Source organism: Peromyscus eremicus, chromosome 22 (assembly GCF_949786415.1).
Source record: "Peromyscus eremicus chromosome 22, PerEre_H2_v1, whole genome shotgun sequence".
NCBI classification, from domain to species: Eukaryota; Metazoa; Chordata; class Mammalia; order Rodentia; family Cricetidae; genus Peromyscus; species Peromyscus eremicus.
In genome coordinates this window covers 10,739,306-10,807,195 of record NC_081437.1, presented here as the reverse complement: position 1 = coordinate 10,807,195, position 67,890 = coordinate 10,739,306, and the positions used below count along the sequence as shown (strand labels likewise).

The window sequence follows — 67,890 nt, the reverse complement described above, 5'->3', positions numbered from 1 at the left end:
TAGTTGCCTAGGAAACATAATAAAGTCTAAAAGTCACTATATGAAGTCTACTCTAACGGCCAGTGTCCCCATTCTCACCTGCACAAAATCTAGCAGTCATGTTTTGGGAAAAGGGAATATGGCTCCTTCAAGTGTAAGATGCTGTCTCCCAGGGAAATGGAAGAAACCAGGTCGCCCCTGTGGGCTGCTTCTCATCCTGGAACCAGCAGGGGGCAGCATTGCCCTCCTCACAAGACAATGCGCAGGACTTGAGAAAAGATCTTTGCTGAGTTGCACTCCACGTTCCCTGAGTCCCTGGACCAGAAGGGATCAGGAGAAGGAGGGGTGCTAAGTGTCCAGGAAGAAAAGGGCTTGGAAAGAGAGTGAAACCCTGTTCTGCTTCTCAAAAACAAAGCAACAACAAAATCCATACAGATCAGCTTAGGGGGGTGGTCCCTGGTGTGCGAACACATGAGGACCCATGCTTGAGTACTCAGGGTGAAGGGTGGCCATGTCCTTTTCTGCCACCACCATATCTTATCCCACTAGGAGGAGGTAGTTTGGGGTCCAGAAGGCCAGGACCTCATCTTCCGTTGGACAGACCAGTGGGAGATCTTTTATTTCTGTGTATGTAGTAGGGCTGGAAATTTAATCCACACTTCGGCTCCTCTGTACAGAGAAAAAAAAAAAAAAAAAAGGAACTTCCTTATTTATTAATTTATAACCAAACTGGCCTTTCTCCCAACCTCTCCATAATGATTAGTGAGAAAAACAATTAAATGTTCAATGTGATTTAAACGTCGTGGGACCTGATAACTTAGTCTGTCCCATGGATCACTCTTAACTCTCTTACATAAAAGCGCTTAGCTCTCGGGTTACTCTCCACGCTTTTTCTCACTGACATGGTGTTAGGATGTGTGGACAGACAGGGACAACTGAGTGGCATCTGGCAAGAGGAAGGAGTTGGGGTTTGGGGGTGTGTGGTGACGGCCAATTTCCCAGCCAGCACTGCCCTCACCCCTGAGTTTACATAACCCGCGGTCCAGTCCCTCCCGGGATGGCCGGAACCCCACTGAACCCGGGTCCCTTGTTGCTGTGTCCTTAGTTCGGCAGTCAGGCCTTGTGGGGGTTGAAGCTGGCTTGTGAAAGTGGCATTTCTGAGGCTCCTCTGCCCTGCTCTGGAGCCCTGTGGTCACAGGCAGAGGCCAGGGTGGTTTGGAGCAGCTGGGAGGTTGATGCTTTTTTTTTTTTTTTTTTCCCTGAGTTCCAAGAGAGGTCAGGAACATGGATGGTCTCCAGAGAGGACCCAGTAGGCCAGATGTGATCATCTGGCTCCCTCCCTCCTGTTCCCTTCCACCATCCCCCATCTCCGTAGCCAGAAGAGGGCCAAATGCTTTCTTCTCTGGCTTGGGCATCTATTACATAAAACTTCACGGTCACACCCAAGGAGACAGAGGCAGGAATCCAGAAAATATGCTCTCCAGAGAACGGGCTGTGTAACGGACTGTTTTTTAACTTGGTGCCAAATGTTGCAGCATCTCTCCTTTCTATAACAAATCCCAGTCCTATGCAGGGATGGATGTCTCAGGCCAGTGAGGATGAGGGCCGTGGAGTCCTCATCAAGGCAAAAGAAAGAAGCGCACTCATAAAATCTCTGTCTCCGGTATGCTCAAAATGATAGCATTCTGGATAGCAGAACCACAGAAACAACAGATACACTGTAGGCTCCATCCATGGGGGGGGGGGGGGTTTGAGGGGGGCACGGAACGGGGGAGGGGGATACGGGGGACCCATTCCCTTGCTGATTTAAGATCTGCCATTCCCAGGGAGGATGCGTTCAGTGTGGGTCAGAGCCCACTCAGATGGGGAGGGAGTTGTGGAGACATCTGCTGTGAAAAGATGGCCTAGCTGATCAGGAATCCTCCCTGGCAGAGGCGGGTCATGTGGTCGTGAGATGAAAGGATGCGATTGGTGGACTCTGGTCCAGGCGCCTTATTATGTCCATGTCCTTTCCTATTGGATGAGAGACGATCCGGGCAGTTCAGCCACCCGAGGGTCTGGGAGAAGGCTCGGTGGCAGGTACAGCCCATTACTTTGCCTTGGTGCTGAGGGACAGGTCACTCATACTGTGAGATGTTGTCTCCCACAGCCCACTGGAAGGGGGTCACTCTGGGCAGGGCTAAAGCAGATGGCTATGTTTGTGGGTACTCCGTAGCCAAATGTGTGCTCAGTCATTCATACCCTTGTGAGTATGTGTGTGTCTGTGTAAATGCCTATAGAATTCTCAGTGTCTGTTCCATTCAACACACAACAGTGCCAGCACTTTTTATTATCATTGACTATACAGACACTCCCAGAAACACAGAGACCCAGATGTGTTCACCATTCATCATCAAAGACATACAGTTACCATATACTTTTACACCAATGGCCAGTTTTATGTCAACTTGACACAAGCTAGAGTCATCAGAGAGGAGGGAGCCTCAACTGAGAACAAAAAAAAATGCCTCCATAAGATCGGGCTGTAGGCAAGCCTGTAGGGCATTTTCTTAATTAGTGATTGATGGGGGAGGTCAGCCCATTGTGGGTGGTGCCATCCCTGGGCTGGTGGTCCGGGGTTCTATAAGAAAGCAGGCTGAGCAGGCCATGAGGAGCAAGCCAGTAAGCAGCACCCCTCCATGGCCTCTGCATCAGCTCCTGCCTCCTGGTTCCTCTGCATCAGCTCCTGCCTCCTGGTTCCTCTGCATCAGCTCCTGCCTCCTGGTTCCTCTGCATCAGCTCCTGCCTCCTGGTTCCTCTGCATCAGCTCCTGCCTCCTGGTTCCTCTGCATCAGCTCCTGCCTCCAGGATCCTGCCCTGCATGAGTTCCTGCCCTGACTTCCACTGATGATATGGAAGCATAAGCTGAATAAACCCTTTCCTCCCCAAGGTTCTTTGGTCATGGTGTTTCATCACAGCAATAGTTACCCTAACTAAGATAACCAATATGTACACCTGATTCCATACCTGGGGATGTGGAGATACACAGGCCCATGTAATAATTATACCTAATATCTATCGGGAACTTATTACCCTGTAAACATTATTATATAACACTATAAAGAGATTAAGTGGCTTAATCTTGACAACAGTGTCACGAGTTAATGATTATTATTTGCCACACTTAACAGATGGGTGAGTGGACACAGAGTTAATAATTGGTAAACTTGCGATTCAAGTCCAGGCTGTCTGGTTTCGGAGGCAGCAGATGTAGGCAGTGTCTCTCTTCTGCTGTCTTACTCATAGGCACTCACGGTTTTGTAATAGGCTTAAGCACAGAGTTGTACACAGGTGTCTGTTCTCTCGTGGGGCTTCGGGCAGAGGCAAGGTCTCGGACTTCAGGTAGTTATGTTAGGCTTTGGCCTTGGAGGACCTCAGGGCCACTGGCCTCTTCCCCACCACATCCTCTGCACGCTGGAGAGGTAGGGGGTGATTGGCTTCATTTTTCCATGTGTTTGTTCTCGATCTAGCTCATCTTCCTTACCTTCCTATCAGGGCTGAGTATCCCCTAGCTGGAGGCTTTTAAGTTCCTTGAGCTTCCAGAGGGTTGGGAGAGAGGTCTGTCCACAGTGAGAGCGACCAGGAGGGCCAGCTAGCCTGGCAGCTGTGGACTTCCTTTGAAGTCTCATCATGGCCCCTGGCTAAGTGGTCATGGGTTTGAGAAGGGATGAGGGAGTGAACCCTCACTAGAGGAAGGTTCCCGCGGCCAGTGCAAGCTGGGGAGCCCCACACAATCAAGGCCAGTCAGGACTGGCTCTGCTGAGTATGGCGTCAGAGTGGAGTCTCTCTGGGAAGGGATGTACCCAAGTCACCCTATAGTCTCCAGTCTCGGGGCTTAAACCTGAGCCAGGGTCATTGTGTCAGAGAACAAGGTTCCATGGCTGGGAAGATGGAGGCTTCTTAAGCATGTTTATTATGGATATTGAGGATCTTCTTATGTATCCCAGGCTGCTCTGTGGCATAGAGTCATCCCACCTCAGCCTCTGGAGTGTTGGGATTACAGCCTTGTTCAACATGCTTCCGGAACAAACCGAGACACGGCTTGGTGGGACACAGGAAGCACTTCTGGACTGGAACCCCAGAACCCCACGGCCTGTAGGTCACCAAGAGTCCTCCCACCTCTGCCTTGCACGGTGCCCCCGCCCCCAACTATCCTCTCTATTGTTCCCGTGAACTTTCCTGGTGCCAACCTCTGTCCTTAGAACTTTACCTGGGTTTCCCATTGAAACCTAACAACAGTTGACAAGGCCCTTTCCTCCATCTCCTCCTCCTTTCTCCCTCTCCACATGCCCTACTTCCTCCTTATTTTAGCCAATGGGAAATGGAGGCACAAAGGAATTAAAGTCTTTGTCTGAAGCCCCATGTTAGGTGGGGGAGGAGAACACCTTTGCTGCAAGCCTGGTCCTTGTCATGAGGCGTGGTCACTGTCCCAGCTGTTCACCAGTGTGCCATCTACAGTGACCCCCCATGCTGGAAGGAAGCACTTGTCTTGGGGTCCAGATTATCTATCTGTGTAGCCCTGAGGGTCTAAGACACACATGTGCTCCTGGCCGTGGACACACCTTGGCTTTTCTGGCCTCAGAGAGGCAGCCATTGCTACCATCTCTTCAGTTCAGCTCCCTCACCCCCCATTCCTCTCCTTCTCACCAAGGGAGGGACAGGTTCTTCCCACCTCTGTTTTGTTAAGAGAAGACTAGAGTTTCTCAGAAACGAGTCTTGCATGTGGAGCCTGGATCTCCACTCATGTGGAGGCTCCCAGCTTGCACTGGGGCCTGGCTCTAGACCTGGGGCCTTCAGAAGACCTGAGGTCCTCTGGTGCAATTCAGGCTTTGGGGCAGCCTTGGACTTGCTTAGCTCTGCTGTGTTCCCTTACCATGGCCCAGGCCATTCAGACTTGGCCAGTGGAGTAGCGGCTGCCCGAGAAAGTAGACGGGTGGACAGTTTAGCATGCCGCTTCATTGAGGCCCCTCCCTGGTCTCCTCTGGTCAACCCAGTGCTCCCTCTGGCCTCAGCGAGTGCTCAGCTTCTCTTCTGTCTGTCGAAGCCCTTTGGACACTCATGTCATCAGTTTAAGGGAAACGCAGTCCTTATGTCTCCGTACTTAGATGTTATAAATCAAGTTAACTGATTTCACATGACGTGAGCCAGGCATGATGGCAGCTCACATTCATAGATCAGCACTCAGGAGGCCGAGAATGGCGGGACTCAGTGAGTTTAAGGGCAATGGAGGCTGTGCAGTGACATTCCTCCCCACCCCTGTCTCAAATAAATAAATAAATGGATGAATGGATGGATGGATGGATGGATGGATGGATGGATGGATGGATAGATAGATAGATAGATAGATAGATAGATAGATAGATAGATAGATAGATGGGTGGGTGGTTGGGTGGGTGGATGGATGGATGGATGGGTAGGTAGGTAGATAGATAGATAGATAGATAGATAGATAGATAGATAGATAGATAGATAGATAGACAGACAGGTAGGTAGGTAGATAGATAGATAGATAGATAGATAGATAGATAGATAGATAGATAGATAGATAGATGGGTGGGTGGGTGGGTGGGTGGGTGGGTGGGTGGGTGGGTGGATAGGTAGGTAGGTAGGTAGGTAGGTAGATAGATAGATAGATAGATAGATAGATAGATAGATAGATAGATAGATAGAAAGTCAGGGAGATGGCTCAGTGATCTGATGACTTAAATTCCATCCCAAGGACCCACAGTGTGAGGACAGAACCGAGTCTGGAAAGTTACCCTCTGATTGCCTTGGTATATGTACCCCCAAATAATCGCTAATAAGTTAAAAATGGAAAAGAAGCCACGTGTGGTGGTGCACACCTTTGATCCCGGCTCTCGGAGGCAGAGGCAGGCAGATCTCTATGAGTTCAAGGCCAGCCTGGTCTACAGAGTGAGTTCCTGTCCAGCCAGAGCTACACAGTGAGGCCATGTCTTTAAATAAATAAAGACAAAAATAAAAATAAGAAAAAAACGTAATAAAAGCCATAAAAAAGAGATAAAATCAAAATGGCATAATTGAAAATACATATAAAGTAATGAGTTTTATTTTTGGTTGTGAGCCTAGCCTTTAAAAGCTGAGCCATCTCTCCAACCCAAGTGATGAGTTTTAGATAAATGAACATATGTAAGATATAGAAGATGGCAAGATTTAGTTACTAAGAATATAAAGGTTGTGATTATGGGCAGTGATATTTGGACAAGTCGTAATATATATACATAATTATATATAACATATATTATTATATAATGCGTATACAATAATATAATGTGTATTATATATATATAATTTATAAATTAGCAATAGTGCTTTTCTAACTCCAGTTTCCTTCAGTGCTAGTAAAATTGCTAATCATGTTTTTGTAGGGTAGGAACTTATAATTTGCATTCTAGTGATAGGAAGGAACTGAAGCACAAACACTAAGATAAAGCTGTATTTGAGGCTGTTTGGATTATGAGTTCCTGCATAGCAAACTGCTCCCCATCTTGGTGGTTTAAAACAACCTCCATGCAGTGATGGGGAGGGTCGACCCAAATGAAGGGTGTAAGATGTCTTAAGGAAGCCTGTGACTTTGCATGCTAATTTTAAAAATGAGAGGCTGGAGAGATGGCTGCGTGGTTGAGAGCATCTATGGAAGATCTGAGTTTGGTTTCCAGCACCCACATAAGCAGCTCACAAGCCTCCAGATCTCCAGCTCCAGGGAATCTGATGCCCTCTTCTGGCCTCCTTGGGCACTCACACTTACATGCGCACACCCATGTGAAGACATACACACACACACACACACACACGTTAAAAAAATCTTTCAAAATGAATAAATAACAAAGAAAAAAATGGAATTTGAAACAAAACCAGAATAACCACCACTATTTATCTCTTGTGGTGCTGGGAGCCCAGTGGGCTGATCAGGGAGGGCATCTGCCACTGTTCTTGCTTGGGAGTCTCAGGCGATCGTGGTTAGGGAAGGGTGTCTGGGATCATAGGAGGCTGGCTGGACTGAAGGCAGGCAGCACTGGCCTTTTCCCTCTCCCCAGGATGTCTGTGGACCTCTCTGTAATGGAGCAACTGGCTTCTCCAGTGAAGTAGCTGGAAGTCTTGCAAGGTGCTCACGACTCCCAGAAGTGAGTGCTTAGGAAGGGGAAAGGGGGAGCTGGCAGTATTCTGAAAGAGTGCTTCCAAACTTAAGCAACTTATTTCCAGCACATTCCATTTGTTAGCATGAGTCACAGGCCAGCTCAGACTCACTCACTGGGGAAGGAGTATGCAGGACTGAAACAATGAAGTGTTCTCTGGGGCATTCTTGGGAAGGCCGGTACCTCTAGGCTGGATGTGGTGAACGGAGAGAGAGAGAGTGGAAACCTGCGGCCTTTGCTTTGGGGCCTTCAGAAGGCAGAAGCTGAAGAACGCTGAAGAGAACATGGTTGGAGTCCTGGGACCCAGGAGGAAATCTGAGCAAAGGACGCCTGAGATCATCACTGGCCGATGTGAGGCCATGGCCTTCACTGACATGGCAGGAGAGAGCATCCTGTCTAAAGCAATTTCCAAGCAACGCAGTGAAAGGGCCCTGGAGCTTCTCCGAGCTGACTTTGTCGAGCGGAAGAGTCATGACCGTGAACTAAGGAAGGCGCTGTTCCACTTTGGAGCAGAATTGAGGACATCTAAGGAGGTAGTCATACTGCTCCAGCTGAAGACTCTCAACAGAGGAACAGGCTGCAGGGCAAAGGCACAGGTCGGGGTGCTGCCAGTAAATTGTGGGCTGAGATGCAGAGGAAGCCAAGGGTGTGGCTGTAAATCCTTCAGTAATGCCTCAGTAACACTCAAGGGCATGTCTTGGAGGCCTCATGGGTAGACAGCAAGGCTTCTGAAGACTTTGCAGATACTGTCTTAGCTCTACTGGACAGCACGGCTTCTAAGGACTTCCACGGGCCCCTTCCTGGTGGCTTAAGTCAAGATAAGCCCTAAAGTAAATAAATAAATGGTTGTGGCTTTTGCCTAATGGAGGAAGTTAGAATGTGATATATAAAAGCTTACAGGAGCTAGAGAGATGGCTCGGAGGTTAAGAGTGTTTATGGTCTTGTAGAGGATCCGAGTTCCTTTCCCATCACTCACATTGGGCATCTCATGGCCTCTGGTTTCTCCAGATGCGGGGCATTGTCTACTCTCTTCTGGCCTCCATGGTACTGCACTCACTCATGGGCAGATGCCCCTCCACACATTTACACATAGTTAAAAATTGAGGGGAAAAAAGGGAAGCCCGCAAAGTTTTAAAAATAATTCTACAAGTTGGACCAAAAGACATATAGCTCAAATAAAGAAGCCTCTTGGAGGCAGCTAGTAGTTATTTCTTATGAAAAGGAAGGACAATTGTCCTAGTTTGCTCTCTGTCCCAAAGCAGCTTGGAGAAGAGAGGATTTACTTGGCATAGACACCTTGAGTCCAGTCCAGTCCATCACCGAGGAAAGCCAGGCAGGACTCTGACGTGAAATGAAGCAGGGACCTTGGAGGAATGCTCGTCCCGTCCCCGTGGCTTGCTCAGCCTGTTTCCTTACAATCCAGGACCACGTTCCCTGGGGGGGTGGCACTGCCCACAGTGGGCTGGGCCTTTCCAGGTCAACTATTAGTCAAGAAAGTGCCTGCAGGCTTGTCTATGGGCCAGTCTGATGGAGGCAATTCCTCCGTGGAGATTCCATCTGCAGAGATGACGCCAGCCTGGGTCAGGTTGACGAAAAGCTAACCAGCACAATAATGAAGGGTTTGGAACCAGGAAAACACTTCTGGAAGAGAGAAAGTAGACCTAATGAAGGAGTTGGTGTCGTGTGTGTAGCTGGGTTGCAGGCTTGCTCTTTCCTTTGGGAGGCGAGCACCCACTACGTTTCCACTGTGCCTGCCTGCCCCACTGTTGGGTGTTGAATGTGGGAAAATAACTTGTCTCTTAGCTCACAAATCTTAGGACCAAGAAGAACCATGCCTGAAGGGTCGCGTGTGCACCTATACCCCACTTAGATGCTTAAGTCTTGGTTTTGGAACTTGAGTCCGAGACTGTTTAATGACCTTGGGGGTTCTTGGTGGGCAGGTGGATTTGCACATTAGAGGAAGGTGGTTCATTGGGATCAGACATGGGTAATTGCCTGCAAAGACAACCCCCTCAACCCCGCCCCCAGCAATGAGTTACTTCTTGCTATTAGCCACTTGTGTGGTCCACTCCTTTAGATCTGGGTTGTCTTTGTGACTTACTTTGGACCCACAGAAGCAGTGACCATGATGCTACATGCCTTCTGAGTATAGGTCATAAAAGGCTTTTGGTTTCTACCTGGGGTCTTAGAACACTCAGTGTGGGCTGAGTGGTGGTGACGTACTCCTTTAATTCCAGCACTTGGGAGACAGAGGCAGGCGGATCTCTGTGAGTTCGAGGCCAGCCTGGTCTACAGAGTGAGTTCCGGGACAGCCAGGGTGGTTACACAAAGAAACCCTGCCTAAGAAAACAAACAAACAAACAAACAAACAAACAATACTCCTGCGGGGTAGGCTAATCATCATGTTAGGAGTTTGATTCCTCAGTGAGAGTCAAGACAGCCATAAGAAAGGCCACATGACAATAAAAATTATGCTTAAGCATATCCCATGTGCTCCATCCATTCCATCTGAGGCAGAGGAAAGAGGATGTAGATGCTGCCATCTTGGATGCACTATACCGTCAAAGCTACATTTGGCTTCAGGCTTCAGGCCCTGCTGCCGCTTGATTGCATGAGAAATTCACATCACCAAGCAACCACCTCTCACCATCAACTGGCAGAACTGTGAAAGAGCAAAATAACTCATTGTGAGCCACTAAGGTTTGGGGTTGATTATACAGAGATAGTGAATCAGCCCAGGAACGCCACCCTATTTTAATTTTAAAACTGCAGGGTAAACTGTAAAAGATGCAAATTTAAGATGGCTTCTCATGTAAAAATGTGTGTATGCGTCTACTTGCATGGGTGTGTGCGTGTGTGTATGAGGGCCTTGTGGGTGTCTTTCTCAGCTAGTCCCACGTTATTTTTTGAGACAGAGTCTCTCCTTGAACCTGGAGCTTACTAATTTGGTTAAACTGGTTGATCATCAAATTATACAAGTCCTGTCTTCTCCTCCCTAGTGCTGGGATTCCAGGTGCTCACAGCTGTGCTACACCTGGATGCTTGGTGATGGGAGTCAGGTCTGCAGGCATTTCCCTAGTGAACCATCTACCCATCCCTTCTCGTGTAAACTTTAAAAATGTCTTCAGAGCCGCTGAGATGACTCACCAAGTAAAGGCAGTTTACTACCAAGCTTAAGGACCTGAGTTCAATCCCCAGAAGCCACAAGGTGGAAGGAGAGAACTGACTCCTGAAAGTTCCCTTTGTGCTGTGGTGTGAATGCACATACACAAACCTAAAATAAATAAAGACAAACAAATAAGTGTAATGAATAATGTTGTCTTTAAAAAACTTCCAAATGACTGCATTCTCTGTTTTTCTTGCTCCCGTGACAAAATGCCTGGTAACGGTGACGTCAGGAGCAAAGGTTTATCTTGGCTCATGGTTACAGGTGGGTCATATAGAACCCATAATGGCTGGTGAGGCACCGTGACAGGAATGTGTCACCATGACTGGCCACCAGGCATTAACAGTCAGGAGGCGAAGAGCAGACAGGAGATGGGACTGGGCCACAGAACATCAGTACCTGCCCACAGTGACCCACTTAATCAAGGATCCACCTCCTGAAGTTTCCACAACCTTCCAAGACAACCCCATTAGCTGAGGACCAAGGGTCACACGTGTGAGCCTATGGAGGACATCCTACATTCAAACCACAACATTTATCTACGAAAATTTCGAACTGGTGGGTTTCATCAAGCACATATAAAGCTCAATAAAAATGTTTAAGTGGGGCTGACTTTGAGCTTGAGTTTTGAAATTTTAGTGATCCCTTAGTAGGCATTTTTATAATAATAAATCATTCACCACTGTGGTGTGGCTCCATGTCTGGTTAGTTGCCAATGTCAAGAGTCAGTCCCACGTGTCATGTGTTTGTATCTTGAGATGCGTATGTGCAAATGTAGGTGAATCATAAATTATGTATCCCGGAAAATGTTCCACGCCTGTGATTTGCAAATGTAACAAACACTGGGTTGATCTGCCAGTACCTATGGAAGAAAATGTGTGTTTTACCACTATCAGGGAATACCGCTGTCACACTCTCTATTTGTGAGAGAGGACTTGACTGATAAATCCATGTTTTTTTCTTTTACCCACTTCCACCCTTCAGTCTGTCCTACCATTGCTAATGTGGGAGACAGCTTAATTCATGGTTCACATACCATACAGACTCAGTCTCCTGTTGACGTAAGGACTTAAAAGTGTCAGTCGTGAGAGCGGATGCTTAGAGCTGGAGACCTTGTGTGCTGAGGTTGAGTGCTGGATTCCAAGGAAGACAAGGATCAATGCGCTTTTATGTTACAAGTGTGCTTGTGTGTGTATGTGTGTGTGCATGTGTGCACCTATGTGTGAAATATGGGTCCTTCCACCTCTAGGAACAGAATGGGGCTTCTTCTGCCTGTTGCTTCCAGCCCTTTGTCCAAGTCTCTCTGCTTCTTTCCTGGACGTCTATGGGCCTCTGCTCCTGGGGAAATGCATTTTTATTCTGATTTAGGTCTTTGGCTTAAACTTGCAAGCATGGGCAACCCTTTGACATTGCGACACAGCACTGTCTACAAAATTCACACCCGAGAACCACACAGTTGAGTCACACACACAAAAAAGCACCAAATATCTCATGATGTTTTATGTAAGGTTATGATTTTGTCTTGGTCCACATTCATAGCTATGCTGCGGCACATGTGGCCCATGGGCTGTGGCTTGGCCATGTCTAGGAGAAGCATATTTCACTTATTACCCATGTGTACTAGTTGGGACTTTCTTTTTTTTTTTTTTTTTAGCTCTGAGTGACCAAAGACCAATTCAAATAGGCTTGTGTTGAAAGGGCATATATAGATTCTCAGGACTGAGAGGTCAGGGAGGTCAGAAAGCTAGGGCTCAAATTGGTTTTCGAGAGTGCTTGTTTAGGAGCCTTTTGATTGACAGGTAACCCCACCAGTCCTAAAGTGTACACGTGTGTAGAGGGATGCAATTCCTCTAAATAAGGGATCTGGGAAGTTGCAAGTCTTCTGTATCTCATAAGCTCCTGGGTCCCTGGGCCAGACTCCTCAAGTAGGTCAGGTGGTGGGCCCCGCCTTCCTGAAGCTCTCTGCTACCTGAAGCGGATTCCTCTTTTACTCCTGTTTGAACACTTCCAGTCCTTCATGGCTCCCTCGGTGCTGGCGTGACTTCCGCTTCAGGAGAGCAGACGCGAATGATTGACATACCAAGTCGAAGAGGGTAGGAGGCTTTCTCAGCACTGATTCTTACCTCTCCTGCTATGTCGAACCTTAAGGATATACCCCAAGGATGGGTCCTAAGAATTTTACCACTGTGACTTTGCAATATAGAAGTGTCTACAGACCGAAGAAACAGCTCTGCTGAGCCATCAGCAGCCACATCTCCCACAGAGCCTCTGCCAAGAGGGCCTCGTGGATAGAGCCACTCAGGAATGGCCTCTCAGCCTCTGCGGGGTATTTCACTCCACATAGCAGTTCCTCCACAAGGACAGGGTCCTCAGAAGTGGGTTTCCTCCCTGAGTCTCCCCTCCCTCTGTTCACTTTCCACTGACCCTCGAAGTTGAGTGGGGGCTGTTCTTGCCTCTGACCCCCCCCCCCCCCATGAGCCTGAGTCCCTAGTGTTTCCTGATACATATACTCCAAAGCTTCGTCAAGTCTGATGACAACTCCCCCGAGGGAGGGAAGCGCTCCCCCGAGGGAGGGAAGCGGGGCGTTGCCGCTAAGGCCTGTGTGCAAGCTGCCTGCCTGGGCTCTATTCGGCCTGCTGCTTGCCAGCAGCCAAGCTGGCCTCAGCTTGCACTCATGGAGTTTGTGGATGTGTGTGGGCCGTGCCGTGGGCCAAGACACTCCTGCCGGGCTAGGTCACCTCCTTCGGGGTCTTCCTGCTGGCTCTGGTCTGAGCAATTCTCTTTCCACCTTCCTACGTCCCTCTTACTTCTTTCCCTTCAAGTATGTCCCCCTTCCGGTCTCCTCTTGTGTTCCTTTTCTCTTTGCCCGAAACAAGGATGGTTCAACAAAGCTTGCCATACCAGGCTCTAAAAACCACAGGTTCAATCATGTCGCTGTGTGTGAGCATGCCTGTGTGTGTATGTGTTTATGTGGCAGGGGATATACAGAAACCTTAGATTTCTTTCATCAGGTACCGTCCTCCATTTATTTATTCTTTTCCTTCCTTCCTTCCTTCCTTCCTTCCTCCCTCCCTCCCTCCCTCCTTCCCCTCTCCCTCCCTTTCCCCCTCTCCTTCCTTCCTTCCTTCCTTCCTTCCTTCCTTCCTTCCTTCCTTCCTTCCTTTCTTTCTTTCTTTCTTTCTTTCTTTTCTTTCTTTCTTTCTTTCTTTCTTTCTTTCTTTCTTTCTTCAGGCTTCTCATTGGCCTGGAACAGGCCAAGTAGGCTAGGCCAGCTGGAGAGCACGCCATGTCCCAGGCATCCTCCTGTCTCTGTGTCCACACCACCAAGCACAGCTTGTGTACTGAAGCCTAATCCTTGGACTTGCAAGGCATTCCCTTTCTCAGCTGTGCCGTCTCCCCGGCTCCTCCATCGTGATTTTAAAGACGTTCATTGAGATGAAACTCTGTGCCCCAGCATGGAGGGAGAGTACCTCCCGCAACATTAGAGAGAATTAGACGCTATTTTCCAACTACACCAGATCCTGACACACACACACACCCTCAAAGAGCAAGGCAATGCATACAACATAGTCATGTAGACAATACCATGCGTTCCCCCTCCTTCCTTCTTTTCAGCCATACTTTCTTCTTGCCCACCGACATGGTCATCACATTTTCCACCCCGGAAGCATCCAGAGGGCCTGGCCATGAGGAAGAAGAGATGAGTGTAGAATTGTTAGATCGAAATCTACACACATAATAAAGGCATCTCCCAGCCCCACCAAAGGCCATGATCATGTGCGTTTACTCACAGGCACAGAGCAGCGGGGTGGGCCCACCATAATCCATCTCTTATTACAAGGCCAGAATCTTTTCCATCTGTGTTTAAGCTGGAGCCTATGAAATAATGTCTATAAAAATAAGGTTGGAAGTGAAAATATCGAATGCAATAAATTATGGCTGCACTGTGTTCTCTCCTGAGGGCTGTCTTGGCCAAAGAACCTTCCACATTGCCATCTAAGACTGTTCTTTCTATCTTCCCATAAAACAAATTCCATTTGTTCACAGGAAGAAAGAGCCTAGATGGCGGAGCCTTAGTCAATAGAGCCGTGGTGCTTGGCTGTTGGTACCTGCCTGGCATCTTAATTTTTCTTCCAAAGCAGAGTTATTCAGCTACTAAATGAAAGCCTAAAGGAGACTGCCTAGGGGAAGGTTATGGGCCAGTTTCCATCATGGCCGCCATCTCCCTCCCTCCCACCCCGTCACCTCATCCCACTGTGTCAGAGCCATGACTCCAGACTGTATCACCGTCTCCCTTCACTGATTCAGCACAGGTATATCCTGGGCACTGGAGGAGTGTTTTGGAGGAAGGGGAACCTCAAAGAACCTCAGATCTGAGAGTTTGAGCCTTGGGGGCGGGGCGTACAAGGGAATACTTGCTCTGTACAAACAACCCAGAACAAGAGGGAAAGTTAACAGTAAGACACTCAAGGGTTCTCTCAGGGTTGGGAGAGAGACAGAGAGACAGAGGGAGACAAGAGAGAGATAGAGAGACAGGAAGACAGAGACAAAGACAGAGAGAGACAGAGACAGAGAGAGACACACAGAAACAGAGACAGAGAGAAGACTCTGGAAGGCAGTTTTCAAGGTGTCTGGACAGATGGGTTGGATGTTGGCCTGCAGAAGAAGAAAGGCACTCAAAAGAAAAAGTATAAAAGTAGGACCCAGATGGCGATTTAATTCAGATGGACTGGACCCCCGAGGTGCATGGGGGACAGAGAGGAAAGGTAGACTGAAAAAAACGTGGGAGTAGATGAAGGAACACGATGGATAAAACAGAAAGGTACTCAGTCTAAGTGTTTTTGGTCCTGCAGTGTGGCAGGAAGCAGTGACCAGTTGATATGGAGCTGAGGGAAGAAGATGGCACTTTAGCTGGGGCCAGTCTTCGCTGTGAGATATCTTGAGGCCCATGGTAGCTCTGTTTTGTCCTTATTACTCTCTTTCCTAAAGGAATCCCAAATGCAAGGGTGGGGGGCAGAAGACCCACCATTTTCCTTTCCCCCTTTAGCCGATTCTAAAACTTGACAAAGAGTTCGGGGCTATGTGCTTGCATTGACTCTTACACGCTCATGCTTCGCCCGTCTGGGAGGGGCGGGATGAGATCAAACGATGCCCACATAGTCCCGTAGCAAGACTCCATTCACCTCAGTGCAAACAAGGGCACCGGAGCCTTTCCAAGGGGCATTTGCTGGGAAAGGGGTGGAGTTGGCATGAAGGGAAAGCAGCGAGAACGGACTGGTTGGTCAGTCCACACGGCCAGCCTTGCCCTTATTTTGGAGCCTCAAACAGATGTGGTCTGAAGTGTTGGTCTCAGAGGAAAGAAAGGGAGTCCAGGGCCAACCCAAGGACATTCTCAAGAGCCAATGGGAGGAAGCCTAGGCGCCCTGCGTCTTGGGACGGGATGAGGCTGGTGCCACCCTTTGTAGCCTTCGTCCTTGGTGCTGAGGGGGGATACTGGCTTCATCCCATTTTCCCAGCGATTCTGATGGGAACCGCTGGGGTTGTATTGAGAAGGATTTCCAAGCTCTTTTCAAATCCTTCCCTTGGCTTTATTCAGCAGGCCAGCCCCCAGTGCAACAGCATATCCTATTCTCTCCTTTCTGGGCTGGCTAATGCGAGCTCTCTGTGGAGGGAGGAAAATGGACCAGTTGTTCCACTGGAGCTGGGCATTGACCCTCTTTCTCTGGCAGACACTTAGGATTTAGAACTTGGATCTCTCCCTCCACCCCACAGAGCCCAGAGTGCGGGTCCAAGAAGTAGAGAACTCTGGGAGAAAGGGGGCTTGTGACCCTTCGCCACCTCCAGCCTCGTCATCGTTATTCTCTGAGGACGGGCAGAAAGGACTCTTCCAAGCCCTGCTGGCAGCCAGGCCCCGTTTGTGGTAGGCGGTGTTTATGTGAACGCACAAATGTTTATGTGAGATTGCCAACTGGTTATTTATGAGTCTCTCAGCCTTTCCCCAATAAAAGCTGTTCCCTCAATGTTCTGACAGGCCCTGCATCTGTAACTAATGTGTCATTCGCTCGGCTAATGCAGTTCGCTTGTGTTTATTTTTGCACAAAAGCAATTTATCCAGCGGCTCTGGAAGAAGAAAAAAAAAAAATGGCCCTGTCAGGAACCTTCTTGGGAGCTGAGTGTTTTTCCTCAAAAGAAGGCCCAAATGGCTCACGATGCAGGGCAGGCTGGTGGGGTGTGTGCCCGAGTGCCCAGAATGGGAGAGAGCATGTTAGGGTGGGCAGTGGGTCTCAGGAGGGCTTGCCCCTCACTGTTATCTCTGGCCATGAGGAGGTGTGTGTCTGTCTGCAGCTCCATGGGGGGCTGTGTAGGTCTGTATTTGCCTTTCAACAGGAAAGTTCTGCCCAGAATGTTGGGTGGTTTTAAAATGGTGTTGTGGGTGGGGCTAGCTCTAACTCTGCTATCCCTCCGGTCACCATAAATCAGCGTCGGGAAAGTAGGTTGTTGGCAGTTAAAGGGCCTGGAGGAGGTAGCTGAAGGGAGGCTGCGGAGGAGGGGAGCAAGGGTTAAAAGGGAGGATGCTTGGCTTCAGGGCAAAAAGAGCATTAGCCCTGGTCGGTCCGGGACCGTAACTATAAAAATGTGAAGGCAGACTGCCCACGCAGACGCAGGGCTCTTTTCTCCATCGCTTCATCTGACTGTCCCCACTGTTTTCCTTCAGCACTGGCAGCCCACCTCTTGTGGGAAAGGGGTGCTCTGAGGACTTGTTGGGGGGCGGGCAGGGAGAAAGAAGCCGTCTCCCGCTACAGAGCCAAATTTTAGGGGGAAAGGAAAAGAGCCGGTGAGGGAGGGGGGTGTTAGGAGTCAGTGGAGTGTGTCTGAGTCACTGATACAAAGAGGGGCCCCACGTCGTCGGGCTGGACAAGAGTCTGGGGGACTCCATCGGCTGTCACTCTAACACAAGCCAGTCAGCGAACCAAACTGGGCTGGGCAGTGGTCCATGTAGAACCCTCCCACTTCTAGGGAACCCTCCCCCCACCACCAGGTACTTGGGGCCCACAGTGTGCAAAGGCTCATCCCACGGCAGATTCTTTCTTGTCGTTTCAAAAATGGCCTAGTAGGAGTAGTAATAGTTAGTGGATTAGGGTGGTGACGTCAAAGCCGAGTGGAGCTTGGTACTCCTTTGGGGAGAAGAGATACCTTCTTCTAGCCTTTCTCACGCCAAAGCAGGACTGTTCTGCCCCAGTTGGCAGGACAGTGGTTTCAATGATCTCCATCTTGGGTTTGTCTCCAAGGAGAGTTTGTTAATTGTATGATGGCGGACAAACATTAAGTCCACAGATAGTTGTGCGAACACAGAGACGTAGATGACTGTGTTTTTCTGTGCGTTCCGTGGGGAGGGAGCCTCTCAGGTCATCTGTGTCAAGGTCTTTGGGACCTGGCCTAGGCCTTGGTGGTTCCTCTCCTTTCTATGTACAGGGCTGAGGGGAGCTTTGAGTCTGGGGCAGGGAACGAAAGGCTGAAGGGCAATGTTGTGCTGTAGGAATGGACCCACTTTAGAATCTAAAGAGAAAAAGTCGACCCTCCATGCTGAGGCTCAGACTCCAGGAGCCCACAACCCTCCCCTGGTTCATGACTTCCCTCCATGTCTTACTCAGGGCCGCTCTTTTACGGTCCAGCTCAGGGCCTCTCCTGGCATTCTGCACCAAAGCCAGCCTCGCCAACCAAGCTGGCCTTCCTATCTTCTGCTCTCCCCTCCTCACTTGAGTGTTGCCTCGTGGGGAGAGGGAGCGAGCCTGCAGAATTCACAGACCGCGGAGCCACGCTCTCCACAGGCAAAACCGTCCTCAGACCCTAAAATGTGAATTCACAAATTCCGAAGGCCCCTGTGGCCTTGGAAAGTAACGTGCTGAAAGGAGAGCCGGGCAGCTGGTAGGAGATAAATAGCCCTCCGTGGGTGGGCAAGGTGGGGAGGGGGAGACAATGAGGATCCGGTGGGCACTGGGGCTTCTTCCTTGGAGGGCGAGGGAGCAGGTTCAGGGAAGCCATTCTTCTCCCTTCAAACCTGGATTTTTACGTGACCTCTCCTAGAGTTACAATGTTGGCCACCCAATTCATGTCAAACATGCTGCGGGCCAAGCAAAACAGTCTCGGACGGGTTGGGGCTGGGCTGTCGCCGCGCTATTGTGAAATGGGGCTGGGCCGTCATCTGAGATGCGCACCGGACTGTGCTGTGCACCCGGGGCCCTGGCGCTCCTTTAGGGATCCTTGAGTGGGAGCTTTGAAAGTGAGCACTCGGTGCAGAAAAGCTGAAAACACAGCCCATTTCCTGAGTCAGATGGCACCCAAGCTGCTCTGCTCTTTGGACAGAGAGGGTCCCGGGACCCTATTATTTCCCTTAGCAGGTTCTGGGGAGTTCCATCTAGGCCTGGCCTCTGGGGATCCCGGGGCCAGAGAGCAGACAGTAAGGAGCTCTGTCAGGGAGCCTTGCCTCATATTGATGTTGGGAGCAGTGGTTCTCAACCTTCCTCACGCTGCCACCCCGTAATACAGTTCCTCATGCTGTGGTGACGCCCCCCCGCCCCCCGCCGCCGCTGCCGCCGCCGCCCCAACCATATAATTATTTCCGTTGCTACTTCATAACTGTAAGTTTGCTACTGTTATGAATCGTCACGTAAATATCTCATATGCGGGAGATCTGATTTGTGACTGCCCTCAAAGGGGTCGAGACCCATGGGTTGAGAACCACTGGTTGGGAGTGCCGTGATGGTGGTGTAGTGGGAGGGTAAGTTAAGGTCAGATTCCAGGGTTATGGTCTGTGCAACAGAGGAGGCCCTCATGCTTCTCAGGGTGGGAGTGTGTGTCCCAAAAGTCACTGCCTGGGAAGAGGCAATCCTCATTTTTTCAGATTTGACCCCCTACCCCTCATCGGAAAGAGGGGGAATGCAGATTTTGGCTTGAGATGTGGCACTGTGAATGTGACCCCAGCTTACCTCCAGTGTGTGGCCTCCAGATGGGGGGGGGGACATACCTCCCAGAGGCCTGACTTGGCCACCAGAGGGTATTCTGAGAACGACTTTCTAAGGCCAGCCTGGTAGTGGCTACCATGCTCAGGCCGGGCATTCAGCTTGGTCTCAGGTCCCTGTGGTTTCTGGGGTCATCCTGGCTCTGCACCTTATTAACATGTGACCTTCTGAAGTGATGTCACCCCTGAGTCTTGTTTCCCTTGTGCGTAGATGACTCTGACTAGATGATCGTTGGCCTGCACCCAGTCTCCAAGCTCTCTGTGGATGACTCTAGCCTTCTGCTGTCCTAGCTCCATAATTCAGCTTCTGAGTAAGACGGAGCGCTGTTACTCATCACTGAATCCCCAGTGTCTTGTGAGGCATATAGCACATCAGAGGTACTTATCATGCTTGTGGAATGAATAAATAAGACGCGATTTTAGCTTCCAGAAGTTAGCCATGCACCCAGATAACAACCAGACAAGCTGGGTACTGGAGAGAGAGACCCAACTGTAACAAACTAGGCTGCTAATTCTGCTGGGAGGCAGAAGCAGTGGGATCCAGGGACAGACTCAGTTTCTGGAGGAACTGAGGAAGAACCAGGGGGTGGCCACACTCCAACTGGGGTGTACAGCTGCAGCTGTGGTCCAGGCCTGCCCGACTGGCCAACACAGCCATGCAGGAGCACGGTTTTCCTGGAGTGGTGTGCAGGGAGGGTCCTAGGGCCTGTGAGGGTTAAGCAGTCTGGGAGAACAGGGCTCTGAGGTGACTGCAGAGCTCCGGGGCCTCAGGCAGGAGCCTCCAGTCTGTTTACTCTCCAGATTTGAGCCCAAGGAAGGCTTCCTGCCACCCCATTCTAGGGAGTCCACGCTGACCTACCCCCTACCCTCATCCCTTGGTGCAGTAGGAATACAGTGAGGCTCTGAGGCTTGGCTGGATGTTTATTCTCTCCATGGTGCTGCTCCTAATGTCACCGAGCCACTTGGGATGCTGCTCAAGGGGGACTTTGGATCCGGGGATCTGAGATGGGAAACTGTAAAAAAAATAATCTTCCTCCTCTTCCTCTCCTCCTTCCTTTTCCTTCTTCTTCAGAACATGGTCTTGGTATGTAGCCCAGGCTGGCCTTGAACCTACAGCAAGTCTCCTGCTGGGATCGCAGGCATGTGTTGCTATGCCTATCTCTGAAGCTGGAAACATTGCTTCATTTCTAAATGCAGACCCAAACAAGGTTAAATATAAAAACAACAACAACAGAGTAACCAACGTGTGTGTGTGTGTGTGTGTGTGTGTGTGTGTGTGTGTGTGTGTGTGTGTTATAATGAATACCTGTGGAGCTGTGAACCAGTTTCAGAAATAGGGTTAAGCAATCCAACCAGGGCCGCTATGTGCAGCTCCCAAATACCCATCCCTTTCTGCTACCCCCACCTGGGTAGCACTGGCTTGCATTGGGAGTTTCTCGCTTTCTTGAATTTCTGTGTTGTTTTCTAAAAGTACATGCAAGCTTGGGCTGTTGTTATTTTTGAGGCAGGTCTCTTATAGCTCAGGCTGGCCCCAGATCTGTTATAGAGCCGAGGCTAGCCTTAAACTCCTGCTTCTTCTGCCTTCCCAGCCTAAGTGCTGTGATAACAGGAACATGCAGCTGTTGCCTGACTCACATGACAGTTTAAAAAATTATTAGAATATGTCAGGTGTCGGGTGGCACATGCCTTTAATCCCGGCACTTGGGAGGCAGAGGCAGGCAGATCTCTGTGAGTTCGAGGCCAACCTGGTCTATAGAGCAAGTTCCAGGAAAGGCGCAAAGCTTGACACAAAGAAACCCTGTCTCGAAAAACCAAAAAGAAAAAAAAGAAAAAAAGAAAAAAGAAACCCTGTGTTGAAAAACAAAAACAAAACAAAACAAAATTATTAGAATATATTAATTATCCCTAATAATGGGTTTCATCACGACAGCTTTGTACACATACATAATGTATTTTGATCACATTCCCCTCCCATGATCCTCTCTTGTTCCCTTCCTCTCCCTTCCTCATGTGTAAGTCTTTAAAAGGCGTTTCCAGGGTTGTTTTGCACACTTTGAAATCTCGTATAAACTGTGACATTGTAGCGTGTGTTCGGCAATTAGCTTTTTCTCCCCACATGTGGGTGAGATTCATGCCTGTTGACATGTGTACCTCTGCCTCGTTTATTTTCAGGGCCGCTGAGAAACTGATTGCAGGAACAGGTCATTTTTCCAAAGAGCCCTGGCGGCCCCTGAGGGGCTGGGGGTGGGTGGGATGGCCCACCCGAGTGGCTCTGATCACTGGGCGTAGTCCCCGCGGTGGGGACAATCCCCCCTTCATCTCCCCACCCCTGTGGGGTGGCAGGGCCGGGCTCGTTCCCTCCGCCTCGCTGAACCATTGCTTCACTGCGCAGGAATTCAAGTGATTTTTTAGGCAGCCCTTGTGTTTCCCATAAATCATTGTCGAAAGTGAAATCCTAGCATGAGGGGGCTGCAATTGCAACCAGCTGAGTGCCGCGGAGCAGACTAATTTGAGGCGGCCCTGAGTGGACGTGGGGTTCTGACAAGAAGGCTTCGCCAAGCCCTTCCTCGGCACCCAGAGAGACGCTGGGCTCAGTGCCAGTCCGTGAGCCGGCCCAGGCTTAAGAGGCCTACCTGCTCTCTGTGCTGACCCCTCCGGCCTCGCCCAGCGGCCTCCAGTGTGCTGCAAGGTGACCTTTGAACCAGGAGCAGCTTGTGCTGAGGGGCTTAGAACTTTATTCCTGTGACGGACAAAGGCAGAGAGAGAGAGGGGGGGGGGCGCCCCAGAGCTGTTCAGCCCCTGCACTCAGAGCTCCAGGTACTGCATGATGGCTTCCTGGGCATGGTCACACACACACACACACACACACACACACACACACACACACACCTGCCTTCCCATCAGTAGTGCCATCAACACAAGTTGCTTGGACTATAGAAATGTATTCTCTCACAACACTGGAAGCTGGAAGTTCAAGATCAAGCTGTCAGGGTCAGAGACTTCCCTAGCCTCCCTGCTTGGCTCGACACCTCTTCACAAGGGGGGGGGGGCCCTCTACGTCGAGCCCCTGGTCTCTCTGCGTGTTCTAATATTTTCTCCTTATATGGACACCAGCCAGACTGGGTGAGGGCCCACCCTAGCAATCCCATCTTAAAGTGCCCGGCTGTGGTCTCATCTCCAAATATGGTTGTATTCACAGGTGCTGGGGGCTAGGGCCTCAACACAGGAGTTTGAGGGTGGCCTAGTTCAGCCCATGACATTAGGGGTCATGGGGTGGGTCACATGTAGGGTGGCCACAGGATTGCACCACAGCTAAGAGGTATTATTTACATCATGGCATTTGTGTGTTTATGTATACCTCTGTGTGTGTGTGTGTGTGTGTGTGTGTGTGTTGTGTGTGTGTGAGTGTGTTTGTGTGTGTGTGCATGTGCCTGTGCATGGAAACCAGAGGTCACTATTGGATATCTTTCTCAATCAGACTCCACCTTATTTTTTGAGACAAGGTCCCTTAACAAACCCAGAGCACCCTTATCTGACTGGACTGGCTGGTCAGCAAACCCTGGGCATCCTCCTGCCTCTGCTGCGGAGCCCCGAGGTTACAGGTGTGCCGGATTCAGGTCCTCAAGCTTGCAGAGCAAACACTTTACCAACTGGGCCATCTGCCTGGTCTTCCCATCATGGACACTTTTATCCTTTGAAAATCTTTATGTTTTTGTACTTTCGTTGGACCCAAGAGCGGGCAGTTTGTGTATTTCTTGTGGCCGATTTCCTGCAGATGGCAGAAAAACATTCTCTTGGTGTGTTTGCTCATCTCTGGCAAAGGGAGTAAACTGGCTTGAAAGAACCATGTTTTGGGGGCCACAGAGGCTTATATGACCGTCCGGGACTCCGGACTGGTTTGGAGTAGGCCGTGTTACTGAGGTTAGTCACAGGGACTGAATCTAAGCAAGGTCACATGTTTATCTTAGTTTCGTGGACTAAGTTTAATGAAAGGGGTTATGTGATCTCAGTAGCGATATAGGTCGGTCATGAAACGGTGGCGTTTGTGGTCCTTGTCACGGGCACATTCCTTCAACCACTGTGATAGGGCTTGTGTTTGCCTGTGTGTGTATATATATGCCAGTGTGTATTTGTTTCTATGCACACATCTATTCTTACACATCTGTGTGGGAACGACTTTGTGTGTTTATAGGAATATCTTGTGTGTACACAATGGCCTATGCATAATCTGAGTGGTTGTGCATGTGTCTGTGTATTCATGCTGCCCTACGTGTGTGCATGTGTGTGTAAGTGTGGCAGATATATGACAGGAGGGACATGAGGCAGGAGGTGGCAGAGGGCAGAGGCTCTGGCCTTGACCCAGGCTTCCAAAGGATCACAGATGTGACCTTTCACCCTTCCCTGTGGCTATTGAGGTCACTGCCCCGGGAGACTGAAGAACTTTCTTTTGGAACCACATGGGCTCACAGCCCGGGGAAGCAGAAATGCTGCTCTAAAAGCAAACCGGATGATCTTCATCCTGAGGAGCCTGGAGCCAGCGGGACCTTGTTTAATTCCGAAGGAATGTGTGCGGTTCCCGCCCAGCTGAGCAGGCCCCAGCCTGACTTAGGGCCTTAGAGCCACCTAGCCAGAGGCTGATGCCTTCAACGGGAGGGGGGCTGGGGTCACACCCTTCCGGAGGGAGACAACACATCCACCCCTGAGGCTGATATGGGCTAAGTGGGTGACAGCATCTGTGCCAGCGTGCCCAGCCCTGCGCTGCGGGAAACAAGTCGCAAAGAGGAGATGCATGGCCCGGCCCCCAACCTCAACTCCGAGGTTAGCTGGGCCTCTAGCAGGCAGGAGGCAGTTCCCCAGTAGGAGAAGATGTGTGCCTGTATGTGTGTGTGTGTGTGTGTGTGTGTGTGTGTGTGTGTGTGTGTAGGGACGACACACTCAGGGAGTGCAGCATAGGTAAAGAGGGCAGTGCCCAGCTGTGGCCATCCCAAAAGGCTCCTTGGATGAGCTTTGGTAGCTTTTAGTTCGGCACTGCAGGGAGGGAGGGGTAGGAGGGACGGGGGTTGGAGGTCGTAGGGGGAGATGCAGAAAAGGCTTTACCAAATGTGCACAGGTGTAAACAGGTGTGCACACTGGCTTGGGTGGGAGGCTTCTGGAGAGACAAAGATGGGCCAAGAAAATCACCTCCAGTCCTCCTCAGAAGGATCTGGAATGCTGGTCAGAGTTCATTCGTAGGTGGTGGGGAGCACCTGAACACTCTCAGCAAGGGCTAACCTGACGAAAGCATGCGTGCGTGCGTGCGTGGGTGCGTGCGTGCGTGCGTGCATGGGTGCGTGCGTGCGTGTGTGTGTGTGTGTGTGTGTGTGTGTGTGTGTGTGTGTGCCCACGGGGTTCCCCAGAAGACAGCTTGGCTTCGTGATAGGCCACATTGCAGGCGAGGCAGGGCTGGTGTTTCGAGTGAGGAAGCCCGGGCTGTGCGTGGGGCCTCGCTTGAGAAACAATGTGGTAGAACTGTGATGCCTTCGGGTCTTTTTTTTTTTTTTTTTTTTCTTCAGATCTTGGTTCTGTGTGGAGTCCCCTGACCTGTGAATCCTGTGTCAGCCTGATATCACTCCTTCCTCACAGCCCAGTGGACCAGCAGGGCCTGAGAGGCAGAGACAGGGCCCTAGGGCAGCTCAGACTTCAGCCGGTCCTCCTGGCTCTGGCCAGGGTGTGTGGCCTCTGCAGTGAGCCGTTGGGTATTTCACCTATTGGTACCAAAATCCCGTGTCTGTTACTGGCAGTGGGTGTCAGTCAGAAAGGAAGAGAGCCCATGACTGTGGTGTGTGGATGTCCGTGTGGACCAGCTGCACACAACCACACAAGCTATTCCATTCAGCCCTGGTGAGGGCTGAAAAAGACTGCTCAGTTTGGGTGTGTGGACAGTGTGCTTGGGGGTGCATCCAGCCTCAGGCCTACACATAGTGGGAGACCCACGTGTGCTGAGTGAGTCAATGTAAATGTGATCGCAGCTCAGGCTCCCAGGACAAACAGAATTTCTGATTGACAACATAGCCCACTGAAACCTGCCAGAGACCTGTATCACGTGAGGTCAGCCTGCCTGGGCCTCTTTAGCAGATGGCTATAGGCTGGACCTGTTGCCAGTCCCTTCCATACACATGCACATGTGCACACACACACACACACACACACACACACACACACACACAAGTGTAGGCTGGGGGTTTCACCCTCAGAACTGGGGCCATGGTTGCATTTTGCTCCTCCTCGGGTACCCCTGGTATTTGCACTACAGCATCTCTCCCAGCCATTCTGAGCTCAGTGCTTCTGCTAGTGTGAGGAAAGATCCTGCCTTGGAGATGACATTGGCCTGGAATTTCTGAGGCTCCTGGGCCAGGGAAGGGGTCTCTTCTAGGCAAAGGAGACCCTCCCTGGTATATTTCATAACGTCCTGATAACATTCCAAGGAGCTGAGCAAGTGGGATCCTGAGGCCGAAATATATATGAGGCAGGATCCCTACTCCTACACTCAGGAGTCCTGGCAAGTCATGTAGGCCAGGCTGTGAGGGTCCCTTGGCCGGAGTTCTCTGGAATACTGGCCTGCTTGGTCTCCAGGGCTCAGGGGCCAGGTGTCTTCCTTTAGGCATCTGTTTGCCTGAGGAGGTCATGGAGGTGGCATCTGACGTGACCTCAAGTGGGTAGGCAGGCTGACCTGCCTGAACAGGTCTGAACGCTGCAAGGAGGAAAAAATCCACAGAGACCCGCTCAGCTCCTGGCTCCTCAGCCTCCTCAGCCCATCTCTCAGTCCCCCTGTCCACACATCATGTGTTTGCCTCTGCCTCTCGGACCAGGTCTTGCGGAGGCCGGAGTGCCTGACTCTGAACTAGCCACACATCTGACCTTCTGAGTCCTGGTGAATTCAGGGCTGTGTCCCTCGGGCTGCTGAGGACCCTGAGCTCCTCACGTCATAGTGTCATTGTACGGAAAGACAGGCACAGACTCGCTGGACGCAGGGCTCAGAGCCACATTAGTCTTACATTCTGAATCCTGCTGAGGAATGCCTTTCTGTTCCAGATGGGTTCATTCTGGAGAGCATGTTAAGCCAAACGCGGTTGTGCCTGAGGCACACAAGACATCAGTCACGGGGGAGCTTTTCTTTATTTAAAGGTTTTGACATTTCATTCATCCTGGATATTTGAAGTTAATTTGGGGGTTTAAAAATATTGCTTCAAATATTTGAATTGACTGTTGAGGTGTGGGACATTCTGTTAGGCCTTGTTCTTGAGACAAGGACCTTGCTGGCCCCTCCTGGCCTAGGTCAGAGTCCATGACAAAGGTAAAGGACACACAGAGAAAGGAGTCCTTGGTCTGGCCCTGGTGTACCCACGAGCCGAGATATGTTGGGATGGTAGTAGACAAGACTTTTCCAAGAGGGTCTCACAGAGTCTGGTGCGCACGTGCTGTGTGTATGCTTGTGACTGTGTGTGTAGGGGTCAAGAGGGGAAGAAAGACTTCCAGGATTGCATTACTGGTTCAGGGAGCTGAAGGGCAGGTCCTGCTGTGGGCTGAGTACATTTGAGTCTTTAGAGGAGGAGAGAGAACCAGGGAACAGAGCTGGGTGGAGGGGGAACAGTCTTCAAAGGAAAAATGAGAAAAACTAGTTTCTGTAGGGAAGGTCGGGGTAGGGGGACGACTAGAAAATGGGGAAGCTGAGGAGCAAAGTCCTTACCAGCCACCTACAGCAGTGTCCACACAGCATGCATGCAGGCCACCACGGCCCTGCTTGTCCAAGTGTGGTCACAAGGCTGTGTGCAGGATACACGTTTAGATGCATGCTCGTGTCTAGGTCATTTTGTTTCCCCGATTACAAAACCTATTTATACTAATTGTAGGAAACAGGCAGAAATTTGGGGAGCACGAAGCAGGGCGTGAACTCGTGGCATCTGCCCGGCACAATGATAAACACTGTTGCTCACTTGGAATGACCCACAATGCCTGTGGTCAGGTGAGCCACACAAACAGGCAAGCCAGGACCTCTCACTTCCTACCATATCTTCCTATCCTCCCTGTGACAAAGCCTTGTGTAGGCCAGGTTGGCCACTATGCCCAGTGTATACAGTGCTGGGAACTGAACCCAGGGCTCAGTGGATGCTAGAGAGCACTCTGCCAATGGAGTTATAGCCTCAGCTCCCTTCTTGGTGTGCATGTGTGTGTGTGTGTGTGTGTGTGTGTGTGTGTGTGTGTGTGTGCTTACAAGCACATGCTTGAGATAGGGTCTCCTGTAGCCCAGACCGATCTTGAACATGTTCTGTAGTCAAGAAAAATCTTGAGGGGCTGGAGAGATGGCTCAGAGGTTAAGAGCACTGAATGCTCTTCCAGAGGACCCGAGTTCAATTCCCAGCACCCACATGGTGGCTCACAACCATCTACAATGAGATCTAGCACCTTCTTCTGTATACATAATAAATAAATAAATCTTTAAAAATTTTATAAAAAAAAATAGAAGAAGAAAAAAGAATGATCTTGAACTTCTGATCCTCCTGTTTCTACCCCCCAACGCTGGGATAATAGATCTGTTCCAACACGCCCAGCTCATTGGGTCTTCCTGCCTAGGCTTCATGAAGCCACTGATTCCTCCCTTTCCTTATGATCCCAGGGACATCCCATGGAGATCCAGGCCTCCTGAGCGTCCTCCTGGGCTGTCTATCCACTCTCATCAGTACCCAAATCTGCAGCCTAGGGTACAGAGCCCTTCACAGGAGCCCAGCTCTTCTGTGTGGTGGGCACCATGTCTAGGCCCTGCCTGCCTGGAGTCTTGCTGGTGAGCTGGCTCTGAGGCTTACCAGGCTCCCTAGGGGCCATCACGGCGTGGGGTGAGGGGTAGGCGGTGAAGGGCAGTGAACAGATTTCAACGGCATGCCTCCTGGAAACCACATCAAATGGTGCAGCTAGGAATTAATAAATAAATTTGGGAGACAAGTCAATTACCCTCCCCCTGTGCCCCTGTCCCCAGGGGCAAACAGTGGCATGTGGTTCCCAGCCTCAGCACGCCTTCCCCAGGGCAGAGCAACCACTGCAGCTGGCTTCTGTCAGATTAGCTGGGCAAGATGTGACAGGCCTCTGTCCTCTGGGGAAATCACTCCTTTCCTGGGAGGTGGTGAGGACATTCCCAGGTTGCTCTGTTCCTGCCCTTTCCCCGCACCCCTCCCAGTTTTACTATTTTATCATTGAAAAATATCAGACAGACTTCTGGTTGCATTTGAAAACACTTATTCACTCAGTAAATACTGAGCAAAGCCTGCTAGCTACACTCTAGAAGTTTGGCCAGGTTGTGGAGTCACGGAGACACAGCTCTGCCTGAGAAAAGTTTACAGTTGTGTCTGTGTGTGTGTGTGTGTGTGTGTGTGTGTGTAAACGCGATTGCATATAGCACTTATAGCGCTTTTTGGTGGTGGGGCGCTGAGAAGGGGGTCCTTAGTTTAGCCTAAAAGTCTCCTCAGAGATCCTCCTGAGAAGGCGATGCCTGGATATATGCAATCGCATTTACACACACACACACACACACACACACACACACACACACACACACACAACTGTAAGAGTGCTGTTACAGACTGACTGGACCGTTTTCAAAGTTGCAGAGGCAGGGAAGAGAGGTGAAGTGGGAGGGCTATGAGGGAGTTCACCTGGCTGGATCCAGATGTGGAGTGGACAGAGAGAAGGAGAGAGGGAGAGAGGGAGGGAATACGAGAGAGAGCAAGCTGGTGACATTTAGATTCTTTTTAGCTTTGTGTGTACAGTGCACGGGCTGTTATTTCTGCATAAAACGACTCCACGGAGCCCAGCAGACTCAGAGAACAGCAGTCTTCGCTCTGCTCAGCGTTAGCGAGCATGAGTCCTCCAACATGTGCGGCCTCTGAATTTTCTCAGCTTGCATCCGTTGGACGAGTCCTTTAGACTGACAGTTCTCTCTAGTTTACCATGTGTGACGATCACTTGGGACATTCACTTTAAGTGTGGGTGTTTGGAGTCTGTCATGGAGACCCAGGCTCTATAGCGCTCAGCAATGTCCATTTTTAATAAGCTCCCTTGGACCCACTGTGGTCAGAGAGCACATTTTGAACAACACAATGCTAGAAGCTGATCTGGTCCTCTTGGGGGAGCTTGCTTGTGACGGAGAGGCCACCAGATGGCAGTAGTGCTTTTTTTAACTGGGGGTGGTAGTTGGCCTAGAGACAGTTCTGGCACTTGTTATTTTGCAAGAATGTATAGACCTGAAGCTGGGTTGGTGAGGAGGCTCAGCTACTTGGGGGGGCTGAGGCTGGGAGCTCACGTGCGCAAGATCTGCCTGGGCTACAGAGTGAGTTGAAGGCCAGCCTGAGCAACTTAGTGAGCCCCTATTAGAAGATGAAGTGGGCCGGGGAAGGTAGTTCAGTGGCACAGCACTTGCTCGGCACCTACAAAGCCTTGGGTTTAACTCCCAGTACAAAAAAGACTCTTAAAATAATTTGATCGGAAATTTCAAAGTTCAAGTTTAAATTTCATTTTCAGCGTCAGAACTGAGCTCTCCATACACCATCACTAGTCACGCGTGCCTTTTGATAACCTGAAATGCGGATAGTCTGAGTAGAGTTGTGCCGAAGGGTCAATGCACATGTGGCCGTAATTATTATTGGTATTATTATTTGGAGCTTTCTCCATTTTTATTGCGAGGTAGAGGAGTCCTCTCTTTTTCCTGTTCATTGAATGAACAAACTCGGGGGGGGGGGGGGGGGAGGGGTTTGAGGTGGGGGATGGGATCGGGGGCCGAGATCTCTCCTGGGGTCTTAGAGCCGAGAGAGGTCACACTGGTAGACTAGCAGCCACTCCGTTAAGGCCAACTCAGCTTTCAAAGATAGCGCTTGGTTTCCACTTGATTGGCACGGTGGTCCTAGTGGCCTGGTCTAAATTGGAAAATGACTGGAGAGAGGCCACACGGGGAGAATGGGCCCTCAAATAGTTATTTGAATTAGTGACTCCTCTCGCTGGCTCAGAGGTGTCCTGTTATGTGGTGGTACCCTATCTGCTGGCTGGACTTTCTTAGTGCGGTCACTAAGAAACATCTCGAATCCCTTTCTGTTCCTAACCTCCTTTTTTTTTAGCTCTCTGAAAAAAAAAAAAAAAAAACCCAGAGTATAAAATCTGTGGTCCCTTTCTTAACCCTAGTCAGTGGTTTCGGCCACATCTAAGTGACCAGTGCTGGTACAGAGAGGAATGGGAACTCTCAACTACACACTGCTTTCTCTGCTCTCCCGTGGCACCCACCCACCCTCCCTCCTTTCTCTTCTCCTCCCTCTCTTTCTCTCTTTCTTTCTTTCCAACTAGGTCTTGATGTGCAGCCCAGGCTTGCTTGCCTCAAACTCAGGATCCCCCTATTTCAGCCTCCCAAATTCTGGGCTTACTGGAGAGTACGCTACACCTGGCTACAGAGTCTTTTAAAGATAGGGGGACACAAGATAAGAACAATATAAAATCTCTTATTATTTCAGTGTCTTTTAAAGATAGGGGGACACAAGATAAGAACAATATAAAATCTCTTATTACTTCATGTAGAAATTTAAGCTTGAGTTAAACAAAATGGTTGTTAAAATTGATTTCATCAGTTTCCTTTTACTTTTTTATTATTTACCTTTATTACTTTCTTTTTACTTCTTAAATGTGACTTCTAGAAAATTTTGGATTATAAGGCATCTTGCATTCTATTCTATATATAGGATACATTATATTGGGAATCATCAAAATTCATGTTTTAACTGTGAGATTAAATGAATCAAGCACCAAAGCTTGATGGCCAGTGCTATATTTGAAGTTAAAAAGAAACACACAAAAAAAACCCTCCATTTAAATTTAAGTCCAAATTCTCATCATGTGCCTTTGGGCAGCCACGTGCACTCCCTTAGCCTCTTCCCACCACGTGTAAAACGGGGCAATGACAGCAGCCTACTTGAGCAGGTTACTTACAAGTCACCCAAGATAACGTGTACCTATGAGACGCCCCTGTGAACTCTGAAACATCACACAGTGATCGGGTGGCTGTCACGGCTACTGATAACATCTAGAATAGGCCATTCCTTCACATTCTCTATGTGTAGAAGGTCCTGCCTTCGGCACTTCCAGACTCTCAGGAGTTAATTCACAGGTAAGGTTCTTTGTCGTTCCAAATGCTTATGAAATGTAAAGTGCCAATACAGGACTAAAACAGTGATTTAGCTGGGAGCTGGTGGAGCACGCCCTTAATCCCAGCACTTGGAAGGCAGAGGCAGGTCGATCTCTGTCAGTTCAAGGCCAGCCTTGAATCCTAGGTCAGCCAAGGCTGTGTAGTAAAACCCTGTCTTGGAAGAAAACAATAGTGATTCTGGTGGAGTGCTTGCCTAGCATGAGCAGACTCGAGTTCGATCCCCAGGACTCCATAAAACTGGCTATGGTGGGATGCATCTGTAATCCCACTACCCAGAAGTAGAGATCGGAGGATCGGAAATTCAAGGGCCACATAGCAAGTTCGACGCCAGCCTGGGATACATGAGAGCCTGTCTTAAATAGAGCCGGTGAGATAGCCCAGGGGGCAAACACACATTCTGAGTAAACCCTTGGTATGTGACTTCAAATCTCTAACCTCTGCATGCTCACTGTGCCATCCTCATACTGATATAAATAAAAATTTATACACCCCACCCCCCCCAAACCACCAAAAGGACTGCAGTGATTCACTGGTAAACTCACTTCAAGGCTTATGTGTTTGCTGGAGCTCCTGCCTTCTCTTCTTGGTGAACTGGAACAGAATTGGAAATCTAGGGGCAGAGGAAGAGGGAAAAAACAAACATGACCAAGTGTTTCTGTCCGCAGAGGGTCTGTGTTATCAGTGGGAAACAAAGACACAAGATGGAAGGCTGGGAAGCCTGCGGAAGGCTGCCGAGGCTGTCTGCCCAAGGACTTCTGGGCTCCCCACCACTCACTGCTCCCCACCACTCACTGCTCCCCAACACTCACTGCTCCCCAACACTCACTGCTCCCCAACACTCACTGCTCCCCTCTTGCTTGCTGGGTAGAAAGTTGACTCTGCTACGGCTTGGCAATTGTCTAGCTTAAGTACTTCGGTTTAGGAGGACATGGCTTGTTGGTAACACTCTGACCGGAGTCCTCACCTCACTTTATGTCTCTTCTGTACCAGCGATGTAATGGGGGAATGAATTGGAAAAAGAAAAATCTATTTACATGATTATGTCTTCTTCCTCCTCCTCTTCCTCCTCTCCCTTCTCCTCTCTCCCTCTTCTTTTCCCTCCATCCCTTGCTCTCTCAATCTCTCTTTCTGGAAAGGTCTCACTCTGTAGCCCAGGGTGTCCTGGAACTTGCAATCCTCCTGCCTCAGCCTCTCAAGTTCTAGAATCACAGATGTGTGCCACCATCCCTGGCTTTGACTTGATTTTTTATTTTTTTAGAAAATAATTTTTCATTAAAAAAAAAATGTAAAAGTAGCTTTGCGGGTGGCGCCGTCCCCTGTCACCACTTGTTACAGCCGTGGTCAACCCCACCATGTTCTTTGACATCACGGCCCACGGCGAGCCTGTGGGCCGCATCTCCTTCAAGACGTTTGCAAAGTTCCAAAGACAGTAGAAAACTTCCACACTCTGAGTGCCGCAGAGAAAGGATTTGGATATAAGGTTCCTCCTTTCACAGAATTATTCCAGGATTCATGTGCCACGGTGGTGACGTCACACGCCATGATGGCACTGGCGGCGGGCAGGTCGATCTACCAGGAGAAATTGGAGAATGAGAACTTCATCCTGAAGCATACAGGCCCTGGTATCTTGTCCATGGCAAATGCTGGACCAAACGCAAGCGGTTCCCAGTTTCTCATCTGCACCGAGACTGAGCGGCTGGATGGCAAATATGTGGTCTTGGGAAAGGTGAAAGAGGACCTGAGTGAGGATCATGGAAGCCATGGAGCGTTTTGGTCCAGGAATGGCAAGGCCAGCAAGATCACCGTTCCCGACTGTGGACAACTCTAATTCTTTTGACTTGCCGGCATCTTACCCATCAGACCATTCCTCCTGTCGCTCAGGAGAGCACCCCCACCCCCACGCCATCTGCTCACAGTACCCTATAATCTCTGCTCTCACTGAAGTTCTTTGGAGTCCATGTTTCCCTCATTCCCCTCCAAGTCCAGCTGGATTGCAGAGTTACGTTTATGATTATAAATAAAAATTAAATAAGAAAAGAAATTAAAAGTTAAAGATTTTCGATTGAAAACATAGAATTTACCATCAGAATTTCTTTCTTTCTTCTTTTTCTTTCTTTCTTTCTTTCTTTCTTTCTTTCTTTCTTTCTTTCTTTCTTTCTTTCTTTCTTTCTTTCTGGTTTTTCGAGACAGAGTTTCTCTGTGTAGTTTTGGTGCCTGTCCTGGAACTCACTCTATAGACCGGGCTGGCCTCGAACTCACAGAGATCCACCTGCCTCTGCCTCCCGAGTGCTGGGACTAAAGGCGTGCGCCACCACCACCCGGCATGAATTTCTTTTTGATACCATCTTTTAATTGTGCTTCCTTGTAGCCCAGAGGATGAGCCTTCACACTTCCCGATGTGGGAAGGAGAGGCGAGGCAGTGTCTTGGGCTCCAAGCTGATGCTCACAGCTCATCTGTGAGATAAAGGTGTGGAAATCCACACCCTGCGGACGGAGAAATGGGGCAAGGCGTGGCAGGGGAGAGAGCAGAGTTTATCATGCCTCAGGTGGGGGCGACTCACACACAATGGCAAAGAAGGCAGTTAGAGCCTCCTTCCTAGATCAGGGCTGCAGGGAAATCTGTCTTGAGGGGGGCTCGTTTCTTTCCCCCCAGGCCCAGACACTGTTGGGACAAGAGGCACTGGTTTGGCGGACGGGACTTGCTTTACCTTATGGGAGTTGGAAGAAAGAATTCCCCTCGAGGTCAGCCCTGCACGCACCTGTGGGACCCCGTCAGAACGAAGATGGAGGTTCTGTCAGGGAGGGCAGAGGGAGTGCCTGAATTTGGCTTCCTTTAGCTGCCCTGGGCTGTCTGTGGGAGTGAGTGGCATGTAGACCATTCATGAGAGTGAGCGAAAATGCTCGCAAATGTGCTTGGGAAGTTTAACCAGAAGAGTGGACGGTTGCGATGGAAGAGGAGAGCCCGATTACTGAGGAGCCCAGGGCAGAGTTTGTATACTGGACATCTGATGTCCAGAAGCGACCATGGAAGAGACGAAGCCTCCACACAGGAAATAGAAGCAGAGCAGGAATTTCAGATCTTGGGCTACAAGCATGTGATTGAGACTCGGAGACAGGAGGAACTAGACAGAGCACCAGTCAGCATGTGCTAGCTAAGGCTGCAGTAACAAATGTGCCTGAGTCTTAAATACAGCATTTTGTTTCTCACTCATGGTACATAACTGGGCTCGCCCTTGAACCCGTACCCCTATCTTGGTTCTGGGAGCCAGGATGAAAGCCAGCCTTTGCCTGGGTCCTTTGTGGAGGGGAAGACAACGGAGGGCTGGTGGAGACCAGAACAATATCGGTTCTTTCGACATGTGCATGAGTTCTAACACGGCATTGGCCAAGGCCAGTTACACAACACTCTGCCAGGTCGGTGAGGAAAGGGAGTGCCTCCTCCAGGAGTCATCCCAAGTTCCCAGGGTCTGGAGCAGGGGTGGATAACCTTCTTGCGGGCAGGGGAGGGAGTAGTTATGAGCACAACGGCCTATGTCCAGCAGTGATGCCTCTCTTCCCGCAGGGCTTCCAAGCATCCACTCCTCTCCTCGGCCTTTTCCACTCTTAGAGAAAGAGAGGCAAGATCCACTTAGAAGCCGTGGCCCCGAGAGCCCGCCTGAGACCCCTGAGGACTGGCTGGCGGAGAGTCGATCTTGTCTTAGACCAGGGGGGCAAACGAGAAGCAGCTGTGTTTCTTGTCACCATGGAGAGGCCTGGTGGCTTCCAGCCACGGCCAGAAGTTGCAGGACGAAGAGCTGAGGGGCTGCCTGCCATTCCCTTGCCTGGCTTCCTGTGCTGTGGGAGGAAGGAACTTTCTGTACAAAATCAAGCGACTGGACTGTTTTGCAAAGACATCTGTCTGTCTGTCTGTCTATTATCTATCTATCTATCTATCTATCTATCTATCTATCTATCTATCTATCTATCTATCATCTATCTATCTATCTATCTATCATCTATCTATCATCTATCTATCTATCTATCTATCTATCATCTATCTATCTATCATCTATCTATCTATCTATCTATCATCTATCTATCTATCATCTATCATCTATCTATCTATCTATCTATCTATCTATCTATCATCTATCTATCTATCTATCATCTATCTATCTATCTATCTATCATCTATCTATCTATCTATCTATCTATCTATCTATCTATCATCTATCTATCTATCTATCTATCATCTATCTATCTATCATCTATCTATCATATATCTATCTATCTATCTATCTATCATCTATCTATCTATCATCTATCTATCTATCATCTATCTATCTATCTATCATCTATCTATCTATCTATCTATCTATCTATCTATCTATCTATCTATCTTTTGAGCTGGGATCACACTGTGTAGTCTTGACTGAGCCTTGTTGTCTACCAGACTGGTCTTGAACCCACGATGATCTTTCTGTATCTGCCTCTGCCTCCCTTTTTAAAATACACTTTACTTGATCCCTCCATCAACTGATAGAGGTAGGAAGACAGGACTGATTCATCACTATCAAATGAAGAAACTGAGATTCAACGAGAGAGCAAAGGATGTGTCTGAGACCACACAACCAGCCATCGACGGAGATCGGCAGGGACTGAGTTCCTTTTCTCGGGGCTAGGTATTTTCTGTGGTGTGGATTGCAGAGACAACCTGGCACAGAGGTGCAGGAAGGGCAAAGCCTGGGAGCACGCGGAAGTGATGGGTAGGGCTGGAGATCTGGAGTCAGAGGGCTGACTTTAGGAGTCTCTCCGTATCGTTCTCCAGTAAGTTAACCTAACATTACGGAGTCTTGGTTTCCTCTTTTATAAAATAGGCTGAAAGTTGGGGTCCACACAAAAGTTAGGCATTAAGAATGGCTAATGGAGGGTACTAGAAGGTGACTGGGTGTGGGTGTGTGTGGTTAGGTTATGAAATCGGAATCCATACAAATAGCTTTCATACCCTTGCGAAGAGACACAACAGAGTGTCCACTGTAAAAGCACACAACAGGAAGCAAATAATATGCAACCAGGAAGAGGTCCCTCACCAGAGCCCTGCCATGCACCCTAATCTCACACTTCTGGCTCCCAGCTGTAGAAATAAATGTTGCTTAAGCCTCCCAGATATGATAAGTTGAAAACTTTAAAAAATGTTCATTTTTATTATTCTAAGTTTTATATATATGTGTGTGTGTGTGTGTGTGCGTGTGCGTGTGTGTCTGTGTGTGCGTGCGTCTGTGTGTGTGTGTGTGTGTGTGTGTGTGTTGCACGTGTGTGCAGGTGCCAGAGGAGACCAGAGACATCAAATGCCCTGGAACCTGAGTTGCAGGTAGTTGTGAAGGGCCTGAGGTAGGTGATGGGAACTGAACTCAGGTCCTCTGGAAGGACAGCAGCCGTTCTCACCCACCCAACCGTCATCTCTCCAGGCCCTAAACTTCGTTGTTAATCGTGTGAGTTTGTGTGTGTGCACATGTGCAGCTGTGCATGCGTGCCACGGGGTGCTTGCGGGGGTCAGAGGTCAACTTTGTGGAGTTGGTTCCACCTTTATATAGGTTCCAGTGACCAAACTGAAATTGGTAGGCTTTCGTGGCAAGAGCTTTTACACGGTGGGCTAGCCTCATCTCACCCGCCGAGGTATGATTGGCTTGTTTGTTACAGCAAGCTAAACTTAAGACAATGCTCTTTCCACGTCACCTAGGAGGGCTATCAATGAGTATGACAAATGAAATAACGTCATTGAGAAATGGTCACAGTCTGCAAAAAAGCAGCCCACCAGCTTGTCAGCTCCATTCCAGGAAGTGGGGGCCTGGCCCTTCAAACTGTGTGCTCCCTTCCTCCTGGGGGGACTCAGAGCACCCCAGAAATAGGCTGCAGTTTGCTCCTTCCTGCTTCTCCTGGGATCAGGGCTGAGTATTTCCTCTTGCAGAAACAAACAAGAAAGTCAGAACAATTTCATAAAACGCTGAAACCTGACTCCACTTCTCCCCTGCCGCCCTTCTGGGGCGGATGGGACGTGGCTGGAGACTGGCTTCGGCTGGAGCTCTTGCGGATCAATGACTTGCTACGGCCTTGAGAGAGGCTTGGCTGTTGTGTGTCATCTGTTCAACTGGCTGCAAAGAGAATGACTGTGGCTGGGTGTCCCGAGGAGTGGGACCCTGATTTTCCCCGGAAGCAGGACAGAGAGGAGAGAAGCCCAGCTCCACCAGGAGGGGCTGCCACGGTCTGAGAGCACCCGGGACTTTCCCTGGACAAACCCAGAGAAAGGCATCCTAATCTTCGTGGAGACAGTTTTCCGCTCTAGCCAATACCTTTCCGGCCATTTGCAAAACAGAGTTCGGAATCCTAAGTCTTTTCTCTACTGACCCGCAGGTCAGTTTTCTGAGGTGTTTATCTTTGTCTAGAGAGGGAACAACTCACAGTATGTTGGTCCTATGACACACACATACTGCTCCAGACAGGCACAGGCCTGGTTTTGCCCTAGCCATGGTTGTGGTAATTGTGAGCCTAGGGTCTTCACTTGAGATAAGCTAGCCCACTCTTTTGCCTGTGTCTCCTCAGCCGTGTTTGGGGGTGGGGAGGTGTCCAGGCTTCCAGGCTTCTCAGGCTGTGCTTACAAGACCCGTCTCTTATTCTAAAGCCTCTGAGTCCCACACGGTCCTGTGCCAGCAAGATCCTTTCTTCCTGGGGTCTTCGGCCCGGGAAGTTTCAGGTTCACCGTTGGCAGCGTCCCAAGGTTAGACTTTTAAATACAGAGTTGGGCAGGCATCTCTTCACAGCTCTCACTACACTGCATACAGGCTTGTCTGGAGACAAATACAGTGTGTGTGTGTGTGTGTGTGTGTGTGTGTGTGTGTGTATCCCAACCAGCGTCCGTTCTACTAACTAAGGCTGCAGCGCCCAGAGCTTTTTTTCTGCTACCGCTGACGTAGGGGCAGTTAGATTGGCGGCCCCAGGTTCTGACAAGGAAGGCGTGATTTCTCAGGTGAGTATTCCGTCAACGTCTTGCCCTTTGTGCGTGTGTGTATGCGCACATGTGGACCAGAGGTTGACATACAGTGTCTTCCTCGCCTTATGTTTTTAATGGTATTGTTTATTGTTTGACAGTTTCATACCTACATCCAGTGTCTCTCCTCCCATTGTCTAATACCCACAACACAAGCCCCTCCTCCTTCATCCACTCCATTTTTTAGACAGAGTCTCTCACCGAGCCTGGAATTTAACCTTCAGTTAGACTCCCTGGCCTGGCTTATCTCCACTTCCTCAGGGCTTGGCTTATGGGTATGTGCTGCTGCGCCTGGCTTTTTCATGGGTGCTGGGGCTCAGCCTCAGATCCTCACGCTTGCGTGGGAAGTACACTACCGACTGAGCCGTATTCCCTGTTTTTACAAAAAGAAAAAAAAAAAAAGAATGTGTTTTGCAGCAGTTACCATGAGGACCACTGACTGCCTGTGTTGCTGCTGGATTCTCAAATGCAGGCCAAGAATGAAGCAAAGTGGGGGGCCACAGATTTGTCTCTTAGCCTGTGTAAGGAGCCGGTACAGAAGGAGGCACCAGGAAGGCTGACCACGCAGCTAGAGGGTGTTGTCTTTATTTGGGAATGGAGATGCATGTCCAGCTGGGCAAATATATCACTTCCCTGGTTGGGGGGTAGGCTCCCACTGAGGCAGAAGCCAAGGTTCATCCTATTCAATTAATTTGATAAATGTGTATTGAGTACTTGCTACAGGACAGACAGATGCTCGTCTATGAGCCAGCGACACAGCAGTGAACACAACAAAGGTCGCTACTCTCGTGGTACTGATCTTGTGACTCCGCTCATCTGGCTGTAAACGTTAGGTTTCATCGAGACACTGGCTCTTACTGTGTCTGCTGGAACATGGCATCTGTCATGTGTTCTCACATGCCGTTGGCCAAGGGCCAGGAGTCACAAGGTAGCTCTCAGTATTTCTGGATGCCAGCAGCTCAGGTAGGACTGCCTCCACTCCCTTCTTCCGGTCTTCCTCTACCTTAGCCCAGGGCTAGGATCCTATAGTTCGGTGATCAGATTCAACAGCATTCTTGGGAAAGAGTCCAGGTTCTTGTGGCTGTGGTGGCTGCCAGATACATGGTGCCATCTCCAGGGCTTCCTCTGAGCATCATGAGGAAGACACCTTGGTCTGGTCTGGGGTCACAGAAGCATGCCGCTTCCTTTCCTTCCATATTTCATCTTATCCTTTATGGGGAGAATGAGTGCAGGTTGAAAAGCAAACACAAAGGTAACATCCTAAAAGGCAGAAGAAAGACACAACAGATAGATGACTGATTCTCCAGCGAGACCGCTGAATCCAGAGGTCCACAGAATGAAGCCCCGAAGCCTGTGACTGACTTCCAGCTACGACTATGTGGAAGCAAAGCAAAGACAGAGGAGAAATAGGGGTGCTTTGAGAAACACAAACCTGGGGCGATCTCATCCTCTGATGACTTGCAACAGAGAGCTGTCTGCAGCAGAGGGGAAGTGCACTCAGATGCGATCTGGGAGAGGCAGGCAGGCAGGCGGGAAGAATAATAGAAAAGGCAGCCGTGAAGTGGACGCGGTGCAGACACCCGCAGTCCCAGAACTTGGGATGGCAAGGAGGGAGGATCTTGAGTTTCAGACTAGCTAGGCAACTTAGCAAGAGATTATCTAAAATTAAATAAATAACTGGACGACAGTGGCGCACACCCTTAATCCCAGCACTCGGGAGGCAGAGCCAGGTGGGTCTCTGTGAGTTCAAGGCCAGCCTGGTCTGCAGAGTGAGATCCAGCACAGGCACCAAAACTACACAGAGAAACCCTATCTCGAAAAATAAATAAATAAACAAACAAACAAATAAATAATCAATCAGTCAATCAAGGATGGATGTATCACATGTATGCATGTACTAACAAAGGGGAATGGCCATGAATTTGAAAGAGAGCAAAGATGAGTCTGTGGAAGGGTTGGGGGGGGGGAAGAGAAGGGAGAAATGATGTAACTATAATATCCAAAATAAAAGAAACACAGGCAAGAAAAAAAAAAGATGGCTGGAGCTCGGGGGTAGAGAGAGTGTTTACCTCCAATGTGTGAGGTACTGGGTTTAATGCCCAGTACCATAAATGTGCACCCATGTGCATACAATCCCTAGATAAATAAATGAATAAAAAAAAGGAAAGGTCTTTGGACTTTGTATTAGTCCAAAGGAAAAAAATATATATATACATAATAAATATATATAAATATATAAAACAAAGATGATTCCTTGTAGGGTCTGAAACGCACAGCATGTGTTGGTGGATGTTCTCAAGTAGAGTTAAAACAGCGCGTGGTCCTTAGATCATCCAGGAATGGTAGAAGCATTGCATCAGCCGCCATTACTGAGACAAAATGCCTGTGAGAAGCATCTTGTGGGCGGAAAGGCTTTAGGTCTCAGTTCAAAGAGACTCCACCGAGGTGGGGAAGGCAGAGAGGCAGCGGTGGGGGGCAGTGGCCACACCCCCTCCTGAATACTAACGCTTAGCTTGCTTGCTGCTTTTTTTTTTCCTTTTGATTGAGTCTAGGTTCTCCTGGAACGGCACCACCCACATTCAGGGTGGCTTCTCCTCTCTCAGCTGAACTCTGCCAGCACTCCCTCACAGGTGTCCTGAGGAAAAACACGTATGGAGGAGATTGACCTCCGACTTCTATATGCTCCCACAGGTGCACACACCCACACACCCCACACAACCTAGAGAGAAGGACCCAGGCAAAGGGAACTGGAAAGAGCAAGTTTAGATAACTCTCTCCAGAAAGCCTGGCTCTCCAGGGAAATAAGCAGGGAGCGGTCGGGTATATGTTTCCTGCTGGAAATTTTTGTTTTAGGATGGGAGGTTTGGGGACACATTTGTGTGCCAGTGAGGATAGCCCATCCAAAGAGAGGAGAATTAAGGTGGGCGGAAGAATGACTGAGGTGGTATTTCTAATAGGTGAAGGAGCAGGATACAGTGGTGGTATTGTGGATTTCATCCAGGAGGATGAAATGCCTGCCCTGATCGGTAGGTCTTTGGTAAATCTAGGGGTGTCCCACCAACACCAGCCCATTATTTCTCCCTGTCCAGCTTTGTAGGCTGTGGCTTTGAAGCCGACCAGACTCCTCTCTAGAACCTAGGGCTTCTCCCTTTAAGCAGAGAGAAGGTTCTCAGCCTCAGGAAGGGCTGGAAACAGCTTTAAAAAGCACATTCTTTGGTGGTTAAAAATATGTGGGGTTTATGTGCATGTGTGTGTAAGACTTAAACTTTGGTAGGAAATGGTTGTGGTATTTTTCTTTAAATGAAAAGAAACCATTGTGATCTGAACTTTGGAAAATATACAGCATCCCGGTGCTGTTCTCCGGGGCTTGGCTCTCCTGAGTTACTTGAGGGCAACCTCGGCATACCCAACCCTTCCCCATCAGGAATCCTGGGCCGGAAGAGCTTATTGTTGCCCGCATCAGCCTCTACCCCTGACCAGATCCACAGTTTGCAGGGCCCAGTACAAAATGAAAACGTAAGCCTACAGCTCAAAAATGAAGTATTTCAAGGGGCCGTTACAAAGCTTTCAAAGTTAGGTGGCCTGCAGAGCCAGGGTCCCTATGTGCCTGATCAAGACGATGACCCAGCCTCCTGTGGGCCATTCTCAGCCAGCTGGCTAAGCTAGAGTTTTTGGAGTACCTCTCCTAGGTGTAGACTCTCGGAGCCCAGATGACATAGGGCAGACTCAAGGCGTCTACCATCTTGGGTGTCTACATACCGCAGCTGGCAACAATTTCCTGGCCTGGCTCTTTGCTCCAGTTCCCACCTCCCCCTCACATTTCCTTGGTCATGAAAACTTTCTGGTTTAATCTGGGCTTGCTTGTAACCCGAGGGTCTGGGGACCTCGGCTGCACAGCTGTGTGGAGTGCCGGGCCACTTGGCGCGCCCTGAGCTGTTTACAGGCCTCCTCCTCATAGGGCCTACTGTAAATAGAAAAGTACAAACACATGCTGGGCTTGCAGCAGATTAAAACTGTCTGCCGCTTTCCCTGGATCTTAACACATAGCAGTTTGTGTTTATGGAGCATGGATTTCCCTGCCTGCTACTTACGGAGTTAAAGCGTGCTTTGCTAGGCAAGGCCTGACCGTGTGGGCTTTCCAGAGCACTGGAAGGCACCGTGTTGAGACTTCCGGAGCGTATTCTCAGGGTCAGGCTGACCTCAGCTGCCCAGACCGGAGCTGTGCTTTGCAATACAGTGGCAACAAGCCACTCGTGTGGCTCTTGAGATGTGGCTGGTCTTCTTGAGCAGTGTTGTTCATGTAGAATGTACAGTGGCCTTTGCTGGTTCAGTACAGCGACAAAAAAAAAAAAAAAAAAAAACACATATGTTCTTTCTTTTCTTTCTTTTTTTACTTTGGTTACATGTTAAAACGATAGCATTTCTTATAAAATGGCTCGAATAGAAGATACTAGGGTTAATTTATCATTTTTCTTTTATCTATTTTTTCATATTTCTTCCATTTTAAATGTAGCTACTAGAAAAGTTTTTTCTATATGCTGATATGTATATCATATATTTGTGGCTTATATCTCATTTCTCTTGGCTAGCAAGCACTCCAAATCTCTCCCTGTACTTTCCTTGCTGGGTCTATGTAGGATACATGCATACATAAAAGAACACATACCCATATACCACACACACTCCTGAGAACCTTGAATGGTAAGCCAGGCCAGTGAGATTATGTGACAATCCCCAGATGCTACGTTTTCCAGGAAGCTTCCTCAGAATACTGCAGAGGCCCCTCTAGGAGGCTTTGTTTAGTCAACGGGAAGCAATCTGCCACATTGGTTTTACTGAGCACATCTATGGAACATCTGGTGGTTTCCAGGCAACGAGACGTAGTGATACAGAGTACAAGCTTCACTCTTGGATTCTAGGCCTTGTCCTAAAATGTGTTCCTGAGTAGGTGACGTAAACTCTCCAGGCCTGGGTCTTCTTATCTGGAAAATGGGAATCATGACACGCAGGTGCAGAGGCAGGTTGGGGGTCCCATCTCTTGTAGCACAAGCTTGCTCCTTGTTCAATGGACAAGACACAGAACGCCTTTAGCATGGAGGGATGGCATCGTTGTAAGCCTAGCATAGAGGCAGGGCTCATCTGGCCTCTGGACTGTCACAGAGTTCACTGGCCTCTGAGAGAAGAAGGGGAAGACCCTGGAAAAGGAAGAGAGGCCCTAAGACAATGCTGCTAACAGCTGGAATCTAGACAGTCAGCATGGCCAGGCTGGGTTGAGGGCTGGGATTGGGATGGGAACAGGAAGACGTGTAAGACAAGGACAAATGCACTCAGTGTTCCTTTCTAGAGCTTCCCCCTCCTGGGGCCCGCCATGACACACGGTCAGGCAGTGTCCCACCCTAAGTTACTCTCTCTTGTCTAAAACAGTGCTTTTCAGACTGGGCATTGGCCCAAGAAACTCCACTTCGCGTGCAGCTTTTGATTCCGTTTTGAGGATGGAGGATGACGCCGTACCTTGGTAGTCACGTGAGCGGCACCATCTGTTGGAGCCAATCACATGATTGAAACTGATGAATGACTTGTTCTTGGGTGCCATCCTCTAATAAATTGAGACGGCAGGAGCAAATGGCATATTAAAATCATGTCAAGAAAACCAGATTGGAAAAGGTGCAGCTCCCTTGAAGGACCCTCAAAAGAGGAGGACCCAACAATAGCAATACCCCCCCCCCCCCCCCCGCCCCGTCAGCTGGTCGCCTGGTCACCCGGCTTGTACAGAGGGTGTGTCAAGGGACCGAAAGACAGAACCCCCAACTGTTCCCCGGGCTTCCGTTTGGTGTGGTCCCCACTGGTGATGCAGCCTGCTTGAATTGTCATCTGCCTGTCTTCCTGTTTGTCTATCAGGGTCTTCTGTCTGTCCATCTATCTTGACCTGGTCCTGCCCTTTTGCCCCACTGGTCTCCACGGTCCTGCAGTGCCTCAGCATTTAGACTCCTTTCCCGGAACTCTGCTCAAATTCCAGTCATGACTCCAGCAGACCTCCCACCTTGGTTCATATCCTTACCTCTACGGAGACTCTTTTTTTGTTGGTTGGTTGGTTGGTTTTATTGTTGTTGTTTCTTCATGACAGGGTTCCTCTGCAGCTGTGGCTGTCCTGGAACTCACTCTGTAGACCAGGCTGGCCTCGAACTCACAGAGATCCGCCTACCTCTAACTCCCCAATGCTGGTATGAAAGGCATGCGCCACCACTGCCAGGCCTATGGAGACTCTTTTTGCTGTTTCCATGCCTCTCTGGTCCCTTTTGAAATCGTTTGAACTCTTCTGTGGGTCCCCCCCCCCTTTTTTTTTCCTCTTCACTCTGTGTGTGTGCATGATGTATGATCTGAGAGTTAATATTAGCAGTTAAGATTGTAGTAAAAGAGCCGGTGTTTGCCTTGGCCAGAGCTATCAAGGAAAGAGAGACTACTTGCTAGAAGGCTGCCCTGCCAGTGAAACAGCTGTACCTTGTGGATTTCTTGTTATTCAACAAATTCTGACGTCCTGGAAGGACACACATGCATTCATCTCTGTTTCTGACACAGCACACTTACGGCATCAAGGCTGGTCAAGGGAACCCGACCACAGTCCAAACCCTACGTTGGAGGTAAGCCAGAAGATACTAGAAGTGTTGGGCCATTTTCTTCTTGCAGCCCTGCCCCCATAAAGTAATGGCCTCATGGTAATGTTTGCTGATAAAACAAACAGATCCGTAAGTTTCCCTGGCTGAACACCACAGAGGCTAATTCTCACTCAACTGTCTAAACTGTCTGATGTGGGTGGTGCTCCTGGCGAGGAGGAGGCTGGCCATCCATGTGTCGACTCGGGGGCCCAGGCTCCTGAACTTATGGCCTCAGAGTCTTCTGCATCCAGTAGGCAGACTGGAGAGGGGAGGTAGGAGATACAAGCTCATCTCACCTCACTTGGCCTGGATGACGTTATGTTCCCTCGGTGAAGACTTAGCTCACAGCTCCATCTCCATTCTGTACACAGAGCTGAGCCCAGTGCCCGGCATACTTCCTCCCCAGCAGGCCTCTTAGCTCTTCTTTTTGTTTGTTTTTGTGTTTTTGAGACGGGGTTTCTCTGTGTAGCCCTGGCTGTCTTGAAACTCTGTAGACCAGGCTGGCCTCGAACTCAGAGAGATCTGCCTGCCTCTGTCTCCTGAGTGCTGGGATTAAAGGCATGTGCCACCACTGCCCGGGCATTCTTAGCTCTTCTTTAAGCTCCTTGCTAGTTATTTATTGGTCCGAGGCCGGGCTCTAAGAGGACTTCCCACAGTGGCACAGAGGAGAACCCATGGATGCTCCTGAGGGAAAGTGAATGGCATAGGTCGACACTCTCAAGGAGCTGGTATACACACCAGAGTCTCGAAACTTTAATCATCCTGAGTACTTCCCAACCTTCTTTCTCCTAAGAGACCCTGGGATCTACCTAGATGTAGCATAGGCAGGACAAATCGGACCTGTGGCTGGGTCTGGTGTGGGCAGCTGAAGGCAAGTCCAGAAAGGCTTCCTGAGCCCCCTTGCCTGGGCCACAGACAGCTCAGAGACACATCATAGCACCCCTTCAGGGTGCTCTCCCCTGGGCCTGGTTATCTGTGCCTAGTAACTGTGCTGGTCAAATCCAAAGTCGCCATCAGTCAGGGCTGGATCAAAGGAAGAGGCGTGGGTGGGGTTCAGGCATATCACGACCCGCTCTCACCCGGATCCTGTACCTCCAGCCAGGGCTTCTGATGCACCTGCAGACAAAAGGAAGAATTCGAAGAATAACCAGGCTGCCGGACGTCGGGTGCTCATGAGTTTATAACAAGATGACCAGACACTCCATGAGGAGAATATCAGACCTCTGACAGAGGAGAAGCAAAGGATGGATGCCAGGGGGGCTGTCATGGGTGAGTCACTCCTTTTCTCTGGGGCAATCAGAGGAGGCGTCCTAGAACTTAGAACTTGCAGGAAGGGGTGGGGAGCGCGGGAAGAAAGGCTCTCTGGCGTTCCCACTTGTTTCTACGTGTGTGGTACTTTATCGTTCCAAGCCAGCGAGACAGGTGAAGCAGAGAAGACAACAGTCGCCTCCATTTTTTTCAGGGAGAAGAGACACAAGCCCAGAGAGGCTGCGCTCCTTGCTCAAGGTTGCACAGGAGTTGGTAAGAACACAGATATCTTGCCTACCAGTGTTTTTGTTCTTAGGTAAGTTTGACAAATGTGTCTCTCCCTCAAGGGCTGGTCAGGGTAGGTCCCCCAGGTGGGGTGAGAAAGCCCTGGACAAGGCACAGACTCTCCCTGAAGGGCATTCTGAGTCTGGGTGCTCAGCCTCCTTTTAAGAACATGTGTTTCCTGTTTTCTTTCTCCCACCGGCTCAGGACAGAATAGGGTTTTCCTGAGCGGAAGAGCCCTGAAGCCCTGGTTCAGTCCAGTCAGCTCTAAATGGTCTGGGGCTCCCAGCTCTGGTCCCTCTGGAGCCTGAGCCCCCGCCCCCAAGTCAGAGATGCTCAGACCATTATTGCTCCTAACTTCACTCTCTCCTCACCCCTCAGATCTCGAACCCAGGGTCTGGACTCCCAACTGGTACTTTTGGAGTCTCCTTTGCACATTAACGAAGGTCCTAGAATTGGTGTTACCCTGGAACAGAGAAGCCAAGGCGGAGCAAGACCATAGCTAGCCTAAGACCCGGGGTGGTCAGCGACTTCACACCTCCCCCATGTCTGCCTCACTGTTCTCATTCATCCTGAGTGGAGGCTGAGGGCAGGCCCCACCCCAGTCTTCTGGACAGCACCATGTGGAGTTGGTAAGGTCCAGGCCATAACGGTTATGATATAGAGTTTGTAGATGCTGACTGAACATCTTGTTCTACTGTCCGGCTCAGGGTTGTCTTTTCTTAGAATATATCTTCGTCAGTCCAGGGAGATACCACTAGGCCTGATGACCTGGCTTCAATCCCTGGGACCCATATGGTGGAAGGAGAGAACTAACTCCTGAAAGTTCCCTTCTGACTTGCACATGTGCACTGAGATGCACACACACACCAAACACACACACACACACACACACACACACACACACACACACACACACTCTATAATATATATGTATATATAAATAAATGTAATGAAAAAATAAAAAGAATATACCTTAGTCTGTTTTTTCCTTTTTTAAGATTTATTTTTGCCGGGCGGCAGTGGCGTATGCCTTTAATCCCAGCACTCGGGAGGCAGAGCCAGGCAGATCTCTGTGAGTTCGAGGCCAGCCCGGTCTACAGAGTGAGATCCAGGAAAGGCACCAAAACTACACAGAGAAACCCTGTCTAGAAACAAACAAACAAACAAACAAAAGATTTATTTTCATTTTTAATTGTGCGCACAAATATATGTGAGTGGGGGGCGGTGTGCATGTGTGGGGGCAGGTGTCTGCAGAGTCCAGAAGAGCATATAGATCTTTAGGAACTGGCTAGAGTCACACGTGCCGTGATCTACCCTATGTGGATGCTGGAAACTGAACTTGGGTTCTCTACAAGAACAATACCCCTGCTCTTAACCACCGGACCATCTCTGCAGCCCCAGCTTGGTCTGTTTTGTGTTACTATCACAAAAATACCTGAGGCGGGATACATGATAAAGAAAAGGGGTTTTATTTCGCTTACAGTTTGGGAGGCTCAGACGCTGCGCTCCGGTGGACCACTCTGTGTGGCTTCCGGTGAGAGTGTTCTGTGACAACATGGGGATGGCATCACACAGGGGGGGCAGGAGCAAGGTGGCGAGTGCTGCCCTCATAACTAGTTGGTTCCTATGAGGAACCAGCCCACTCTCTAGGGGTAGGCTTCTTCTGAAGGGGCTGTTCTCACGACCCAATTACTTCTCTCTTGAAGGTCCCACCGTCTTTCCAACACTGCTGCATTGGGGACCAAGTCTCTAGCATGAGTGACAGAGAATTTGTATCCCATTCATGTAGACTGGATAAAAGAGTCAGAAGAAGCATATGACGTCTGCAGAACCGTGGAGCTCAGTACTGGTGTAAATATAAAGAAGAAAGCTAGCTCCCCACGATGGCTCCCAACCTGCATCCAGGGAACAGGAGAAAGCAGCATTCTTCTGTTCTCCGCCTGTACCACTTCCTTCCCCTCAGAGGGAATTTCCTGAAGCTCCTTGGAGAGCTGGCTCTGCGTCTTGGAATTGCTCTTAAGAGTTTAGAGTGCGGGGTGGAGAAATGGCTGAGCAGTTAGGAGCACTTGCTGCTTTCCCAAAGGATCCAAGTTTGGATCCTAGTACCCACATCAGGCATCTCATAGCCACCCATCACCCTGTAAAACCGTGACCTGATGCTCTCTTCTGGCTTCCGTGGGCACTTGCACACAAATGCAGATATGCAGACACAACATACACATAAATAACTTTCTGCTTTAAAAAAAAAAAAAAGAGGTGTGTGTGTGTGTACGCATCTGTAGGGTGTATGCATGCATACATGGGTGCTTGGTGTGAAGAGCTTAGGTGTGTGTGTGTGTGTGTGTGTGTGTGTGTGTGTGTGTGTGTGTGCATCTATAGGGTGTATGCATGCATACGTGGGTGCTTAGTGTGAAGGGCTTAGGGGTGTGTGTGTGTGTGTGTGTGTGCATCTATAGGGTATATGCATGCATACATGAGTGCTTGCTGCAAAGGGCTTAGGGATGGGTAAATGTGTGTTTGTAAACAAATCTGCAGATGTTCTTGGGTCCTGGGATTTTGGGAGAGGTGATATTCAGGCCCTCCACCCACGCACCGGCCTTGCACACCCACAAGTGTGTGGGGGGGGATTACCACCTCTGGTGACCCGGCCTGGGGCTTTGAAGTCCTGCTTCTAAATGGGAGCTCCAGGCGCAAGCAGCCCAGAGTTATTAGGTGCAGGTTTATCTGGGGCTAATTTAACTTGTTAGGATAATTGTGCCAGAGGCTGCCGTTCTGAGGTCCCCACCTTAGTAATTACCCTTTGCCGGGTCTCTTTCATCTCTAAGGACTATGCCCCTCTGCAGAGCCATTGCCAGCCTCTCACCCCTCCTTCTACGGCTTGGGGTGCCCCCCCCAGCAATGCTTTCACAAGGCCTTGCGTTTCTATAAAATTGGCAGAAGTGTTATTCCAAGTACAGTCATTAAAGGCCACTGTTTCTTTTTACTCTGGCTTCCCCTCCGTAACATTTACCCTTCTGTCAAATGGTACTGGAACTGGGGGTATTTGGAGGATCCAATGCACTGACTATGAGAAACAGAAAGACTTCAAATGGGGTGATATATATGCATGTATGGTTTCATTCTAACTCTCTTAGAGTTACTGGAAAGGAATGGCTTCCTGGAAAACTCTCGGTGATGTAGTGTGAGCCTGTCCCATGGTTCTTGGTACAGGAAGCATGTGAGGAATGACAGAGAAACAAAATTGGAAATGTGCAGAGCCAGGAGCTAGTCTGAGAAAAGTTCTTTTACTCTTATAGGTCATTTATAAAATCTGATCGCGTTTACCCAAATGTGCATGGATAATTTTATGCATCAGCTGGGATGCTTTGGGGTGTATCATGAGGGTGCTACCGTGAGTGATTGGCACTTAGAAGATGGCCCTCATCCAGGAAGAGGATGGTTCTGCTAAGTGCCTGAATGGAGTATAAGGCCAGAGGGAGGGCAGATTTGCTCTGTCTCTGAGTGGAGGCATTCATCTCCTGCCGAGGGACTTCAGTGCTCCTGGTCCCCAGGTCCTTGGACGTGGACTGAATGATGTCACCAGCTTTCTTGTTTTTTCCAGCTTGAACCTGGCAGATTGAGAGACTTCTGAGCCTCCATGGTTTCAAGATCCAATTTTCCTCCGTTCCTCGCTTCTCACCACAAGACACTGGATAAAATGGAGAAAGTGCGCTAAGCATATGTTTTCATTTACTCATCACTTTCCGATTGTGAATGAGATGTGACTCTTTCTCAGAAGTGGCCTCCTCCAAGTGGTAGGGACAAAGGTCCCTTGCCTAAGGAAAGGGTGACCCCTCCTGAGACAGTTGCTATACTTCTAGACCTGTAACTAAATTCAAGTTCCTATAAAGCCAGGGCACACAGCGTGATGCACAGGGATGGGAACACACTGTATGTACTTCAGAACAACGGCTTATGTTTTCTAATCAGTTCAAGCAGAAATCTGAGGAATTGGGGCACATGGATCATAGAGTTTCATCAGGCAAAATGCATTGATATGGGCTCACCAAGCCAAGAGCCTGCAGCTAATGCTCCCACTTAGCTAGTTGGGAGGGGTTCCAGCGGTCTGGTTGGTTAGTTGGTTGGCTGAAATGTGGATCAAAAGGTGACCCACCATGAGTGTGCTGGACAGTTTTATGTTAGCTTGACACAGCTAAAATCATCAGAGGAGAGAGAGAACCTCAATTAAGAAAATGCCTCCATAAAATCATGATGCAGGCAAGCCTATAGAACATTTCTTAGTTAGTGATTGGATGGGGGAGGGCCCAGCCCGCTGTGGGTAGTGTCTGCCTGGGCTGGGTTCTATAAGAAAGCTGGCTGAATAAGCCATGGTTCGCAAGCCAGTAAGCAGCAGCACCCCTCCATGGCTTCTGCATCAGTTCCTGCCTCCAGGTTCCTGCCCCGCTTGAGTTCCTGTCCTGATTTCCTTTGATGATGAACTGTGATGTGGAAACATAAGCTGAGTAAACCCTTTCCTCTCCGAGTTGCTTTGGTCATGGTGTTTCATCACAGCGATAGAAACCCCAACTAAGACAATGAGACAACTAGAGATGCTTGCCTTCTTTGGTTTCATGTACGGGAAGATTTAGAAGTGTAGGGAGATCAAAAGGCTTAGTGGTTTTGTCATTTAAGACCTATTCACCTGCACTGGGCAGGGGCATTCATTTCACTCATATATTGAGAAGTAGACTTTTGAGGGGAGCCCCAGCATCCTGGAAGAAGTCTGTGGCCATTCATCTGTAGACCTGACTTGTCAATGGAAATCCGAGGCATTCAATAAGCCCAAATTCAACATGATCAGCTGGGTCCTGGTAGCAGGAGCCAAATGGATATACTCAACTACTAAAGGTAGACATACCTCAAAATAATGTTTTACCAGCTCTCTGGGTCTCCCTAAGCCCAGTCAAGTTGAAAGAAAATTAACCATCACAACCTCACTCCCTGTGAACTTGGTGCCAACACATACACATCTTCTTAAGCCATATTTAACCTCCAAGTAAAGTCAACATCAAGGTCATGATTCCACCTAAAATGCAACAATCTCTTCTTAAGAACGATCCCTTATCCAGGGAGTAAATGGTTCAAGTAATGACTATCCTGAGTCTTAATTTTTTACAACTTAAATACTATGGTGTAATGCCAACATTACTCAGATGCTGATACAAAGTTAGCCATCGTCTGCTACATTTGAGTGTTTCTGAGAGAGATGGGTACTGTCAGTAGACTGAGGAAGGATATGACATCATCCACATGGTGAGAAACTCAACCTTTAAGGGCTGAACAGAACAAGAGGCGGGTGAAGATGCATTTGTTCCCTGAAAGGGCATAACCATCCTCTGTCCTTGGACATTGAGGCCCCACCCCCATTTTCAGACCTTGAGAGCAAAATTACACAGTTCACTGGTTTTGTTACTCTGAAAACACTGATTGATGTAAGACCCATCCTGTGAATTCAACATAAGTGTTTCTAAGTCCCCAACAATAAGACACAATTTTTGTCTATGTTAGCCCTGCTCATCTAGAAAAGGTCACGGGCATATGATAGAGCCGCCAAAGAGATGATGGAGCCAAAATGTAGGAAAGAATATTGCAAAAAGTGTGTTGGCAAGTTGATTTATGAAATTACTATTTTTCTTGTTTGTTTCTTGGGTGTATGCCATCTTTTGAAAAGGATGAGTTGACGAGATTTCTAAAACTGGAGAGGCAATTTAAAGGGACCGCCACCTTTCAAGCCTAGCTGTTGTATTTGTCTTTTCGTGTTCTTTTTCTCCCTTGTAGTGGTTTTAGGCCCCCAAAGGCTTGAATATATCTTGGCAAATGTGATGGTTAGTATCAGTTGTCAACCTGACAGGATCTACAGTCACCTAGGAGACCAGCCTTGGGCACACCTGTGAGGGATTATCTGGTTTAAGATTAGCCTCTAAGAAAGAAAGTCTGCGAAGGATTGTCTTGATTATATTAATTGATGTGGAAAGAGCCATTTTCACTGTGGAAGGGACCATTCCCTGGGCGAGGATCCTGGACTGTGTAAAACGGAGAGAGAGACCTGAGCACACACAGTCGTTTGCTCTCTGCTTCCTGACGGAGAACGAGATGTGGCCGGCTGCTTCGAGCTCCTGCTACCTCAACTTAACCTTCTCCAAAGTGCGCCCCCCAAAATGGCAGTGCCATTGACAATGTCCTAAATCACAGTCCGGTCTCAGCTCAGGCTGGACTCTTAACAGAAGGATTGCTGGTGGATAAAATCAGCATTCCTCAGAAACTTGTGAGGCTGGTGTCTGTCTGTCAGGAAGAGCCACCACTTCCTTTATCTGCTCCTGCAGCCCGCTATGTCCAGCAGTGAGGCATCTGGTTCCCTATTAACACAGACCTGTAACCTGTATCGAAGTCGGTAGGTCCCAGGCTGTTCCCACTTGCACACCTCCTCCCATTGTTAACCGCTCCCCATAAAACTGACAAGGTTTTCCCTACCAGTTTGCTATTCTCTTTGCCCCCAAGAGATCGCCATGGCAGTTTGAAGTTCCCCCAATAAACCTTTCTTTCTACCCATGGAGTGGTCCAGTTCAGGGGTTTCTCAGTGCCCTTTTCTTCCCCTTGAACTGTTGAAATAGACTAAAACTTTTTTCCTTTAAGTTTTATCACAGCTCCAGGAGAAAAACAAGGCTAAGGACTGTGCTGTTGACATTTGTCTGTGAGGATGGAGGAGGTTGCCTTGAGATTTCTCCAAGGCCTTGAGTGAGGAGGCAGAGCCCAGCAGAACTTTCTGAAGGTAGAGCTTTGGTGAGTTGGGATCCCAAGGTCCTTAGCTATCTGGATATGGGTCTGCTTGTGTGAATGCAGGAGAGTCACCCAGAGGGGAAAGCACCTTAGCATTATGCCCACTGCACATTCCTGTCAGTGAGTATTACTTTAGCGTCATGACTCCTGTAAGAACATGAGCTTCGCCAGGCGGTGGTGGCACACGCCTTTAATCCCAGCACTCGGGAGGCAGAGCCAGGCGGATCTCTGTGAGTTCGAGGCCAGCCTGGGCTACCAAGTGAGTTCCAGGAAAAGCGCAAAGCTACACAGAGAAACCCTGTCTCGAAAAACCAAAAAAAAAAAAAAAAAAAAGAACGAACGTGAGTTTCATGAAAACATAAGCCATGTGGCATAGCTCACCATGTATTCCAGAGCTCAACACAGGGCCTGGGCACACAGCTCTGCCTAGTAGACCTATGCCACCCTCCTCCCCCAGTGACCTGAATGAGTTCAGCATCCTCACCCTACCCAGCACCCATGTTCTCCAGTATTTGTGTATTTGTGGGGGGGTCAAGAGGAGCAGGCTCTCTGACCTCTTTTCCATGCTTGGTTCAAGGACCCCTGCTTTGGCTGCTTTCCGCCATCACAGTCCTCCTTGACAGAGGTCCTAGCCTAGAAAAGAAGCCTCTCTGTCTGTCTGTCTCTCTCTGTCTCTGTTTCTCTCTGTGTGTCTCTCTGTCAGTCTGTGTGTGTGTGTGTGTGTGTGTGTGTGTGTGTGTGTGTGTGTGTGTGTGTCTTACCTTGAGTTGGGTCTTCCTACGCTGTTAAGTTTGGCCCCAAACTCTCGTACATGAGCAATTTTTCTGTCTCAGCCTCTTCAGTAGTAGGACCTACGCATGCACCTCCACATGCAACTCTGTAAATTATTTATTTGTTTGTTTGTTTGTTTGTTTGTTTTGAGGCAGGGTCTCACTATGAAGCCCCAGATAGTCTGAAACTCTCTCTGTAGACCAGGCTTGCCTCCAACTCACAAAGATTCCCCTTTGCTTCTGCCTCTCGGGCGCTGGGCAGTTGGCTTTTTGTTTTTAAATGATCACACACCAGTAGTTTATTATTATTATTATTATTATTGTAAAAAAAGAACTAAATTTCTAAACTCAAAGCAACTTATGTCTTATGAGTTGCAGTAAAAGTTTACTAGAACAACAAAGATACTTATTTCAAAAGCTTTTTTTTTTTTTTTACATTTCTATAATTGTTAGGAAGAGAAGGGACATGCTAATTGATGCAGCCCAGCTCCCCCTCAGGCTCCAGTTCTAGTTCAAAGAACACTGAATGTTTCAGTGTATGTGACCAGCAGGGTGGGTCCGGGTGTCGGATGAGGTTATGGAAGGTTTAAACCAAAACAGGTCCGAATGCTCGTGACCAGAGAAAATACCTCAGTCTCTACCACTCCTGCCAGAAAAAAAAAAAAAAAAAAAAAATCCCAACCTCAGTCTCTACCACTCCTGCCAGAAAGAAAGAAAGAAAGAAAAAATCCCAAAAGATTTTTCCATTAAGTTATTAAGGGAGGTAGCCGGTCCGCCCACCGTGGTGGTGTGGAAAGAAGACATTCACATTGGTTTATCCCCTCCTCTTGCTGTTCTCTCAATGATGTTGGACAGTGAAGGCTTTTGCAGCAGGCGTGATTTGCACACACACCAAAGATACGCTTGGGGATGAGGGATGGCTCAGAAGGGTGAGCGCACACATCACCGGTGTAACACTCACCAAGTAGCCAAGGTTTTCCTTGAGCTCTTGATCCCCCTGCCTCCACCTCCCAAGTGCTGCTGAGATTAAAATGATTCCTTTAGAAAGTTAGATTCTAATGATTTATTCTGTTAACTAAAATGATGCTTCTATTTCTGTAAGTATATATTTAATGTTGTATAATATGTTTTGGTTTGGTTTGGTTTTTTTGTTTTTTTGTTTGTTTATTTTTGTTTTTTCAAGACAGGGTTTCTTTGTGTAGCTTTGGAGCCTGTCCTGAAACTCTCTCTATAGACCAGGCTGGCCTCGAACTTATAGAGATCTGCCTGCTTCTGCTTCTCGAGTGCTGGGATTAAAGGTGAGCACCACCACCGCCCGACTGGTCATTATTTTTTGAAGTTAAAATAAGCTAAAAGTTTCACTTCACTAATTTTGAGCTGTATTAATAATTTTATCTCTGTATTTTGGTACTCCACGTAAACAAAGTCCATCATCTGTGGTCACGGCAGTGTTGAAAACAACCCCCTTCTTCAGCAGAAGACACAGTCTCTGCTCAGAGGAGTGCACGTGGCTTAGCCCAGCGGTCTCATGTAGCTCAGGATATGTGGCTGAGGAAGACAGTAAACTACTGACCTTCCTATATGTTACCTCCCTGGTGCCGGGATTATACCCCTGCACTGCTGGATCTGGTTTTCATGCAGTACTGAGATCAAACCCGAGATACTGCGCATGCAACGCAAGGACTCTACCCATTGAGCTACATTCCCAGTCTGGATGCAGTTCTTTCTACACTAGAGCAAGTGTCCATACCCCCACACTGCTTCTGGCCCCTGTGACTCGGGACAACCAGCCCTGTTTCTCTCTGTCTTCCTGACTACATCCCTAATGTAGGACCTCAAGGGCAGGTCCCTCCACTCTGAAGGGTGATGAGTCACGGGGCTTAGTACCTGCTCTTCTGTCAATACCCAGGGACCTTAGAAGGGGGAGAAATGGGAGCTGAGAGTCAGTTAAGTCTTCCACAAGCGGGCCAGCTGCAGGTCAGGGTGGTTTCAGCTCCCTGTCCCCTAGTGCCACATGCTCGCTTGTTAGTACTGAATCAGGACCATGTTCTCACCCATCCGGTTACTGTTGCAGGGAGTGAGTGGGTCCATTACTCCCTGCTCAGCCCCTGGGTGGTGTCAAGTGTCACATGTGGCTTCCCAGCTTACAGGACTTTCCCAGAGTGACCCCAGGGCTAGTCCTGGTGACCCCGCAGCCCCATGGCTTCCCCCTGGGTCTGACTCACTCATAAACACCCCCACCCTCTAATTCTGCAAGCAGAGGGCCCCATTCCTGGGAAGGCCCCCTGTTGCTGGCTATTCTTGTAATTAGTGACTGTTGATTGGCCCCAGAGCCACACTCATTATTCCTAGTGAAGATCAAAGCCAGGCCCAATAATCTGCTAAACACGTTGTCAGATTAGGGCATTCTTCGGGGCTATTAGAAAGATTTTTCCCCCTGGGTAAAGGCCTGTCAGGGCATATGACCCCCATCACCGACCACAAAATGAGCTAGAGGGGACATTACGGCCTTTCTGCTCTTCTTCACTTGCTTGTGGCCATTTTATGATCTGGTCCTATGGCAAGGGACCCCAACGTGATCCCCTGGAAGGCCGCAAAGTAGAGAGGGCTTCCTCCCCGACAAGAAAGCCATGTTTGAGCAGAGCCGTTTATAACTCTTCATCTTTGGGGCTACTGGAGACTCCCCTGGGCCCTTGTGCCTTACCTATATGACAGACACACAGCCTAAGTTTATACTTAGAGACAGGATCACATTCTATGCTGATTTCCCATCTTTCAGGAGCCAGCCCCAGACTGATTTGTGTGCTAATTAACATTCGGTTAAAATCTCCGGCCATGGCCCAACTTTCTCACTTCAGGAGTGGGAACAGAGGCCCAGTCTTCAGCTTCAGTGCTCAAAGCTGCTGTTGGTCAAATCAGAGCATGCTGGGCACTGTGTTAAGAGACTAAATGTCGATCTTATCTATATTGTCTGAACACATCACACATGAGACATTGGAAACATCCTCTTTAATATGTAAGGAGAGTGAGGTTCAATAATTTAGCCAAGCCACTCAACTTAGTGGTAGCTCTAGGGGTGGTTCCCAATTGGCTGGACTCAGTCTTGGCTTGGATCCAGGTCCGTGACCAGATGTTGGCTAATGACAAAGTTCTAGTCACAAGACTTGCAAGGGAGGCATTTGGAGATTTCTTTTGTCTTAGGTGGTTTGGTTGGAGGATGGGAAATTAGATCTGCTGAAGCCATTTTTCTCACACCATAGAAGCTGCAGCTCTCGGAGACAGGTGCAATATAGGACCGTGTGCAGCCAACATCATGGGTCTTTGGAACCATAGTGTGAGCTGGGCTAAATGCACTCACACACTGCCTCTGTTGCTTAAGCTTGTTTGAGTTGGGTTTTCCAGGATTTTCAGATGAACACCTAACACACACACTACTCGTGATATTCCTAGTCCCAGAAGAGCCAGATCTGCCCATTGTTCTGCCCTTTCAGAGGGATCATGGGAAAGGCCAACACGGAAGCTAGGAGGCCATTAAAAGCAAGCATGGCAGGTAGCCATATTCGATGGTTACCACTTGTTCCACTGACTGTTCAAGGGGCTGCTTCAGCCTGGTCACAGGATGGCCTCACCTGTCCCCTCTATAACCACTTCGCCTGACCACCCAGGGTCCAGGCTCTGTCCACCGCTCTCCGTAATCTCCGATCCTGCCTGACCCAGTCCAGTTCTGCCCTAGGCCCTAGCGCTGGTTAGGATTAGGGTTGACCGCAGCAAACAAACAATGTTCAAAGCAATAGTGATATGAACAAGACAGAAGACCATTTCTGCATAAAAGGTGTTTAAAAAAAATCTTTAAAATCACATTATTTAAAAAAAAATCACATTATTTATGTGTGTGTATGTGTGTGTGTGCATGCACACGTGCACACCACCATATGTATGTGAGTATCAGAATACAAGGTATGGGAGTCTGTTCTCTCCTTTCACTACGTGGGTCCTGGGGTTCACACTCAAGTTGTCAGGCTTGGCAGTAAGTATCTTTACCCATGGAGCCATCTTCCCAGCTCCCAGTACTGTCTTTTTAGCAGTTTTTAGGGATAGGGTCTTGCTATGTAGCCCAGGATGGCCTCGAACTCACCATGTTTCCGCCTCAGCTCGCTGAAGGCTGGGAGTCACAGAAATGTGTTACCACTCCCAGTTCCACAAAACAGTCCTGAAGGCGGAGGACCAGGGCTGCTACAGCAGTGCAGCTCTACAAATCGTTGTTTGTACCTTTACTCCTTTGACATTGATCCTGCTCGCCAGAGACTCGTGTATTTTGTTTCTGTTTTTGTTTGTTTTTTTATGACAGGGTCTCGTGTAGCCAGGCTGGCCTTAAATCACTTATCTTCTTGTCTTAACCTCCTGAGTCCCAGGATCACGGGCATGAGCCGCAATGATGCCTGATTCTGTTTCACCGTCTTTTGAAGAATTAGCTTTTTAATTTTGTTGATATTTGCTATGCTCATTTTCTAGTCCACTAATCGCTGTACTCTTTTTTTTCTAGTACTTCTTTTCTTCTACATTATTTAAATGTTTTTCTGATTTATACATAGTGCACAGTGAGGTTTTACAAATAGTCCAGGAGAAAAATGTGGGTTACAGATGGTCAATTTCCTTGCTCCATTACATATGATTCTTCTACATTTTTAAATACACTTTTCACCTTGAGGTAGGTTTTATCTGATATTGGTATCACTCTTTGTGCTGATCGGTGCTAATTGTCTTCTTGACAGAGTCTAACGTCACTTTGGAAGTGGGCCTTTGGGTGTGCCTGTTGGGGATTATTCCAGACTGGGATGTTGGACCGTAATAATGAAAAGGGTGAGCTGAGCCTAGCCAAGTATTCATTGCTATTTCTTGACTGTAGAAGTGATGTAACAGCTGCTTCAAGTTCCTGTTGCCTTGATTTCCCCACCCCAGTATCTTGTGCTACAAGTTAAGAATGAAGCTTGACTCCCTTTCAGTTAGTTGTGTCAGAATATTCTATCACAGCCACAAGGAAAGAACCCAGGCAGTGTGCCGGCTTCACTTATCGTGATCCAACTATTTCACCTTTTTTTTTCTTCACCCCTCTGGGGGCCATGTATTTTCATGAGTCTCTTGTAAACAGTGCTACAGGGAGATCTGAAACCTTCAGTTTGAACATCTCTGTCTAGATTGACTGTTATAGTCACCATGGTATCTATTCTATTTGGTTATCTGGGAGGATCTTAAGTGCATCTTGGGTTTTTTTTTTTTTTTTTTTTTTTTTTTTTTTTTTTTTTTGGACAGTCGGATCTTAAGTGCATCTTCATTTTTAAGGACAGTCTTGCTGGGTATAGAATTCTCGGTTGACAGCCCCTTGCATAGGCTCTTTTTGCTTTCAAGAGTCTGTCTCTCCACAGTCTCTGGGGATAGGTGGCACAACATAGTGACTCTGGAACTCAGTTCAGCCTCTTCTTGGAGAATTCATTGGTTGGAGCTGCCATTTGTTGAGTTGAGTTGACTTTGTTGACGTCATTGTATGAAGTCTATGTCCCCTGTAGTATGCAGCCATAGAAAGTCTCTGGTCAGTCTAGTGATTGTTTAGACATTTCCCACCTCTGTATACACAAAATAAGTAAATGTAAAGTATTAAAGGTGCAGTTAGGACCACCTTCTTCCTCTTATATCTCTCTCTGTCCCCACAGACAGTGTTCTCAAGTCAATAGATACCTTTTATGTTCATGCACTGGATCACTTTCTACAAAAACAACAGGCATCCTGGATGGTACTGGCATACGCCTTTAATCCCAGCACTCAGGAGGCAGAGGCAGGCGGATCTCTATGAGTTCCAGGCCAGCCTTGTCTACAGAGTGGGTTCCAGGACAGCCAGAGCTGTTACACAGAGAAACTGTCTCAAAAAACTAATGCAAGCAAGCAAACAAACAAAAAACCTAGGCCATGTTGTGTGTTTAAAAATGTATACTAATTGTATCATTGTAACTATGTTTCTGCAATTTTTGTGTTGTTGACCAAAATGTCTCCCATGTAGCTCCATTAAGCTCTAATATATTCATTTTGCACTATGCAGAGCCGTATTAATCAGTCTTTCCCATTGTTGTAACAACATCTCTAAAGTCTGGGGAAGAAGTTTATTTAGCTCGCAGTACTTGGGGTTTGAGGGCACAATGCTGGCGTCCACTCACCTGGGATCAAGGCTGTTTCTGTGTGGAATTACGGCAAACCTCTCCTTGCTCTGAAGCACAAACTTCCTTCAGGGCTGCTGAGTCCGGCAGATATTTTAGTGGGGGATGGGGTAGGAGAATGAGACAAAGTCTCTTTTCATAGCCCAGGCTGTTCTGCAACTCTCTATGTAGACCAGGCTAGCCTCAAACTCACAGAGATCTGCCTGCCTCTGACTGAGTGCTGGGATTAAAGGCACGTGTCATATGCCAGGCTTCGGGTAGGCATTTTTGTGGGAAGTGATCATCTGAGATTTGTGATAGTTTGGACAGAGGCAGTGGAGAATTTGGCCTTTTCTTTGTGAAAGTACAAAAGATACTCATACACACAAAAGGAATACAGAAAATAAGTTTTAAAAAGAAGATATTCAAAGAAGACACCGAAAAGCTCCTGGGAGGCACGCCCATCCACACACCAACGCCTTTGCAGTTTGTAGCTTGTTCTTAGCTGGTCTCTGAGGCCATTTCCATGGTGCCTCTCTTGCTCACACCTGGTCCCTATTACTGTGTCTGCCTGAAAGTAATAAAGCAGCTGCCTTTCTCCAAAGGCTCTGTGACGAGCAGGAATTCACTGTGGCCTGGCTTTAGGTTGTCCAGACCAGCTTGCCTGACAGTTTCATGGGCTCCCCATTATCTATAGCCCTGCAGGGAGGCACATTCTGTCCAGACAGAAGCAATCCATGGGCCTATCAACTGAACGTGGGGTTAGGAGTGAGTGTGTAACTATGTCCAGACAGAAGCAATCTGTGGACCTATGAACTGAACATGGGGTTAGGAGCCAGTGTGTACCTCCCTAGGCAGACACATCTATTTTGCACACTTAGTGGCAACCCTGTCATCTGCCCCCAGGAAGCAAGTACATTCACACTGGGCACAAGTGAAAGTGTCCACAATTGCCCAGGACCCTAGGTAAAAGCCCCACTCCTTAGTCCATATACGAGGCCTGGGAGGATCTTGGAGTTTGGGATCCTTGGGGGCATGTGAGACTTTCATGGAGAGTGTGTGTTTCTTTTCTTCTGACTGACAGGTGGAGAGGGATCTGCCTCTACCTTTAAAAAAAAGACATTTCATGTGGCCTAGGCTGGCTTTAAATTCACTATGTAGTTAAGGATGACTTTGAACTTTGAACTCTGATCCTCCTGCCTCTACTTCCCCAGGATGGGCACGCTCCATTCCCACCCCCACCCCTGAGAACTTGGGCTCCTTGTGGGTCAGAATCCAAGTCTGCTGGTACCGGGTTCTCCTCTGTGCCTCCCTGGACCCTTCCGTCATCCGCTCCTTCTCCAGCTGGGTCTGTGGTGGCACTGAGGTCCCTTGTTTTCCCTCGGGTATCAGGGAGACCTCCATTTCCCTGCAGCTGTGTGGTTTGACGCTCCCTGACAGCAGGCCTGTGTGCCCGATCCTGACTTAGTGGTTGCTAGCATTAGGTTTAGCTGTGTTCAGAGGCCGAATATTAGGAAATAGGCCTTCCTGAAAGGGTCTCCCCCAGTCAGACTGGTACCCTGAGTCGCCAGGCCACTTCCCTTAGGCCAGTATTTCTGCAGTTGTCCAACCTGGTCTCCCTGGCTGATCTGCCTGTCACTCTCCATTCCTGGTTCCTTTAAGATGACAGAGCCATACTCCTGACCTCCCAGGGATCCTCCCTGCTTAACGGAAACAGGTACATGGAGGCCAACACTCTCCCTCTCCTGCCTCTGTCCTGGCGTCAAAGATAGAAAGGGCAGGAAGGTGGAGGAAGAGAGAACAGAGAAAAATAAGAAGATAGAAGAAAGGCGGAGAAGGAAGGGAGACAGGAGGGAAAGGGGGGCAGGGAGCAGAGGAGTAAGAAGGAGAAAAAGAAAGGGAGGAAAGTCACCAGTCCTTCCCAGGGCTACCACGTCTGTCAGTTTCTGTGAGGGCCAACACACGCCAGGCCGCCAGTGAGTGCGCCACACAATGTGTGTCCTGTGGCCACCGATCTGACCTGCCTGCTCGTTTCCTAGCGGGAGCAGGAAACCCGCCTGCCACACCAGCTTCCCCTAGCTTGGCTGGTCTCGGGGGCCCACACCCTGCCTGAGAGGTAAACAACAATCTCACCAAGGCAAAGCGTGGATTGCTCCGCCCCGGGCTTGGACTCACTTCTCGGTCTGGGAACAGACAAGATTCCCATCAAGAGCTCTGTCTAGGAGAGAGGAGAGTGAAGAGGTTTAACCTGAACAGCAGATCTGCTGCCTGGAAACACAAACAAATAATGAGTGTGTTAATGACTAACGAGGAGAGGTTTACAGGCTTTGAACACTCGTCAGTCAGCTTTGGCATCTCCCCGAGGCCTGTGAGATAAGACAAGCGTTCTTCCTGTCCCGAATCTTACGGAGGTAAGCAGGAATGGAGGACGTTAGGGAAGTATCCAACTTTACACTCAAGCTCACTGCCCAGTGAGAATCCCCTCCTCCTGAGTAGGACTGCCATTGAGTGCCTTGCCCACTCATTCTGGGTGGCCCTTGGCAACCAACAAAGCTGGCCATGGTTTGACATGTCTCCCCACTCTCTTCATACTTCAGGATGGCCCTAACAGTTTGACTGCACTCAGGTCCCAGATGGTTCCTCACATCAGCCCTAGACAGGTCCCAAGGCCTGAAAGTCATCCTGCTTTGTGATTGGGGACAGGGGCAGGAGCATGGCCTTGGAGTAAGAGCACCCTGGGGAACCCAGGTCCTCACAAACCAAGTGACTCCAGATTAAGTGCCCTGCTTGTGATCCACATTTCCTTCCGTTATAAAAGGGGCGGGGGCAGCCACAAGAGGAATTACAGTCTTGATTTCTGAGCTGGGCGTGGTGCCTCAACCATATAAGTGGTGTTAGGAAGTGTACGTGGCGGGACCCCCAGAAACAGCAACGGGGTGGCGGGCAGCCCAGTCCATGTGGGCATGACAGCGGGGGCGGCAGGTGGAGATACACAACCCAGATGCTGCATCCGTGTGGAAATGGTTTATTATAGTAGAGAGATGAAGAGGCAGAGAGAGAGAGACAGAGACAGAGACAGAGACAGAGACAGAGGCAAGGGGTTCGAGGGGTGCACACCTGTGGGAGAAAAGCTAAAGAGAAGAAGGGAAGGGGCCGAGTTTCCCTTAAGAACAGGATGTAGGGTGGCGCCAAGGGGCGGGATCAGAATATCAACAAGCACGGCACTTGGAAGGCTGAGAGGCTGAGGCAGGAGAATTGCTACAAGTTTGAGACTAGCCTGTGCTACAGGGTGAATCTCAGAGGAGCCTAAAATGCAGAGCGAGGCCTTGCCACAAACAAACGAACAAACAAAAAATGAAATCAAAACAAAACACCCCTCCCCAAAAGCCCCTAATCATCCCCACCACCATCCCTGTCTGTGTGAACTCTCACTGGCTGAGTAAAGGTGCTTGCCACCGAGCCTGATGGTCTGAGTTCAATTCCCGGACCCATGTGGTGGGAAGGAGAGAACCTGACCTCCACATGTGCGCTGTGCTATCTCTCTCCCTAGAAATTAATGAATTAGAAAGTAAAAATCAAAAACAACCTTACTGTAGTTCTGTTCCACCTGGGGACAGGACCAGTGTGGCCTGTTTGTTTCTGGACTCCCGGGACCAGGGTGCTTTGGCCCATATACCCTTTGTTCTGCTCAATGGCATCAGAGGACACTGAATTGGGGGACAATGGCTGTGGCCCCCAGAGAACAGCTCCCATCATCTGAGTGCATCAACCCTCACACAGCCTCTGCTATCCGCTGCTCCAGACAGGCACAACGGATGCTCCTGTAGACGCCCTTGGCTCTGTCACTTACTTGGGAGGCTGGGTCTCTCTGGAGCAGACCTCGGTGGGGCTGCTGATCTTGTGGTGGGTGTCATGCTTGGTGCTCCCACTTTTTTGTGTGTCTGGCCCTGGACAAAGGGATGTAGCTGGTCCATAGGTCAATGCGGGGCTCTTGGCTTCTTGACGCTCTGCCTCCTGGAGCTCTGGCCTCTTAGTGCTAAGTAGGCATGAAGCTTGGCAGGGAGCATGGCCAGATCAATCTTTGTTAGCCCCACTAAACTGTTGGTTTGGTGGTTTTGATTTTTATTGTTGTTATTATTATTGTTTTGCCTTTTTATTTATGTATGTATTAAGACAGGATCTCACTACGTAGCCCAGGCTGGCCTGGAACACATTATCCTCTTTCCTAAGCCATGTTGGGATTACAAGCATACACCACCATGCTTGACTGACCACCAAGGTTTTCTTTCTCCTACTCTCCAACTTTCCCACTTTCCTGCTTCCGGGGGCCTTTGCTACACTGATCCCCCCTGTTGGGGACTCCTGATTGCCTCTGGGCCAGCCCTTACTCAGACCTCAGATCTCAGTTTTGAATCAGGCACTTCCACAGCCAGACCAGGGCCCTTTCCTGTTCCGCTCCTGGTGTCCTGACCGTCGGAGTTCAGACAGCCACATCCCTAGTCCCTCACGTCTCTCTGGTTTCTCCTACCACCCACAAGGTGGATGTTAAGTGTGGCTTCTTTGCATTAGCACCTAGGCAGAGGGTCCATCAGAGGGGCAGCGCTATTTACAACTTTGGAAAAGACGGAGATGGAGTGGGGGTGGGGCAGGTCACCGGGTCACCAGGTGCCCTCTGGGAGCTGTGGGCAGGGGGATTTAGCCAACCCCGAGGTCGGGACTCTCTTGCCAGGACAGCTTTGCTCTCCCCGGTGGTTTTCATTATTTTTCATTCCCAGACTATTTTGGAAGCTGGCTGCCATGGGAACTGAGTCTTTGGAAGGCCCAGGCCTCTTTTTTCCTCTTCCCCCCAACCCCCCTTCCATCTCTATTCCTTCTTAATTGGTTTTTAGTTCCCTGGCTTTCAGGCCGTCTGTTTATTTTGATTGCAACTCCACAGAACAAATCTTTAATGAAGCAGCTTGTGGGGAGAAGCCATTAGCAGCCGCCTGCCTCCAGGGAGTAGGGGAGGCGCCTGGCCTGGGTCCCAGCCTGGACTTCCACTCAGTGAGGAAGCGGTGGCCAGGTACTGGGTGGCAGCCTGTGCAGGGGCCCAGGCTTCCTTCAGGTATAGTCTGGAGATGGGAACAGCTTGCCCTCCGTAAGCGTCAGCAGCATTCACTGAGATGACCTCAATTGTTCTCTGAAACAGCACAGAGGAGTTGGGCTTCCCAGCTCCCCTGAGTCATCCCAGGAACCCCAAAGGGGTATATTCTATGCACCTCACTGTCCAGAAAGAGGAGTAAGGTTGAAGAACTGAGAATCCTGTTATCTGGCCAGGAAACCTCGGGAGTAACCTCCCGAGTGTCACTGTGCTGGCTGAACTGGCAACCAATGGTCCAAACAGGACTCTGCAGGCCCCAGCCTTCTGGAGCGAATGCCTTTGTCTGTGCTCTCTGGGCCTGACACCTTTTATGGGTTTACTCCACTGCCTGGGTACTATCACTTCTGTCCAGAGAGTTCTGCAAACAGGAAACACATACGAACGTGTGTTCTTGTTAATGTGGGTGTGGAGTACAGAGTGATCCCCGAAAACTTCCTCACCTTGGACGGGACGAGCCCTGTCTTCAGTCGACCTCACAGGCCTGATCGGTTGTCTATTTCTCACTGACCTCATTCTGCCAAAGCCACTCATCTCAGGAGCAGAGACCCGGGGGTCATAGGGACAGAGAGCTCCCTTCCTTTAAGATCAGGCCCCTGGACCTTCAGACTTGGGACTGCCTCTCTGAGAAACTCTGGCACCCTGAGAAACTTCAGCCTCTGCTCCACGCCTACCTTCTGTCCAAGGGGTCTTCTTTTCCTGCTTTAGACCGTGAACCCATGCAATTCCCTTGAACAGGAGACTCCCCTGCCTGCCTGCCTTCTCTGGTCCTGATGCCTTCTCTGACATCCATCTGGCCCTGATGGTGACCTCATCTTTCTCAGTGGCTAGGTAGGAAGAGGCACCTATGATCAGTGAGTCAATGAAAGTCAGAAGGGGCTTACTCGGAAGTTCTTCTTTATAATGGGAACAAAACACAAGAGCCATGGATCCTCTCCTGCCTGGGATCCTGTGCCTCCTAAGAGAGCAAGGAGGAAGACAAAAGCTGGCCCTGGAGGACTGCAGAGTGCCCGCTGACCCTAAGAACAGCTAACTGGGCAGGCCCTGGGGTGGACATGTCTCTGGACCTCTGGTTACTTCTCATCATCCATCTCCTTATTTAAATCACTGGCTCTTGATTTTGTTTGTGTGTGTGTTTGTCTGTTTGTTTTGGTTAATTTTGTCTGCCTCTCTTGCCTTGGGTTTTACGGCTGTGCCAAGCTGTGCTTGTGCCAAGAAGAAATAGGCATTCAGGGCTACCATGTAATGAGCTGGAAGTCATGTTTGGTTACTTAAGCTCCAGGCGAATCAGAGTTTTGTTCCTCACGTCGTAGAAGCCTGGACGTAGGTGATCTGGTTAGATGTAACTGCTCTTACGAGTCACTAACAATTAAGACTCCTGCTGTCCTTGACTTTGTTCTCATGCCCACAAATGGCCTCATCACTGCCAGGCGTCACCTTTGAGTTCCAGGCCTGAAGAATGGGAGAAGGGGGAACAATTCACATCAGCCGAATCTGTATTTTTATCAAGAAAACATGACCTTTTTCAAGAGCCCCGCCATAAAATTCTTTGTACTCCTGACTGGTCAGAAATAGGTTGTGTCTTGGCTAGAATTGGGGAGATTAGGCAGAGCAATTTTGCAGAGGGTTTTATTAAGAGATGAGAGAGGGGAGAAATGCATCCTGGGAAGAAGGAATGGTCTGCCATGACAGAATTGGCATCAGCAAGGCAAGCAAGGCAGGAATAAGCCCAGTGAGTATGGCCTCCTTCTCCGAACATCCGGAGGCTGCTCTGGGTCACCTTCTCCTCCCACAGACCCCTCAACAGTCAACCATCGCGCCTGCGCTACAGCGTGAGTTTCTTGCCAGAATCTCCCCAGTGCGAGTGCGAAAGATGCAGGCTGATGCCCTCGTATCCCACCTCCCAGATGAGGTTGCAAAGCACATCTGCTCTGATTCATCCTCTGTGTGCACCCTCCGAGTTAAAACGTCTCTGATTCTTCTGCTGGTAGAAACTGTCATCATCTTTGGGGACATCTTGTTCCCCAAGATGACTCCGCTGTTCTGGACCTTCGCTGCTCTAGGCTTTCAACTTGTCCCACTCAAACTCATCGTTTGTCACGTGTCAATCCCTTCACAGTGAAAGGTCCCTGCAGGCTGACGGCACACCCTTGCATCTGTACACTCATGTCTTACACGCAGAGAAGATGCCGGGTACGTGC

General features: G+C 49.1%; 1 pseudogene; it reads left to right on the top strand.

The window, feature by feature from the left end:
- Nucleotides 1-7,456: 7,456 nt before the first annotated feature.
- Nucleotides 7,457-33,399, top strand: LOC131897738 (peptidyl-prolyl cis-trans isomerase A-like; annotated as a pseudogene).
- The last annotated feature ends 34,491 nt before the right edge of the window (nt 33,400-67,890 follow it).